Source organism: Rhinopithecus roxellana, chromosome 11, assembly GCF_007565055.1.
Source record: "Rhinopithecus roxellana isolate Shanxi Qingling chromosome 11, ASM756505v1, whole genome shotgun sequence".
Lineage (NCBI taxonomy): Eukaryota > Metazoa > Chordata > Mammalia > Primates > Cercopithecidae > Rhinopithecus > Rhinopithecus roxellana.
Window position 1 is genome coordinate 42985316 of NC_044559.1, and position 70499 is coordinate 43055814.

At 45.8% G+C, this 70499-nt stretch overlaps 3 protein-coding genes across 5 annotated transcripts; all 3 read left to right on the plus strand.

The window, feature by feature from the left end:
* The first annotated feature begins 2945 nt into the window (after positions 1-2945).
* On the plus strand, positions 2946-6376 carry HMX3 (H6 family homeobox 3). The gene is made up of 2 exons (XM_030941479.1): positions 2946-3420; positions 4034-6376. The coding sequence occupies exons 1-2, from the start codon at positions 3021-3023 to the stop codon at positions 4705-4707; spliced, it is 1074 nt and encodes a 357-aa protein (XP_030797339.1). The 5' UTR covers positions 2946-3020; the 3' UTR covers positions 4708-6376.
* Positions 6377-15084: 8708 nt separating this feature from the next.
* HMX2 (H6 family homeobox 2) lies at positions 15085-17651 on the plus strand. Its single transcript, XM_010357449.2, has 2 exons — positions 15085-15603; positions 16531-17651. The coding sequence occupies exons 1-2, from the start codon at positions 15336-15338 to the stop codon at positions 17082-17084; spliced, it is 822 nt and encodes a 273-aa protein (XP_010355751.1). The 5' UTR covers positions 15085-15335; the 3' UTR covers positions 17085-17651.
* Positions 17652-21214: 3563 nt separating this feature from the next.
* Positions 21215-59243, plus strand: BUB3 (BUB3 mitotic checkpoint protein). Of its 3 annotated transcripts, none has more exons than XM_030940555.1 (8): positions 21215-21456; positions 21881-22075; positions 22623-22692; positions 25025-25176; positions 27708-27866; positions 29536-29713; positions 29912-30128; positions 59197-59243. In XM_030940555.1, the coding sequence occupies exons 2-8, from the start codon at positions 21881-21883 to the stop codon at positions 59213-59215; spliced, it is 990 nt and encodes a 329-aa protein (XP_030796415.1). In that variant the 5' UTR covers positions 21215-21456; the 3' UTR covers positions 59216-59243. The 3 variants fall into 3 exon arrangements, with proteins under 3 accessions (XP_030796415.1, XP_010355762.1, XP_010355771.1); XM_010357460.2 differs by lacking the exon at positions 59197-59243 and adding an exon at positions 31121-32669; XM_010357469.2 differs by lacking the exon at positions 59197-59243 and adding an exon at positions 32347-32669.
* The last annotated feature ends 11256 nt before the right edge of the window (positions 59244-70499 follow it).

Genomic DNA, 70499 nt, shown 5'->3' on the forward strand with positions numbered 1-70499 from the left:
CAGTGGTTTTTAAATGTCTTGCGCCGGGACAGTGGTTTCTCCAGCGGAACCTGCAGGCTTGGTTCAGAGGCTGTCCCACAGAGGGCGCTGTCTGCCTGACTTTGAATGGAGTCGTGAGCGCAAGAACGCTGGCCACACCCCTCGCCAGAGGGCGAGTGAGGGGCTGAGCCCGCGCCGAGACCCGACTCCCACCAGCTTTCTCGAAGGGGAAGGGAAAGATCTACTCAATGTATCCCGCTGTTCAGCCCAGCAATCCCTAAAACTGAGAGGATGGGCTGAGAGTGCTGACACTGGGGAAGCTCCTCTCCCTGGCCGAACACAAGCACACAACAGCGCCCCTGCGCGCCCCTGGGAGGGGAATCAACCGGAGAACTTGGGGCGACAACCGGAAAGCCGGGAACAGGTAGCCGCACAGCAGGGACGTGGGCTGCTGTCCCGGACTCTTCTCCCGCCACACTGGGCTAGACTCCCCCATCTGGGTCTAGCCCTGGAGTTGTGATCAGCCACGAGTACCCCTCCTCAGACAGAATCCTCAGCATTTTCGGGGACGTCTGCCTGGGCGCTTCTGTTTCAGGGGAGATGACAAGCTTTTCCACCTGTCCCAGTTTAAAGGCGACTTTCGTGCGTCAGAACTCTAGCCAAGTTTACATGCGTCTGCCCTGAATGGTGGAGCTCCCAAAACACACCCAGGGGTCTCTCCACACACACTCGGCCGCGTGGCAGGCTGTGTGCAGACGGTGCCCACCCAACCCTCATAGACCTACGTGCATCGAGCTACTTCCGCAGTTGGGGGAAAATGACCTCTGGATATCCAGCAGCGGTTGGGCGAGCTAGGCCCAGTTTCCTCCTCTCTGGGCGCGGGTTTCCACTTATAAAATCCAAGTATGAGACCCACCCTGCTGGGGTCTCAGGGCAGTGATCCTTTCCAACCCAGATTTTGGATGGTGTAGCGTTTTGCATTCCAGTAAAGCCCTGTGTAAACTCAAGGGAGTAATAACAGTAATTGTTTATGGAAGCACCATTTACGTTTCCAGATTTCCAAAGCAAAAATGGGGTTCGCTGCTGTAGATGAATGCAGAAAGAAACATTACATATGCCCGTCGAGATTTGGTGGGAGAGGGTCCGACGCCCCAGGACCGAAAAACAAAATCTACGTCTCAAGTGGGTACCCCACACGGTCACGTCTGCCACTGCAGGGCGGCCTTGAATTAGGCGAGGCTCAATCTAACGAAAAAGAAAGCGGTGGGGAGGTAAAGGGATCCCAAAAAGCCCTCGTGTGCGGGAGCTTCACCGGGGTGGAAGAGGGTGAGGCCAGTTTGTCACCTTTCTCTGATAAGAAAACTGTCTCTCGGGAGGGGACCCCACAAACAATTCTGATTCACTTGACGCTTAAATCTAGAGTCTGAAATGGCTGCCCCATGGGCTTCTCGTGCGAACCGGGGAGCTGTTTCTAAAGCCAATGGAATGGAGTGTCCTTGCACTAAGCCGTTCTGCAAAAGTCCAGTGTGGTTCTCTAAGGACTTGGCTGCTGTCGAGCCGCGCAGCGGATGCCTCTGCTTGCCGCGGCGGAGGAAGTTACGCCGCTGCGCCTTCGGTTCACCTTGCCCCTATTAAAGCGTTAGTTAGGCAGCTCCAAACGCCGGCCGGCCGGAGAGACTTCCTGGGAGAAAGTGCTGTCTTCGGGGTCACAGACTCTGAGTTGAGCCGCGAGCCTTGGGCACCGGCGGCCAGAGCAGAGGGGTGCCCTTCCGAGAGCAGCCGTCGGTGCCGAGAAGCTGTTGCCCCAGCAGCCCCACCGAGTGACGCGCGGGTTTTGGCCGGGTCAGCGCTCATACGCACACAGGCACACCCACTCCTGGTCCCGGGGGAAGGCTCACTCTTCGATTTTTCAGGGCTAAAGGCCAAGGCCACGCGGATTTCTGAGTCTGAAGACGCAGTGCGAGGACTTACACGCGGATTCCCTCACTATCGGCTGGACGATGGGTGGGGGACCCCAATCCCTCTCTTCTTGGCCTCGCCCTTCCTAGCAAGCTTTAGGAAAAATACTGAGGTCGCCGGACCTCAAAGGGTAGGAAAGTGATGAGTTCTCCGCGGGCCGAGGTCACGTCCTGCCTCTTGGGCCGGCGCTGCGTGGCTCTCCAGCCGCGTGGGGGCGGCGGGCCCCTGTCCTGCCCCAGGGGGCGGGGGAGCGGCAGCTGCGAGCGCAGATAACCCGGAGGTGACCCGAGAGGGCCTGGTCCGCCCCTCCCCCCTCCCGCAGGCCTGGCGGCGGGAAGCGGGTCCCTGCGCCGCAGGGGGGAGCGGCAGGCGCGGTCTCTGGGCTCGCGGCTGTCAGTGCGCTTCGGCCAGGGGCGCCGCCTGCTCCGCGTCCCTCGCTCGCCTCCTGCGCTCGCAGGAGCGCTCCGAGTGCCTCTTTAGCGGGAGCCAATATCCTTTTGTGTTAATAGGCTTGTCCTCATTTGCTGCCTAATTGGACTATATAAAGCCAATAACAGGCGGGCTCTTATAGCCCGAAGCCAAAGCGCCAAAATCCGAGGGAAGGCGAGGAGGGGGCGGTGGCGGTGGCGGAGGCGGCTGCGGGGCCGGGGCTCGGCTGAGCCTTCGACTGCCTAATCCCATTTGCCATTGTACGCGCCCAATCGCCGTATACTCCCTGCATTTAACTTGGATGACATTTTGATTTCATCATTAGCATCCGGCGCCGGATTGACGCAGCCTCGAGCCGGGGACTGCTCTTGCTGCCTCCTCCGCGGGAGCCGCAGCCGCAGCCGAGCCGCCTCGATCCCTCCGTGCCACGGCAGGGCCGCTCCCCGCCCCTCCACACCCCTCCCCCATGCGAGCCCGCCCGACTGGGTCCTCACCCCGCCCTCCCGCCGTTGGATTTGCGCCGGGGGCGGCCCCCAACTTTGCGCCCCGTAGTTGAGTTCCGTTTATGGTCTGATTTCCGGCGTCTTGCCTGCTTGCCCCGCCGCCCGCCTGTCCCGCTCCCTCCCTCCCGGGGACCCGGAGGAGAGGGGACCATGCCGGAACCCGGGCCGGACGCTCCCGGCACCGCCAGCGCACAGCCCCCGGCGCCGCCGCCCGCACCACCCGCTCCCAAGGAGTCCCCGTTCTCCATCAAGAACCTGCTCAACGGAGACCACCACCGGCCGCCCCCTAAGCCGCAGCCGCCCCCACGGACGCTCTTCGCGCCGGCCTCGGCTGCAGCCGCCGCCGCCGCTGCAGCCGCCGCGGCGGCCAAGGGGGCCCTGGAGGGCGCCACGGGCTTCGCGCTCTCGCAGGTGGGCGACCTGGCTTTCCCCCGCTTTGAGATCCCGGCGCAGAGGTTTGCCCTGCCCGCGCACTACCTGGAGCGCTCCCCAGCTTGGTGGTACCCCTACACCCTGACCCCCGCCGGCGGCCACCTCTCGCGACCTGAAGGTACCGACCACTCTTTGAACTTTCGTTGTCCCCCTGCGCGCCCGTTCTGTCCCAGCCCCGCGCTGCTTCCCTCCGCAGCTCTGGGACCCCAGCACCCGCAAATCCTGTTTGGTCAGTTTTTTCGGCCCCTGGCCTGCATCTCTTGCCCACGCCCTGGGTTGCGCTGCCCGTGAATCCAATCCCACTTGGTGAGAAAAGAAGTGGAATTGGAGCCTGGGGCACGGCGCTTCCCGGGAAAAGTGGCCTCGGGCGTGAATAGGGAGGCTTCAGACGGCCGGGGCTCGGGACACTGCCTGGAAGGAGGGGGTGATTCCAATGCGCCTAAGCCGAAAGGGAACCGTTCTGCCGGCCCCTGGCGGGGAAGCTGAGGGAAAGGAAGGAGGTGGCTGCGATGCCACCATCTGCTCGCCTTTCCTCGGGAGGAGGGTGATCCCAGGACCTGGCGCCCCTTCTCTGGCCCAGCCGGGAAGGAGGTGGCCCGCGGGAATGGTGAGGCCTCATGGCCCGGGACCTGGAGGCCGGCGCGGGTTGAGCCTGCCGTCCCCAGGCGCCTGGCCTCGCTCAAGGCTGTGTCGGTGTGCATGTGTGTGCGTCCGTCTGTCTGTCTCCCCAGCCTCGGAGAAGGCCCTCCTGCGAGACTCCTCCCCCGCCTCGGGCACGGACCGCGACTCTCCGGAGCCACTGCTCAAGGCCGACCCCGACCACAAGGAGCTGGACTCCAAGAGCCCGGACGAGATCATTCTGGAGGAGAGCGACTCCGAGGAAAGCAAGAAGGAAGGCGAAGCGGCGCCAGGCGCAGCCGGGGTGGGCGTAGGGGCGGCGGCGGCGACTCCGGGCGCAGAGGACTGGAAGAAGGGCGCCGAGAGTCCGGAGAAGAAGCCGGCGTGCCGCAAGAAGAAGACGCGCACCGTCTTCTCGCGCAGCCAGGTCTTCCAGCTCGAGTCCACCTTCGACATGAAGCGCTACCTGAGCAGCTCGGAGCGAGCCGGCCTGGCCGCGTCTCTGCACCTCACCGAGACGCAGGTCAAGATCTGGTTCCAGAACCGCCGCAACAAGTGGAAGCGGCAGCTGGCGGCGGAGCTGGAGGCGGCCAACCTGAGCCACGCCGCGGCGCAGCGCATCGTGCGGGTGCCCATCCTCTACCACGAGAACTCAGCGGCCGAGGGCGCGGCGGCTGCAGCCGCGGGGGCCCCGGTGCCAGTCAGCCAGCCGCTACTCACCTTCCCACACCCCGTCTACTACTCGCACCCGGTAGTCTCTTCCGTGCCGCTGCTACGGCCAGTCTGAAGCCCCAGAGGGGTGGGGGAGGGAGCGCCCGGCCTCCTCGTCCGGACCCCGGAGGAGACTGGGCCGGGCCGAGGGCGCCGAGACGTCCAGCGGCCTTCAGGAACTGGGGCTTCTGCGCGCAGCCTCGGCTTCCCCTCCCCCAGTCGGTAGCGTTTTGTAAGTATTTGCAATGCATTTTCGTGCAATTCATCCCTAATGGATTGGAGGCGCTTCCCCTCTTACTTTTGGTTTTTGGCTTATATTAAGAGAAAGCAGGAACAAGACCAAATTTTCGGGTCAAATATTTCAGCCGATAGGTTTGTAAAATGTGCAGCCCTCCCCACCAAATTTCCGTTGCGCTGTGGCTTTTTGGTTTTATTTTTATAGAAGGAAAATGAGCGCAAAACCTGAATCCCTCTAGTTTATTCTTTTTTGTTTGTTTCGAGACGGAATCTTGCTCTATCTGTCGCCCAGGCTGGAGTGCAGTGGCGCGATCTTGGCTCACTTCAACCTCCACCTCCCGAGTTCAAGTGTTTCTCCTGTCTCAGCCTCCCGAGTAGCTGGGATTGCAGGTGTGTGCCACCACGTCCCGCTAATTTTTGTATTTTTAGTAGAGACGGGGTTTCACCACGTTGGCCAGGCTGGTCTTGAGCTCCTGACCTCGTGATCCGCCCGCCTCGGCCTCCCAAAGTGCTGGGATTACAGGCGTGAGCCACCGCGCCCCGCCTAGTTTATTCATTTTCTATAGGACTGTTTTCAGAATCCAGAGGAGAGAATTCATATGGTAGTACTTTTATTTCTGGATTTCTGGGTGTGTTTCTTCCTCCCAACCCCTAAATCAGTTATCCACCTTAATTTTCAGAATATGAGCAGCCTCTCATAAGAATCCTGACTCAGGCCGCTTTTCTCTTCTGGAGAGGTCTGTCGCAATTAACCTCTTCATCTGTCTTACTTTGTGATGAAAGAATTCTCTAAGTGTTTAAAGGGAAAAGACAGCCAAAAATCAGAACTCTGACTGTTGAAACAGCTCTATATCTGGCCTCGTCTAAGTGGTCTTATTTATTAGTAGCATTTATTTTGAGAATTTCATTTGTAAATTATTATTAGTATTACTATCATTACTTTGTTCCCTGTTTTAAGAGAGTAATTTCAGTATTTTTAATATGGTATATTTTTCCCTCTCCTCTTACTTTCCATTTTCTGCAGTAACTGTTGTACGTTGACCTGTGCAATATTGTACAAAATTTCCTGAGAAAGCTGTTTCCTCCTCCACCGAGGGAAACAGACCTTTTCACTGTATAATCGTGGTCATTCATTTAGAAAGAAAAAGTTAGGCAGGGGAAAGAGGGGAAGGAAGAAACAAGCTTAGGTAGTGATGCTCAAAGGAGTAAGTTAGGCATACTGGAGCGCTTTAAGTGAAGGACAATCAATTTAGAAGAATTTTAACTTATTTGATAAGTGTACAGATTTCTTGTAAAGTTCACCCTCTACTCCGCAGGACTCCTGGCTCTGTCACCCAATCTGTTTTCTTTCTGTCTGCTACACCTGTTGTTCTGCGATAGTTTGTTTCCCGTCATCTCTCTCACCTCTGCCTGGGTTGAGTCCCTTTTTAAGAAAAAGAGAAAAAAAAAATCCACAAAATATTGTTACACTAATGTTGTCGTGACATTGAATTAATTAAAAAGAAAAGCTTTTCGTGTTGCCAGAGTGTGTACTTATGGACGATTTTCCTCAGAGCAAGTGTCTCCAAAACTCTTTTCTGTCTTGCTCGCTGACTGCCTCTGCGCTCCCTAAGGGCAACCTGGACGCACATCCCTGTAATCCGGGAGGCAGTGGAGACAGAGGCGGCTTTGTTCGCGACCAGAGGCACTCTCTCCCCTGTACCTTCCGCGGTTTGAAACGCCCAGCGAGCAGGGAAGAATGCTAGGTGGAAGGGGAGTGGACCTAGGCTCATCTAGTTTGCGAAATTGAGCAAAGCGACAGCGCGCGAGGCGAGATACCAGAGACAGCTGGTATTTCCGAACACTGAACTGCAGTCTCGCGTTCTGTTCTTAAACCTTGGTTCCTTCGGGGGCTGAGAGCTTTTGAACAGGGCATCCCTGGGCATTCGTCAGCTGGTTGACTTTGGTGGGCTCTGGTTGGAGGGAAGAAGGAAGTGAGTTCAGAGTTTAGCAGCAGCCGAAGGCCGATTGCAAGTCAGGCTAGGAGAGGCTGGGCCACAAGAGGACAACTCCGGGGACAGCCAGCTCTTGGGACTTGCTCCCACTTCCAGCAGAGGGGAACTTCCGCAGGGCTTGAGGAGCTGAGATTCCCGGGGCGGCTAGAGCATGGGCGCGGTCTTGATGTGCTAAATGTGAGGGCACAGAGGCTACCTAGCTGCGGCAGCTGCAACAGAGAAGACCTTGTCTCTTCCGTGCCAGGCTCTTCTCTTTCCCCCGGAGCCCGAAACCTTCTGGGCGGCATCTCTAGATCCCCGACCCTGTCCTGGCTGACGCCGGGAAGCGTAGCGCTCACCACGCCCGCGTGCTACTGGGCTCCAGGCCGCCGCGCTCTTGGTGAGCAGCCTGCGGAGGCACAGCGCGCCAGAACCGCCTGGAAGGGTGGGTCCGCCGGACAGAAGCAGGTGCTTGGGCGACACTCGCTGGTCGGGTGTGGCCGCCTGCCTTTAAGCTGAGGTCTGCACGTATGACTCCTGGAGGGGCACCTTTGAAGCTGGGAAGCCGAAAGGGGAAGATGAGGAACCGAGAGGCTGAAAAGATTCCAGAGAGCAGCCATAGGGCGCGACCGCTGGGGAGCGCCTGCACGCCTGCCTTTCCTCTCGCAGTGCGTTGCTAGGTTCCTCAAATTCAATCGACACAATTGATTCTACTGTGGCTGAAACGTCCAGTATAGTTTTCTGTTAATGGAAAACTGCCCTCCAAATAAACCGACATGCGTATTTATGGCAAAATTTTAGCCTGGACCCCAGTGAAGATAGATCTCTCTTTATTTCCCTCTGGTTTGGAATAAAAACGAGGGCATGTGTCATAAATGAAAAATAAACAGAAATTCGGGTCAAAATATGTTGTTCCTTGTGTTACCTACAAACATGGTGATGCCTTTTACTGTTGGCAATACCAACCGCAGGACAGGCCAATAACAGCTCATTAAAAATAATGTTGCAATAGCAAACACGTTCTTAGATTTTTACAGTCAGAACACGATGTTATCAAAGGCAAAGAAAATGCTTCTTTATTTGTGTTTGGATTCTAGAAAACGGTTCTTGACTGACCAGGTCTTTACAAAGTCGGGAAATAACTGGTTCTCCACAAGCACAGTTTATCCTTTGTCCTGCTCCTACAGCCTCCCTTTTCCTCCTGTTGGGGAGCCCCACTGCCATGGACCCCTGAGCATTCCTCCCCCAAACAGTGATGTGTGCCCTGGGGGAGGGAGGTGGTGCCAACTTGGCCTGGGGACTGGTGGCTGTGTGAGCCTAGAAGCTGGTCCAGGTGGGAAATGTTCCCTTCCCTCCTGTCAGGGGTCACCGTATTTATTCCAAGGCAAGAGAGGGGGTTGAGCCAGGGTGTGGGGCTGTGGAGCGCAGAAGTCACTCTACACAAAGCATCCTAAGCTCAACTGCAAGTTTTTCTGTGATTTTCAAGCCAGGAGAAGCCAAGAAGGCACTTAGTGGGGCTGTCACATTTCCAGAGCTGGCCGTCTTCTTCCCCCACCCAGAATGCCCCCCTCCCTGCTGCCTCTGCAAAGATTGCTGGGAGCTGCTGGCACCACTCACCAAAAGGGGACTTTTTTGGGAAAAGTGAAGGTGCCTACACAAAATTCCTCCTGGACATTCCCTAGGAGAAGACAGGGCATCCCATGTCCTCTTTCCTAGGACACTGAACTGGCACTCTCAATTTTGTCTTTTCACCCCTCCTTCAGACTGTGGAGCCCAGCTTCTCTCTGCCAACCCTAGCTTTAGATTCTTCCTCCCCATCTGCACCCCAATTAATCTTCAAGTCAATGCAAATGACTTCAGCTTCCAGGCTAAATCCTTTCTGCACCACCCAAAGAGACACACATGGAAACAACGCACAGGATACACTCACATTTGATATAAACACTCACGTACACATCCACACACTGTAGACCTCCTAACACCAGTTCCATGGGTTCCTAGCATACAAATGTGTTTGGCATCACCACCATTGCTGGGGCACAGACGTAATCACACACATCTTGTTCGAAGTGACCCTTTTCTCCGACGGCCTTAGGCTTAGGCAAGCTGGGAAGAATCCTGGGAAAGGATTGGGCAGAGTGAGGTGGCGCTCCCACCTCTGCTGCAGGAAGCCTGAATGAACATCCTTTGGACTGGAATGCCTCGAAATCCCTCCTCACAAGCCATCTGGGATAAACTAGCGGAGCCAGCCACCATCCCACTGCAGACCCCCATGTTCTTGTAGGCTGGGATCCTACTCAGTGTCCGCCTCTTTACAGTGCCAGGCTCTGCCGCTCTGAGCACCCCCCAGGCCTCTGGACCCTGGGAGACCACAGAGCCAGCATGCGAACTGTTTCTGTTGGCAACACAGATGTATTTCTTTTATTTGGTAGTAAATAGAGTAGGTGTGTGTACATCAAACAACAGCAAGACAGATATAAACTGCCCCCCCACCACCGGGTGCTCATTCTGAGCCGCGACGGCCCCCTCAACAGGTTCCTGGCGTCGCAGAGCCAGAGGCCACGCGGTGAGAACCCCAGTGCGTGCGCTCTCCTTGTGTGAGAGGCTGGAGGTAGAGTTGGGAGAAAGGGAGCAGGGGAAAAGATCAGTGGGATCTGCTTTCCCTTCTGCGGCAGAACGCTGGGTCAGCTAGGACTGGGGCCTGCGAGATGGGGACCAGGGTCGGAGGCTTGAGGGCGGGAGGGCAGTGCTGCCGGCTGCTTCCTGCAAGCGCTTTGAAGAGGCCTCGCGTTGTCCAGCCGCCTGGGCAAGGGCCACAGGCTGCTGCTTTCACCCCCTTGCGCCCGCGGGGCACCTGGACTCCCCTTGAGAGTCCCAGTGGGGCTTGAGCTTCTGCTGAGCGCTACCCTGCCCTCCACGATTCCATTTTGCCCAGTTTATTCGGGTCGTCCACTTCCCGTGGCTCAGTGATCCCAGCCAGGGGGCGTCTTCCGCTTAGCGGTCCAAGTGTAGACTCCGCAAAGCGGTTAAGAAGACCTGTCTACCGGGGTGCGCGCGATGGGGTCAGGGTGGAAGAACCAGGAACCTCATAGAAACCCCTGCTTGGGGTCCAAAGCGCAGCCGGGCACACCCAGAGGACAACACCCGCCCCCGCATATACATGTGGCCCCGCAGGAGCCATCCGCAGGGCTCCCACTCTTGGCTCCCCGCCCTCTCGCTGACCCCCACCCCCTAACCCGGGCTTTGAGATGTGAGTGATCCCTTGCCTCTGGGCCTAGGACTCTGGCAGTGTGCACGGCCGGTGTGCAGGGTGGATGGTGTTGATCTTTTGACCTGAAAACAATTGGGGGCTGGGGGTGGGGGAAGGATGGCGGAAGAAAGGAAAGAGCCACGAGGACAACTAGGCAGGATGTACTTTTGAGCCCTGCCAGGTGCCATCGATCCGGGTCTGGGGTTGAGATTTGGGCTGCACTTGTCCCCGGTGTGTCTCTCCCGCCGAGTACCCTGAAGGTGCACGAGGTGCGGAGCGTAGGCTGAGGGGGGTAATCCGCTCCTGGATAGAAACACCACCCTCGTCCTCACTGGGTCCCATGTATGCGCCTGGGATTCCTCCCCACCCTTCCATCTCCAGGACCCCTAAGGGTATCACTGGAGCGACGGGGCGGTTCCGGAGACCCGAGGGAAGGGATAGCTGGAGACTGCAGCGCGCCTCCTCCGAGAGTCCTCTGGAGGTGCGCACGAGCTGTACTAGCCCAGATCTCTTCCTTGGCTGCTGCTCCCGGCGATGCATCTCCGGGGGAAACTTCCCAAAGTCTGAGTTGCCGGGTTCCAAAAGGATCCCTTTGGGTTTAGGCCTGGGAGAGGTATAGAGCCAGCGAGAGAGCGCGTTGCGCCTATCGCTGAGGCAGGAGCGGTGAGGTGGAGTCACCTGGTGTGCCTCACCCAAGCGCTAATGTCTTAAAGAAATATAAAGAATCCCCTTCTTTCGTGAGCTCCTTCACCGCCCTCGCCCCCCTTGGTGATGGAGTGCACGCATCAGATTTTCATCAAAGTTCTATTAAGTGAAACATAGGTTGCAGGGCACCCTTTGATTGAAACAGTTTAAATTTTAATTGTGTTTTTAATTTGACATATAGTTGCAGAAAGGAATGACACTGCGTCGCCAAGGGGCGGTCGATTTTCTTAATTTCTCCCAGAGGAATTGATGAGTCTATCAGGCCACTAGATTGGAAACCCATTAAAGCTCTCTGGTTAGGCTGTTAATTGGAACTTGATGGATGTGGGGGTGGGGGGGAGTGTCGGGACTCGGCTATGCTGATCCAATCTTCGTGACTTTCTGTTTTCCAATAAATTACACAATTCATTTTCCAGCCGCAGATTACATAAATTGTACACCTCTGGGGCTCTCTTTTTCAAATAGGGAGCCCTTTTCCCCAAAAGCCTATTGTGAGATGTCATTTGCACCAAAGAACGAACAGCAGAGGCCCTTGAATGAAAATCGAAACATAATCAACGTTTATACTTAGAAAATTTATTGAGATCATTTTCTCTGGTATTTCCTTATTTTAAAGTTTGGACACGCCATATATCATAATCCACTCGCGTGGGGGGGGGGCAGACTGTGTTTAATATTTATCGAAGCTTGATTCCAAGATCAAACTTGTTTATGACTTCATCTGTCATTTCGGAGGGAGCCTTCTTCTACTATTACCCGGCTCAGCCAGCCTATTTCCCAACTGCCTCAGAGCAGAGAGGATCAATTTTTATTAGGCTCCTCGGCAAGTTTGCTCTGGGCCGCTTTAATATTGAGCAGTGGCATAATCTCGGGACCTAAACTTTAAGCGGTCTTTCAGTCTCAGAAAGTTTATCATTCCTTGGAACCTGGTTATGCCTCATTCCTAGGAGACAGAGACAGGGGGTCGATCCCAGAGACGCAGAGGGGCCATCCTCCAAGGTGTGGGTATTAAAATGAGTAGGACTGGGCGGAGCTATCCCAAGGCTAGGGGGGTGGGCGGGGTGTGCGATAGTACTGAGTTGAAGGATTGCCACTCGTTAGGGGAGAGACGTGAGGTGTCTGTGGGTGGTGGTTCCAGGAACTGAGTGTTCCTGGGAGTGAGTTTTGCAGCTACACTGGGCCCAGGAGAGGGCGTCTGGGCCTCCGTGCTCCAGGTGAAGATCCCCGTATGCTAGAAGGGGGTGGCAAGCAAGGTTGTTTCTTGTCCCTCCGGTCCTTGCGGTGTGACGGCTGTAGATGCTGGAGGGGCGGGAGGTCCCTCGGGCGATCAATCCAGAAGAGCTCAGGGGAGCTGCAGTCAGTCAGGCTGCAGAGCTGGGTCTCCACCACAGCCTTCCTTGCCCCAGCCCTGTGACCACCACCATCTCTTCCCTGGTTAAGTGCAGTGTGGGTGTGACGTGCACACACTAGTAGGAGCTCAGTGAACCTTTGCTGAATGAATGTGTGAGCGTCCATAGGCGTTTATGCAAGTGCCTTCCAGCGAATTAATGCGTCCTTTGCCGGATGTGGCAGCAGAGGAAGTGCCTTGGTGAAGATTAGACCCTCGAAGCGATTAAAGGGAGGAGGCAGAGGAAATACAAGGCAAGATGGATCTTTTTGACTTCCCACACTATCCCTAGGTGGAGGAGAGATAGGGACACAAGGCTTCATAACTTCCTTGTTTAGAGTCCACAAGCCAGGCTCCTTGCAAGGGTCGATTCCCTAGTCTCTCACTGTTTCAGGGCCTGGGAGCTGCTTTTCTGAGGCCCACCTCTGCCCTGACAGAGGTCACTCCTTGGGCTCTGGCCTCACCCATATACCCGCCCCCGCCATCCCGAGTCAGCGGGATCCTCACAGCCTCCCCTGCAGCCATCCTCCAAGCTCAATGCGTGTCTGCTCCTCTCTCCCTCCTCCCAAGTGCGATGTATTGACAGTGGAACAACCTTGAGCACGACTCTTGCTTTCTCTGCCTGGGCTAGTCTCTTGTTTTCTTGAACCTCGGTTTCCTGGCCTGTACATTGAGTGAATAGATCTGTGTCACTTGTTTGCCATCAGGATTAAAGTGAAGAATGATGGGGAATTCCCAGCATGTTCCCGGCACGAAGTATTTACAGTTCAGGAAGGTTCGACCAACTCCCCCTACCTGCCCCCAGCTTTCTTCCCCAGCGGGGTGGCTGGCACTGCTCCCCGAGTTGGTCGGCCAGTTCCCCTCGGGGTGCCTTGACCCTGGCTCCGGAGGTAGCGCCCAGCTTAGGATGTCCGCGGGAAGCGGATGGTTAGGTGAGAATCGGACGATTCTTTCCCTGAACCTCTCGTGTACCCCCCAACAGCGCGGGAGCACGCGGGACCCGCTGCGACGTGGCCCGGGAGCCTGCGCCGCCGCGGCGCAGAGGAGAACGCACAAATTGTATTTCAGCGCCAGGTCCTTCCGGGTTAATGAGCTGACACCATGATTAAAGCTGACCATTTGTAATGTGTCTCGACCCTGCCGCCGAGCCCTGAAGAGGTTAATGCGGTGACGGAGGCCGGCACCTGCCCCTCGCTGGCCTCCTGGGCCGCGGCGCGCAACCCCTGGCCCCCGCCCCCTCGCCTGCTCCTGCCCCGGCTGCACGGCCGACTCCTAATCAATTAGCCCATTAACGAGCCCTTCGAGGAGTTAAGTAGGGAGAGTTCTGCCAGGGGCAGGGCCGCAGTCGGTAACTCACCGCGGCTAATGATATTATAAGCGCTTTACTTAATAACCCGGGCGCGGCGCGGGCGAGGAAGGAACTGCATCGTCATCTTGCAGCTTCTGGACATTTGTGGGGACTGATTCCAGAGTCTCCACTCACCCTTGGCTGCACTTGGGGGGCCCCCTAAAGACAGGGTTCCCGGAATCTCTTGGTCAAGGGGTCCGGAGGCCACAGCTTGAGGGGGTGGGGTTGCCTGAGCACTTCGGGCCTTGCCTCACTTCAGTTTCCAGGAAACTTGTGCAGACGACTGTGGCCCCAAACCGCTTTGCTTGGCTGGGCTAATTCTAGCTCAGGTAACAGCTGGTCTAGGAATTAAAGGGGCGAGAGCCAGGGCACAGAAGGGGGCCATGGGAACATAAAGAGAATCACTATTTACTGGGCCCCACGGTGTGCCAGGCTCGGTGCTGGGTAGTTTGACCTTACAACAGCCTCTGCGAGGGAGGCACTGCTTCCTCCAATTTTAGGAATAAAGAAATTGAGGCTCAGGATTTCCGAGTATCTTCCCCAAGATCACCCAGCCGAGATTTGAATCGACTCTGCCCAATTCTAAAACTGAGTCCTGTTACCAGCTCCTTCTCTTCTTCCTGGGAGCAAAGCATCTATTTCTGCAGCAGTTCCGAAACCTTCAATATTTACAAACCAAAAACAAAAACACAGATTGGCTTAAAACACGGGCGGGCCATGGGCTACCCCGCCAGGTTTATGGAGTACCTACTATGCGATGCTAGTGCTTCGAGGCTTTCCATCCCTACCTGAGGCAATCCGAGAAGTTATTTTCGACTACGAGGGCAGAGAGGCTTTAACCGGTATCAGAGTTGTGCAAGTTCACTCAGTGTGTAAATAGTTATGCCGGGATTTGAACCCAGATCTCAACTAGAGGTCTTAGGACTTCTTCCCTCCCACAAAAGATCCTGTAGTTCCGTAGGACCTGTGACAGGGATGAGGTCTACAGAAGGGGAAGGGGACTGTCTGCTCCAAGGGCTACTGGCCATGCTGGAGAGAATGAGCGTCCTCCTGGAGACACTTGCTCCTAACCCACCTCATCCCCACGCAGGGCGCCACGGTCCCGGGAGTGCCGGCTCGGCCCGCCCACTGGGGCTAGAAGGGGTGCAGGGCTGGGGGAGGATCGTGGAGCTGCCTGTATAAGCCCCTGGGAGGCGCGGAGACACGTCGCCTGCAGAGGCGTCGAGCCACTCCAGCTCCGAGTCCCGCACCGCCCCTGCCTCTGGAGAGAGGGGTCCAAGGGGTCCAAGGGGTCGGAGTCGCCGCAGTCGTCAGCAACTCGGGCTAGAATCTACGCTGCTTTCAGCCCAGGCTGCCCTTGGTTAAATGCCGCTGATGCCCGTCCGGCCCTTGGCGCGATCTGGGGGCGCACCGGCGCTGTATGCCTGGCCCGAGCGTTTTGAAATTTTCCGGGGCCTCTCGGCGGCGCTGCGATTGGCCGCGTTCGGGTAACCTCTATGCAAATGAGGCCGCGCCGCCTCCGCGCCGCCGGAGACCCGGCGAGCTGGCGGGCGAGGAAGGGGCATTTGCACCGGGGCTGGGCGGGCGCACCCAGAGCCGGGCGGGCAGGAAACCCCGCGCAGCCGTCCGGTGCCCGCGCGTCCCTCGCGCGGAAGGGACGCCTCACCAGCCTCGGCGCCCCCTCCCCCTAGATTCCCTCCCCGCCCCTCCCCGCTGCCTGCCTGCTGCACCACCTTCCACCCAGATCACCCAGATCGTCTCTAAAGGGAGTTCTTGGTTTCCTCCAATTTCTTATGAACCCAGGATGGGCAGCAAAGAAGATGCGGGCAAGGGTTGTCCGGCGGCCAGTGGCATCTCCAGCTTCACCATCCAGTCCATCCTGGGCGGGGGCCCTTCGGAGGCACCGCGGGAGCCCGTCGTTTGGCCAGCAAGGAAGCGCAGCCTATCCGTGTCCTCGGAGGAGGAGGAGCCGGACGACGGCTGGAAGGCGCCCGCCTGCTTCTGCCCAGATCCGCACGGCCCCAAGGAGCAGGGCCCCAAGCACCATCCCCCCATCCCTTTTCCTTGCCTGGGTAAGGATCGCACGTCGCCAGTGTGGTAGCCAGCAAGCGCGAGGGGAGGGAGGCTGAGCGCCCCGCCAAGACTCCCGCGCCGGGCCCCCTCTGGCCAGAGCTGCGGCAGCCTGGGGTTCGGGACCGCCAGGAAAGGGGCGCGCGCACTGTGGTGCCTCCTCCGCCCGGTAGGCCCTCGGGAGGAGGCGAACACAAACCAGTGTGGGCTTGGGCTTCTTGGGGAAGGTTGAGTTGTTAAAGAGAGTGGACCACAGCGAGAGGGACACGCAGCCTGCCGTACGCCCGGCTGTCCTCAATCACTTTGCACATCTGGTGCTTTCTTTCCGGACACGAGGTGGAGATCTGCAAGACAGGTCTGGGCAGTCTGTCTCTACCGTAATCTCTTTCTGCGTCTTCTTCCTCACTCGCTCCGTATCTCTGCCTTTCTCTCTCTCTCTCCTCCTTGGAATGATTAGCACTCCAAGATGATTGACAATGGTGCGTTTCAGAGACGGCTCCTCTTTACAACATTTGACGAAGGGGAGCCCTGCGTTAGTCCTTAGCGTGATTTCCAAACAAATGGCCTGTGAAATGATGCCACCCTATAAAGCTCGAGGAACTCTTCCAGCTCAGTTACTACAAGGCAAATTCGCCTTTTAAAACCATGTTAATGTTTCCCCCTGTAGACCTCCTCTCCCTGTTGCCCCAGGCCCGTTCATAAAGGTGGGAGCACAGAGACTCCATACTCCAACTAGCTGGGTCCTTCTCTTGTCGCTTTTAGGGACGGGGTGCTGGGTTTGGGGAGCCAGTGAGGGATAAGAGGAGGGGATTGGTAAGGTGGGACCAAGGCGGCAGGCGCTTGCCAACTGCATGGTCCCAGGGAGAGCTGGCGGTCTCCGAGATTCCCCAACCAACTCCATGGCCTTCCTGTCTGCTCTCGCTTCTCAGGTACCCCCAAGGGCAGCGGAGGCTCGGGCCCCGGCGGCTCGGAGCGCACGCCTTTCCTCTCTCCTTCGCACTCGGACTTTAAAGAAGAGAAAGAGAGGCTCCTGCCCGCGGGCTCGCCCTCGCCAGGGTCCGAGCGGCCGCGGGACGGCGGCGCTGAGCGGCAGGCTGGCGCGGCCAAGAAGAAGACGCGCACAGTCTTTTCGCGCAGCCAGGTGTACCAGCTCGAGTCCACCTTCGACATGAAGCGCTACCTGAGCAGCTCGGAGCGCGCCTGCCTCGCCTCCAGCCTGCAGCTCACGGAGACCCAGGTCAAGACTTGGTTCCAGAACCGCCGCAACAAGTGGAAGCGGCAGCTCTCGGCAGAGCTGGAGGCGGCCAACATGGCGCACGCGTCGGCTCAGACTCTGGTGGGCATGCCGCTGGTGTTCCGGGACAGCTCGCTGCTGCGCGTGCCGGTGCCGCGCTCGCTCGCCTTTCCCGCGCCGCTCTACTACCCGGGCAGCAACCTCTCGGCCTTACCTCTCTACAACCTCTACAACAAGCTCGACTACTGACCGGCCCGCCTCCCCGCGCCGCCAGCCTGCGCCCCGGGCCGCCTCCAGCTGCCCGCAGAGCCGGGCGCGGACTGCACTGTAAGCAGGGCTCCGGAGCAAGGCGGCGTGTTTCCAGAAATATGAAGAAATACACCATGTGTATTCATTAGCTCTTATTTATGGCCTCTGCCCTACTTTTTGTTTTGATTGTTTCGGGTATTTATCGGCATTCCCTAAGTCAGAGAGCCTGCTTTCTACCTAGACCCAACCAGTACGCTTTGAAAACCATTCGGAGTGGGATGTTTTCGGGTGGTGGTGGGAAAGGGAGTTTGGCCAGACAGGCTCTGGTTCGTAGGAAAAAAAATCAGGCAAACACCTACAAAACCAGGTACACTCCTCCCCCATATATACACCTGTATATATGTACATGCATACACGTTCGGCCAAGCCAGGTCCTCAGAGGCTTTGGACAATTACCTAATTGCTTCTTTTCGTTTCCCTCATCCCGAGGATGGGTAGAGACGAAAAGGGGAGAGTTCAGATCTGTAAATATTTTTAAAGAGAAAAAAATAAAACATTTTAAACATCTTTGCTAACTTTGGTGGGATTAATTGCCCGGCATAATAACGCACGGAAGGTTTTCAGGTTTTTCGGTGGAAAGACTTGCATGCATCTCTCTGCAGAAGTCTGGCTCGCGCCACGTGGAGGGTGGGACTGGGGTCAGGGGTTAAAGGTCGGGACCTTGGCACCGCCCAGACTGCACGTGGCTGGAGCTGCCCGCCCACTCTCCCTCCTTCGCCCAGAATCGTCGCGCCGGCTGGAGTGCACTGCGGCTGGAATCCAGCTCCTGAGCCCGCGCGGAGAAAGACAAAGACAGGCAGGCAGGCCTCGCCACTTAAGCGATTGCTTTCCGGGAACGAGCGAGCCGGGTGCCCAGCGGCATATTCCCAGCACTGGGCTCGCCTTGAGCTTGGCCACAGCAGGTCACGCTACGACGTCCCCTGTGCCGCGCACTTCCTCTCCAGGGGTATAAAGCAGGCGATGGCGCTGCTTGTACCTGGTAAAGCCTCCACTTTGCTAGCCGCGAGTTTGGCGCTACGAGCTTGTCGCTGCGCCCAGCTACCCGGCCGGTGGCGGAGTTATGTGTGCCACGCGGAGAGGAAACTGGGGGCGGTGAGGCAGTACTTCGGCTCAGGAGAGATCCGAGAACCGGTACCAAGCAAGGAAGGCGAGGGAGGCAAAGGCGCTTCCCTACACTCTTTTGTTGTTAATAGTTTGCATTGGTTCAGCGTGTGGCTGGATCACCGGTTAGCACGCGGCGCTTGCTCTGAATGGAACCGTGACGCGCGGCGGGGCCGCCCACGGACTTCCTCGCCCTGACACCTGCGGCCGCGCAGGGGCTGGGAGGGTGCCGCACCGAGAGAATAGCCGCGGGAGTGTCAAGCAAATTGCAGATTCTCGCTCCCGTTAGATTACAGCCACCTGTTCTTGGCAAAACGTCGGAAAAGGAAGCCTGAGCTTGGAGGAAGCCGGTGGTTCAGCACCACCTGGGGCGAGCTCCTCCGTCCGCCTGCCTCTGACCTCTGGCCCGGCAGAGCAGATGCAAAGGAACCTGGAGACCGCAGCGCTGAGGCCCTATCTCATCCGCTAGAAGGAAAACATTTGCGTATGAGAGTTGACTCTGAGCTGCAAGGCATCGAAATTATCTACATTTTGTGAATATATACGGGATATCTGTAAACGTCTACGTAACTCGCAGTGTTTTTTGTAAACTGGCCAAAAATATTCTATCTGATGTGTCCATTTTGAGATCATGTTTTTTCTCCTCGCGTTAGATTTCATAAAAATCACCATCTATTCCAAGGTGATGTCAGAAGGATATTACCCAAGAACACATCTGCTGACACTAGGTTAGTTCAATTACATTTATTTCAACTGAGTTTACATCAGTAAATATTTACTGGGCCCTAGTACATGCTGGGAAACTATGCTATTGGGTAGTCAGATAAAAGAGACAGTGGATCCGTTTTCTTGTGATTTATCGTATACATATACTTCATTTCAATGAAATTCTTTTGCTCCAGATGACTTTTAACATTTTTTCTAATGTTCTTTGAATATTCCACGAAAAAAACAAACTGCATCCAAAGAACTGCTTCTATAGGAATATTCCATCCATATCATTTTTGTTTGCATTTCAACAGATTACAGTTTTTACAAGAGATCATGGTTTTAACAGTGTTGGGCCACTGTATCCTCTGTAGATTTCCCTTATAGGAAATGATTTCTTATAACCATTGCAGTCACTTAATGACAGTGATCTGTGCCCTTAAAATTTTAGGGAATGATCCTTTTCCAGTCTGTCATGATGTGTATATTTCATTCTTTTTACTAATCCAGAAAGTAGCTGTCAACCGTGATCCAACAGTATAATTAGTTTTTAGAAATTCCTCTCTTACAGATAACTAAGTTTTACACACACACACACACACACACACACACACACACACACACTCTGCATTTGGATTTAAATGTTGTTCAGGACTCCATTGTTGCCAGATTTCCTGTCTCAAGACTATCAATTCATTTGAATAATCAGCAAAATCATCAGCCTCCTTTCAGCCTCTAAACTGGATTTAAAAGATTGACGTTTTTGAAAACTCAAATCGAGTTGGGCTGCAACTGCATGCCCAGAGGGACCTGAATCATACACACACTGGATAATGAAATACACTTAGATTTTATTAGTGGGTAATTCATGCTCAGAATCTTGGAACAATAATATAATTAAATAAACAACTGGGAGAAGGAACCAGATAAGTCAAGAGGTAAAATTATTTAGCTGAAGTTAGAATGGAAGTAAGGAACTGCATTTAAAAATTTTGAATTCAGCCATTAACTTGTGGAAAGAGAAGAGATAGAGAACTAAGTACCAGACTGGCAAGGAAGGAGGGCAAGAGTCTTTCAGCAGTAATATCATCAATGCAGTAGGCAGAAAGGTTGCTGTTGTGTGTTTATTGTGTCAGGAATCATACAAAGATGTGCATCCAGTTCAGGGTGTGCGAATGCATAAAGATCACCAACACTTTCTCATTAATGTCCCTTAAAAGTTAATCACTTTAACCCCAACAATTTTCTCTCACTTCGTACAAATAAAACAATATATATTTTTCTTTTACAAAAGGCAGTGAAAAAGCAGTTAAAGCATCGATTAATTTGAAATTTTTCAGTGAACCTTTGACATTCAAGAATCAGTCACTTCATTCTACTGATTAAGTATTGCTTTTCTTTCATGGAGATAAAATAATTTCTCATTACTCAAGCAACCTTCTTGATCCTCATTTCTAGAGGATTCTAGAAAACAGTAAATGGAGCATACTGAGCCTGCAACTTTGGGGAGTGGCAGGACAGAGTGGAAGGGGATAGGCTTGCAGCTGCCGTTTTAGGATCCTTCAATAAGCAGCTCTAAAAGAAGCTGTGGGAGCTTTAACACATTGCAGAGTACCGTTTCCCAGGCTGTGCACCCTTCTGAAGGGGGGTTCCTCCAGGGCAAAGGCTGGTCTGATTACATGCATCTTTCCAGAGCCTCTCACCAGGCCTGGCACCAGTGGAGGCTCAATGTGGAAAGATGGGGTGGAGAGAGAAAGCATAATATAAATATGAACGGGTTTCTTCAGTAGAACTTGAGACAATGGGAAATGAGAGACCCTGGTTTATAGGTGGAAATTCCAAAGAAATGAGAAAAAAAAAATCAAGGCAAAATAATGCAGTTAATTAATTAGAGCAAACATTTCCTTCTCTACATCAACTTTTCGTTAGCTTCACGGGCGTGTGCACATCCAGGGATAGGGAGAAAACTTTAGCACTATGGAAGTATTGACCAAAATTGGATTCTTGTGTTTCAGAGACTAACTTAAAGGGGACGGCGCCACGGACAGAGATGTAAAGATCTTTCCCGCTTTCTACTCAGAGGGCGGGCAGAGCGTCAGCCCCCCCTACCAGAAAACTACATTTCCCAGAATGCCATACGCGGGCGTGAGAGGGCGTGAAAAGAGCCTTGGCGCGATGGTCCTTGGGAGTTGTAGTTTCCACGCGTCCAGCTCGAACGCCGGTGCCTCAGTGGTAAAATGAGCCCACGTGATCGGAAAAGCAGCGGTTTCCCTTTGAGCCGGAACAGGATGACTGGGTTGACCGATGCTGGGCAGCTGAGCGGACCAATCGGCCGCCTAGACTGAGTCGTTGGCGTTTGAAATCAGCCAATGGAAGGTCTACGCTGGAGCTTCCTCTGCGCCTCCTTCGCCTAGCCTGCGAGTGCTCTGAGGGAAGCAAGCAGGCGGCGGCGGCGGTGGCGAGCGGCGAGTAGTGGAAACGTTGCTTCTGAGGGGAGCCCAAGGTAGGGAGGCGAGGCGACGGTGTGCGGGAGCGGACTCTCCAGGGACTTCCCGGGTCTGCAACTGGCAGGGCCGTTCCGTTCGCAGGGGATCCCGTTTCATTTCTATTGTTTTCCCTTTATTTTTAGGAGTGCCCGGGGCGACGGGACCCGGGAGAAGGGAAAGGGAACGGTCTGGGGTCCGGGCATCGCTGCAGGCCGGGCTGGGTTTAGGGGGACTGCGGTGCCTGCCGGGCCGGTTTGGGCGCGGCGACCGCCGGAGGAGGGGACGAGTTCCGACCTTGGCGGGCTAGTGCTCGGCGCAGGCGCAGAGACTCCTCGCGGTCGTCTCGGCCCCTCCCTCTGGGGTTCCCCACCGCCAGGCTATCCGTGCGCAGCCACAGCCCGCGGGACCCTTGGGGACCCTGACTGGGCCCCTGTTCTGCAGATGACCGGTTCTAACGAGTTCAAGCTAAACCAGCCACCCGAGGATGGCATCTCCTCGGTGAAGTTCAGCCCCAACACCTCCCAGTTCCTGCTTGTCTCCTCCTGGGACACGTCCGTGCGCCTCTACGATGTGCCGGCCAACTCCATGCGGCTCAAGTACCAGCACACCGGCGCTGTCCTGGACTGCGCCTTCTACGTAGGTGCCCTCCCGCCCCGCTCCGGCCCTCTTCCTGTGTTACGATTCTCCACGTTAAGAGCGTTTCTTTTCCAGTGTTGGGTAGAGGCGTCTGTCGGTGGGGTTATTTAGACAGTTCTTTAGCTTTTCAGGAGCACCTGCCTTGAGCCGGTACCGTTGTAGGTTGGGGATATGCAGACATTGGAAACTCCGTTTCCCCTTTCCATTAAAGGCTTGTGGAGTAACTCTGTAAACTTTCTGAACATAAATGATCATTGTATTTGCAACAATACTGTTTTGGCTGCCGTATTGAACGAAACCATTTAGGGGAAATGTATGTTTACCCTCAGCTAGCGTGTTGGCTAGAATAAAGCAGCCCTCCTTTAATTTCCTGACACAGGAGTTTAGTGACCACTTGCTTTTTTATGCGGTTTTTTGGTTTGTTTACCATGAATAGTTGAGTCCAGTGCATATCCTCAGCATAAACTGAACACTTACTTGTAGAAATAAGAAAGTTGAAACCCTTTCAAAAGTTCTAGTTTTTAAATGGTTCAAAATTGTTTTATAGGATCCAACGCATGCCTGGAGTGGAGGACTAGATCATCAATTGAAAATGCATGATTTGAACACTGATCAAGGTAATGTGACAATATCTTTACCAGTTTGTTTTCTTGACTAGTGTTCTAAAGTATAAATGTTTATGTAGGAAGAGTAGTTCCTAAATTGCTTAGTTACCAAGTTGCTTAAGCTTGAATTTAGGATGTTTTTGTTTAAATGATAACCATTGAGTTACAGATTACAGAACATTATGCATATATTTTTGCAGGAAAACCAGTTGTGGTCACCATTGTCAGTGTTTACGTAAATTGACACTTAAGTATTTGGCCTTTATTTTGTTCTTAGAAGTGGGCTGGATCCCAGACTGGCCAGCGTTTCATTAGGATTTTCCTCTACAATGCTGATGTTTTGAGAGTTCAGTTTTCAGAAACTAATTTAGTTTTCAGAAGCTAAAGGTAGATTTAAAACCTGACAAAAAATTGGCAATCATGTCTATATTAATTGTGTTTGTTATAGGTATTTAGCAAAATATGTTTCAGTTGCAGTTTTTGAATGAGTAACTAGATGATACATTTCCTTTCAGTTAAGTAGTTTCTTAGAGGTCCAGATATGAAATGACTTATTCAAATTTTTTTGGTGACATTGGGACAGTGTAGAGATTGGAATGGAACCCACATGCATAGAGCTGTCTAGCTGAGCATTTGTTTCCATGTATCTTCATCAGACGCAGATATCCTAAGGAGATAGGTTGGTATGGAGATAGGACTAGATAGAAGATGAGTTGAGCAACGGGAGAATGGTTGGAGGATGGCCACATTTTGTCGAAAAAACTAAGCACCCAATTAGAAGAGGCTTTTGCATGAAAGTTACTTTCGTCTTTAACTTATACTGCAGGTATTTGGTTTTGTTTGCCAGTAGCTTACCCTGTGTAATAAGTAAGCTTGGAGATCTAGGTTCTATTTGTTCAGAAACTTGTGGGGGTAGGGAGAAACACTGAAAAGCTAACTTCTCGATTTTCAGTGTTACATAGAGAATTAGCTGTTTATTCTGTGAAAGTCACTGCCAAACTTCATGAAATTCTTTTTTTCTCTCTCCCTTCCTTCCTTCCTTCCTTCCTTCCTTCCTTCCTTCCTTCCTTCCTTCCTTCCTTCCTTCCTTCCTTCCTTTCTTTCTTTCTTTCCCCTTCCTTCCTTCCTTCCTTCCTTCCTTCCTTCCTTCCTTCCTTCCTTCCTTCCTTCCTTCCTTCCTTCTTCTTTCTTTCTTTCTTTTTTCTTTCTTTCTCTTTCTTTCTTTCTCTCTCTGTCTCTCTCTCTGTCTCTCTCTGTCTTTCTTTCTGTCTTTCTTGTCTTTCTTTCTTTCTTTCTTTCTTTCTTTCTTTCTTCTGTCTTTCTTTCTGTCTTTCTTTCTGTCTTTCTTTCTGTCTTTCTTGCTGTCTTTCTTTCTTTCTTTCTTGATGGAGTCTCGCTCTGTTGCCCAGGCTGGAGTGCCATGGTGTGATCTTGGCTCACCACAGCCTCTGCCTCCCGCATTCAGGCAATTCTCCTGCTTCGGCCGCCCAAGTAATTGGGACTATAGGTGCGTGCCACCATGCCTGGCTATTTTTTGTATTTTTTAGTAGAGGCGAGGTTTCACTATGTTGACCAGGATAGTCTTAAACTCTTGATCTTGTGATCCGCCCACCTTGGCCTCCCAAAGTGCTGGGACTAACCTTACTGTTTGAAGGTCAGGACCATATATTGTTCCTTCCTATATCCTTAGCAGTTGGCACAGATTCTGGTGTGTAGTAGATGTTAGTTGAAGGAATAAATGAGATATGGTGGGAAGGTTCAAATTGAAAAGAAGGAAAATGTCTGATTGAAAATTTGAACCACAGTGGAACCAGGTAGAATAATGAGAAGACTTCACTCTCAGTTCTCATAACCCTTTAGCCTTGTAAATAAGTTTCTTAGCAGCATTGGCTTCATGTTCAACATAAATGTTGTTGATCCAGAAGACCATCTCCATTCATTTGTTCATTCAACATATGTTTCTTGAGCACCTAGCCTGTACCAGAGCTTGCACTAGATACCGGCAGAGATCACAGAGTTAAACGCAGTTCCTGATAGGAAATCTAGAATCAAGTGAGGAAGATAACAGACATGCCACTGTTTTAATGTAATCTGAAATTCAAGACAGTCTTTGGTATGTGCCATACTAGTGAGTCATGTGAAGTGTGCACTGTAAGGTGAACAGAGAGGAATGGGTAACTTTGTAGTCATGGAGAGATTTTCTGTCTGTAGACATTTCCATGGGGTTGGATGAGGCAAATTGATTACAGTTGAATGAATGCTTCTTTTAACTGTTTATTTTAGGAATCTTTAGTAAAGGTAGTAAGCTAGATGTTGGGGATTCCCCCCCTTTTTTTTCCTATAGAAAATCTTGTTGGGACCCATGATGCCCCTATCAGATGTGTTGAATACTGTCCAGAAGTGAATGTGATGGTCACTGGAAGTTGGGATCAGACAGTTAAATTGTGGGATCCCAGAACTCCTTGTAATGCCGGGACCTTCTCTCAGCCTGAAAAGGTAGGCTCTTTATATTCATTGCAGGAGTTGATGGTTTTGGGGTGATTTTTGTCTTAATGCATGATTGCTGACTATGTTGGTTGAATTTAAAGGTGAAAAGTCAACATGGGGGGAAAAAGTTGACAGTCGATTTTATAAATCCAACTACATAGAAATGCTTTAATGCAAAAGAAAATTAACTTTGGGATTTGAGGCCAACTTTTATTTGTCAGTTGTTATATTTGCTTCCATGTATTGTTAATGCTTTAAATCGCAGAATTGAGAAGCAACTCACTGCCTTTTCAGAGAAGTCATTTAGCAGACTGTTCGATTGTCTTAAATTGACGCTCCATCCCAAACCAGAAAATTGGATGGAGCATCACTTATTTTCATTTGTTATCTGAGGTTTCTTTTGAGTTGGCTGTTGAGAGGGCAAAATGGGTTATCATTTCAAGTTCAGTGAGAAAGGTGTTTTATGTTCCCTGGCTTCTCCTGTTTGTATATGTATTTTTTAATAATGATAGATGTAGTTTCAAGGCTGTTAGCGAACAAAGCTTTTTAAAACCGAAACTTTGTGTATTATTCTAACCTTTTGTTCTGTATGATGAAAGTGTAATTGAGCATTCCTTCTGTATCCTCATCAGACTTTATCAGGTGGTAGTTAATTTTAAAGATTGATTGTTTTAGCAGTTTAAGGCATCCCTCACTTGAGTCTATTTCCTCAGCGTAAATATACTATTCAATTCCTGTTAGCCATCATTATATACAATAGTGCATCCAAAGAGCCATTATTTTTGTCACATCACAGTCGAATCTACTCCTGGCAAGACCTTTGTTCAGAATAAAATAATTGCAGTGTTTCTAGTTTTGATTTATGGTTGTATGTAACATGTTAAGAACTGTGATAAATTGCTGACAGAATATCATATAATGGACAGCCACACTGAATCAAGCTGCTTATTGGTTCAGCAAGGTTCATTATGTCACTTTTTTTAATACTTTCTTTGATAAATGTATATACCTAGTCAGTAGCATGACAGTGGTTTCACTTGATTTATGATCAGTGGGGATAGAAAGCACTATTAGAAGCTTGTGTGTCACCTATATAGTAAAGATTTAAGATAAAATTCCCAGTATGATTGTACCATTATAAATCGATCTCTTTCTGGATTCTCTGTTTTTAAAGTTTGGTACTTTATACATCTTAGATTAATTTTCATTTCACTGCAAACATTTTGTTTTCTGAGTAAGCTATGATAAATCTTAACAACATTTCTCACATTTAAATCTGCTTATATTAAATCTGTTGTTTTGAATCTTAATTTTAATTCCTTATTTTTCCCTTAGTCACATTAATTGTTGAATTTTAGGGCCAGATTCTAGAGAGGGGTGGGGCATGGCGTTGTTACAGCTGGTAACTCGATTCTTCTTCAGCTCATGGTATGTGGTTAACATACTAGTGATTATTAACAACATATGGCTTAAGTATTGAATGTTGAATAGACATCTTACCTTGCCATGGGGCCTCTGCATTTTTTATGGCAGTTCTTCAGGTTTGAAAATGCTAAGTCAGATTAGAGTTTCTTATTGATCGAAAATCATAGAGCACAGTTGTGACTCGCAAGTCTAAATTTTTTAAAAGTGACTGAACATGATCAGGAGAATATTTTTTTGCCACCTTTTTAATGAGTTGGCTACCTCTGTTTTGTTACCAAGTAACATTATATTTGCAAATAAACCACTAAATGTTCGCTTGTAGGAAATTCTATGGTTAATTATAAAGGAATTTTTGTGGAAAGTTTAATATTGAAGAAAGGCATTATGAGGGAAAAAGAAGGGATACAGTACTTTTAAAAATTTTCCCTAATGTTGAACTTCTATCTTGAATGTGTAGTATTACGTCAGGGCACAAGAATTGCTTTGTTGTATGTCAGACCACTGTCTTGTCTTTTAATTTTGAGTTTGTATGCCACCAAAGGCTACTAAACATCTAATTAGTGGTGGCTCCCTCACCCTTCCTGGAAAGGCCTATTTATTCCATGTAACAACTGGGGGGAAAAAATCAAGATTTTGAGAGTTGCAAAATGAAATATTCTAAAAGGGTGATTATAGAAAAATAATTTTGAAAATGATTGTTTTATGAAAAGCCAGAAACTCATTAAACTCTACCTTGAATTATTTTATGGCTTTATTATCTCCTTCTTGAATTTTTTTTACACTTTTATGTTGTCTCTAAATGAAACATGAAGGCTGGGAAAAATAGTTTAATTTGTTTTAGTAATGGAGGGAATTAAGACTTCAAAAGCTCTTTTACAGAATTACTTAGAATGTACATTATATGATGCTTGGTGAAGTATGAAGAGCATCATGGGTTTGCTATTTTGTGCAAACTTGGTTTAAATAATTGCAGTATCTAAAATTGTTACTTGTGATTGGGGAATTCAGTCAGCTAATTTTTTATGGTTTTATGATCAGATGGACTTTATTTTGGGGCAAAATGCCATTTTCAGGCAAGTAGGTGATTTTTAGCAAGTTTTGATCTTTTTTAAAAGGTATATACCCTCTCAGTCTCTGGAGACCGGCTGATTGTGGGAACAGCAGGCCGCAGAGTGTTGGTGTGGGACTTACGGAACATGGGTTACGTGCAGCAGCGCAGGGAGTCCAGCCTGAAATACCAGACTCGCTGCATACGAGCGTTTCCAAACAAGCAGGTACTGAACTCTAGTCCCTCTTCTTTCTGGAATTTGAAAATAATGTGATCTTATAGTATAATAATTTGGCCACTATCCCCTAAAGCCTTCTTTTTTTTTTTTTTTTTTTTTTTTTCAGTAGTGATTTAGAATTTGCTGTTAGGTGTATTCCTTGATATTTTTGACAGCCATGTGTTAAAAGGAAGTGCGTTAACCCCCATTTTAGAGACGACCTTGATGTTCAGAGAGACCAAGTAATCTGCTCAGGAAGTGGTTTGAATAGAGGAGGTCTTCTGATCTTTTGTTGATCCTGGTCCAGGATGCTTCATAGGTATACAGAATCAAAGAGGGCTTTGCAGATATTTCAGTTTACAAAATGCTGAATTAAAATTTATATCTGGATTTTAAGCTTATGGAATTTGCTGTTTTCTTTTTGCCTTTTTGTAATCCTAATGCTTATAGAGTTCTTTCCCCAGTTTGACAATAGAACTTTGTGGTTTTTTTTCTTAAACTCAACTGAGGTTAGAGAGGCAGGGCCCCTCTTATGACTGGATGTACAGGGTGCCCTTCCATCGCTAAATAAGATTAGCCTGTTTATTAGTGATCTCCCTCCTCCCTCAAGTCCTTAAAGTTTTAAGAGGAGATGGTGGTGTGTGGTCAGTTGCAATAGAAATTTTGCAAGAGGAAAAGTCATTAAAAACAGAAGGTGTCTTTGGTATCTTATGGCTGTCCTTTGGTGGTTGTAGAACTGGAAGCAGGTATGTTATTCTCTTGGCTTTTTAACCTGCAAAGGCTAGTACCTCAAATGGTGATCACAGTTCCTTTTCTTAGGAAATTGGAAATTTCCACTGAAGATAAAGAATTGCAGTTATGTGAAACTTTAGAGATTTAAATATGTGATTAAAATATGCTTTCATTGTGAACATTATTTTAATGCCATTATATCTAATATTTTCTATAAGATTATTTCTACTTTGTAATGGCAGTTAAAAAGTCAGATTTTACTGACTTATTTATTTCTTCATAAACAGTTTTCAGGATTAAATCTTTTTCATACCTTGAAGGATTAAAAAATCATAGATTTTGTATTTGGTGAGTTCTCTCTTATTTTTTAAGATATTGTCATTTCAAGGAAAGATGAGAAAACGTATGAAATTGTAAACCACTTTTGAATGTCCCTGAAAGTCTTTGTGCAAACCTGACTTACTGTACTAAATGTAAGAAGTAGCATGACTGAGATGGAAGACTGGTGTTCCAGTTTATTTGGATTATTGATACCCCCAATGAAGGAAACACAATTCTTAACAGTTGTTCGTGATGAAGAGGCACAGAACATAGTAGAATATATTTTAACTGAGGGAACAAATTTGAGTCTGCTGGGCAGGACAACAGGACAACAAATAAGCGACACTAAAACACTAAATTTTGTTTAGGTTTGATGAAATAACTAGACATTTTTTATTGTAATGTGCAAGGCCCTGGTACCTGTGAAGAAAGCAAGTGATGCCAGTCTTATTTTCTTTTTAAAGTCATCGTAACTATGTTAGTACAGCCTAAACACTTCATTAAAGCCTGCTGTACTTCTCATTTCTGAAATAATCACTCTTTAGTGTGGGTTGAATTTGGGAATTAGCACCTTGTTTTTGGAAGCTGGAATTTACCATTTTTCCCTCTGGTTCTCTCTTGGCAGGGTTATGTATTAAGCTCTATTGAAGGCCGAGTGGCAGTTGAGTATTTGGACCCAAGCCCTGAGGTACAGAAGAAGAAGTATGCCTTCAAATGTCACAGACTAAAAGAAAATAATATTGAGCAGATTTACCCAGTCAATGCCATTTCTTTTCACAATATCCACAATACATTTGCCACAGGTAAAGTATGGCATGCTGACCTATATTTATTTATTATATTATTTGGTGCTTGCTTTTTATGGTATTTAGTGAGAAAAAATCTATATAATGCTTTATGGAAATGTAATTTCCATGACCTTAAAACTTAACTGTTAAGATAATGGTTATTTCTGTATCTGGTGTTAAGAACCATTTTAACTATTTTGAAATTACTTCCAGGTGGTTCTGATGGCTTTGTAAATATTTGGGATCCATTTAACAAAAAGCGACTGTGCCAATTCCATCGGTACCCCACGAGCATCGCATCACTTGCCTTCAGTAATGATGGGACTACGCTTGCAATAGCATCATCATATATGTATGAAATGGATGACACGGAACATCCTGAAGATGGTATCTTCATTCGCCAAGTGACAGATGCAGAAACAAAACCCAAGTGAGTATGCTTCACCTGTATTTGAGCCTTTTCTTGCATTCAACCCAGGATTTATTAATTTTTCTAAATTCATGAATAGCATTGTTGATGCCTGCTCGATATTACAGCTGACTGTAGGGTTGGAGTTGATGTTATCATGTTCTCCCAAGCTTTCAATATCCGTAGGTTGATAGACGTCTGATGGATAAAATTGTGCCTAGTTGTTTTGTACAGAAGAATGTCAAACTCTCATTCTTCTTGAATAGGCTCTATTATTTGAATCTCTGGAGTTATTACCAGCTCATTGCTTCAGAATTAAGTTGAGGAATTCAAGAATAATTTATTTTAGTAAATTCTATTTAAGATGTTCAAGAATTTGAACTGCCAAAAATCCTTCCTCTCCACAGAGGTTGTTTCTTTAATATTAACACAAAGTAAGTGACCTTCGGGTCTTATTGGAAACCCAGAGTAATATGGCCTTGCCTGGAATTGCAAATTTCCTTAGTTTTGAAATTTTCGTAGACGTCTTTGGTTCTTGGTTGTAACTGTTGACTGAGAAGAGCCATTTACATTTTTTGATACCAACAGGGCAAAGCTTTTTACTTAATTACCTCCACCAGGCTTAAGGGAAATCTGATACTTCAGCATGTGTTAAACTATAAAATATCTACCCCAAGTGTCTTTGCCCAGTTCCTTGTCCCCTCTCCCCAGGCCCTTAAAGGAAGTTCTTGATACATATTTGTGGAATAACTGAATGTTTTCAGGATTCTTATACTTTGCTGAGTTAAATTGGGTGTGGTACCTTTGCTGATTGGTTGAGCCTCTGAGAGGGGGCAGAGTATTAAATATTCCATATCAGATATGCTTTTATAGGTTTGACTTTAGAAAAGTCTTAGCATGTGAAGCCTGTTGGATAAAGGGCTGTGTTTGCATTTAATCTGTCACTTTTGTATCTCCTGTCCTGGCTGGCCATTTTGATCTCATGCTGTTCTTTTTTTCTTTTGAACTTGTAGGTCACCATGTACTTGACAAGATTTCATTTACTTAAGTGCCATGTTGATGATAATAAAACAATTCGTACTCCCCAATGGTGGATTTATTACTATTAAAGAAACCAGGGAAAATGCTAATTTTAATATTATAACAACCTGAAAATAATGGAAAAGAGGTTTTTGAGTTTTTTTTTTTTTTTAAATACTTTCTTAAGTGCATGAGATGGTTTGATGGTTTGCTGCATTAAAGGTATTTGGGCAAACAAAATTGGAGGGCAGTGACTGCAGTTTTGAGAATCAGTTTTGACCTTGATGATTTTTTGTTTCCACTGTGGAAATAAATGTTTGTAAATAAATGTAATCAAAATCCCTTTGCATTCTTTCTGGACCTTAAATAGTAGAGGAAAACGCTCATGAGCCATTTGTTTCTTTTGCTGGTTATAGTTGCTAATTCTAAAGCTGCTTCAGACTGCTTCATGAGGAGGTTAATCTACAATTAAACAATATTTCCTCTTGGCTGTCCATTATTTTCTGAAGCAGATGGTTCATCATTTCCTGGGCTGTTAAACAAAGCGAGGTTAAGGTTAGACTCTTGGGAATCAGCTAGTTTTCAATCTTATTAGGGTGCAGAAGGAAAACTAATAAGAAAACCTCCTAATATCATTTTGTGACTGTAAACAATTATTTATTAGCAAACAATTGATCCCAGAAGGGCAAATTGTTTGAGTCAGTAATGAGCTGAGAAAAGACAGAGCATATCTGTGTATTTGGAAAAATAATTGTAACGTAATTGCAGTGCATTTAGACAGGCATCTATTTGGACCTGTTTCTATCCCTAAATGAATTTTTGGAAACATTAATGAGGTTTACATATTTCTCTGACATTTATATAGTTCTCATGTCCATTTCAGTTGACCAGCCGCTGGTGATTAAGGTTAGAAAGAAAAAAATTATAGTGAGAATGAGATTCATTTCAATGTAATGCACTAAAGCAGAACACGAACTTAGCTTGGCCTATTCTAGGTAGTTCCAAATAATATTTTTGTTGTCAAACTTTAAAATTTATATTAATTTGCAAATGTATGTCTCTGAATAGGACTTGGACCTTTCCTGACATTTATTTTATCCGTGATGTATTTTTTAAAAATTCTTTTGATACAGAGAAGGGTCTTTTTTTTTAAAGTATTTCAGTGAAAACTTGGTGTAAGTCTGAACCCATCTTTTGAAATGTATTTTCTTCATTGCAGGTCCACCTAATCATCCTGTGAAAGTGGTTTCTCTATGGAAAGCTTTGTTTGCTTCCTACAAATACATGCTTATTCCTTAAGGGATGTGTTAGAGTTACTGTGGATTTCTCTGTTTTCTGTCTTACAAGAAACTTGTCTATGTACCTTAATACTTTGTTTAGGATGAGGAGTCTTTGTGTCCCTGTGCAGTAGTCTGAAGAATTCCCCCTTCTGTCTCCTAGCAAGCCCCGTTGCTGTATCTGAACAGTTTGAACTCTTTTTGTAATATAATCTAGACCTGTTGTTTCTGTGCTATCTAATAAACAAGATTCAGAACCCTTGAATGTTGGATGTTTTTGAATGTTGGTAATTAATATAATTTACTTAAAAAGGCTTGTGTAAAGCAAAACTCGCCATCACAGGCATGTTGGGGATGACATTTTACCTTTAAGTCCACTCTGCCTCGTTTAATTGTCTCCTCTGATGTGTGTTGGGGATTCAGTCCTGCATAAAGTGATTTGTTGGAGTTCAGCCATTTCCCTCATGCCCCCTTGTGCCCTCTCGGTGGATCAGCAGGGCCTTTGAGCCAAGTGTACAGCTTCACTCAGGATGGGCAGAGACTATGTGGCAGCCGCTGGGGACCTTTTGGCTCAGTGCTCTCCTACTAGTGCTGGTGCAGTGGTGCTCAGGTAGCTTGTACATCCCTGTGTTGATGTAGTCATAGTCCACACACAGCCAAATGACAGACCCTTCTGTACTTAGCCATCAAATACCAAATCACAGTGAAGCCCTTGGGATGGTAAAGAATGTAATAGCCAGGGACTAACTGATGATATTAGTTCTTTAGTGTGATTATGTGCTTCTAAAAGTCCCTGACCACTTGGTTGAGGACAGACCATAAGTTTAAAACATTGTATAAGTGAAAGAATTAATATAGTATTGTTATAGGTAACCAAATTAAAGTAATGTGGACTTGTTTTTGAGGTGCTGAGGGAGGGCTTATTTTATGGTTCCATGTGGATGCCCTCTTGTCTCTGGATATCAAATGTGCCTCCCTCCATCTCTACATACCCCTTAACCAGCTCTTCACGGTTTGCTTGTTTATGGTTATAGCTACCTTTTCCCCAAATTACCCAGATGTAGTTACCTTGGCCTCATTGGTTTCCCTTACCCACATTCTTTAAGTGTCTCTTCTGTTTATTTTTTCTTCCTACTGCTCCTATCCCATTTCCTTCTGGGTGAATGTGGCAGCCTCCAGTTTCTGCCTTAAGTCCTCCATCTAATAGAGCAGTGACTTTTGAACATTGTAGTTGTGACCCAAGTAAGAAATACATTTTGAACTACAGTTCAGAACGCAGAGGTCAGTATAGTATGCATGACAGACAGAAGGGTCCTGAAACACGACTTGCCCTTCCTGCATGTGATGTATCTGGTGCATGCGTGCATTTTTTTTCTTTGCTTTTTAAGAAATCCTGGTTATGGCACCTTGAATTGAACAAATGCCTGTCACCTGTAATTTGGAAAAACTCGATCAGATTTCTAAAAATTTTCTAGATTTTTAAAAAATGTATTCTTATGTCGTACTTGGAATCCTCCACTGCTTCCTGTTGCTCATAGTCGCCCTTCAGCGATTTCATAAGGAGATGTGCTGCTTCCCAAGCTTCCAGATCATCAGGAAGGGGCTGCGGACTGTAAGGTGCTCTCAGAAGATGGGACTAACTAACCCTTGTTGGGAATATAAGTAAGCAGGTGGGATGGGAATGTTAAAGTGATAGCAGTATCTGGTTCTGAGTTCTGTTGTGTAAAAACTTAAAGGTATATTAGCAGGTTAGCCTTTGTTCTGTGGGAAATCCAGGCCTTGTTAGAAGGACCAAGGCCAGAATGCCCAGTTTAGCGTTGGCATTCAAACCCTTCATTGTTTTTCCTCCATTATCTGTTAAATTCCTGCTTTGCCAAAGGTATTTTCTATACCCTAATAACTCTAGCTTCCTTCCCTCAGTGGCGACTCAACGCACATTAGCCTACTGAGAGCTTAGATCACTACAATGAATCCTTGTAAATTTGTTTAACTCAGTTTTCCCCAAATTCGTTTGAGCCGGTTGGTTCTACTTTTTCTGGTCTTGTTCCCACAATCATTTTACCTTTTACCACTCCTGCAGAAAACATGGGGGTTCTTTTGTTAGCTGAGAGCCAGGTTACTTTCTTCACTGTCACTCTGACGCTTGTGTTGATTCCCAAATCTCAGTTTGCCCAGGGGCATTCTCTTTCTGAATTGCTCTTTCAGGATTTAATTTGAATCCTGCAAAGTCCTGTTCAAAACCCCCTTTTCCATGAAGCCCTTCTTCCTTGTTGCAGCTCACAAATAAGTATGCCCTTTCTCAAAACATGTATGAAACACCTCCCGCTTGTATACCTTTAGCAGCAGTTACTCATATTGCCTGGCATTTAAACATTTTTGTATGCATACATCTTGCTTGCTTCCTACTTACAGCAAGAGCAGGACCACATCTTTTTGTGTGCTCTGGTACATGCCTGTTGGACCACTTTGATATTGCTAAATTATATAGACTCCTTTTAAAATAATTTGAAATATAATTTTGGAGTATAGACATCTTGTCCAGTGCATTAGACAGGTGACCTTTGGCTTTGTTCATTAAGCATTTAGTAAGTCTCTTAGAAGTGATATGTTTACTGTAGAAAAATTCAGATAACATGCAAAAAATGAAACATACTGTCACAATCCTATGATATAACTTAAAAATTCCTTTCCAGCTTCATAGAGATATTTGATGAGAATTGTATATATTTAAGGTATACAATGTGATGTTTTGATACATGTATACATTGTGAAATGATGATTACCACAACCAGGCTAATAAACATCTCCATCACTTTGTTAAATTGAGTTAAACAAATTTATACGTTGACAAGTTACATTTACAAATTGATGTAATTTTTTTATGTGGTGAGAATACCTACGATATAATCTCAGCAAATTTCAAGTATACAATACATTATTACTAATGATAGCCACCACACTGTGTGTCAGGGCTCCAGAACTTACTCATCTCAGAGGAGGTAGCTACTTTGAACATTTTTGGTGTATATCCATCCTTCAGGATTTTCTGTATATTTCTCTAACAGTAAAGTTTTTGTTAGCCGCATCATGTGAAACGCCTGGGTAGACAAATTTAAAGATGTTACTTGGGATGGTGTGACTTGTACAAGCCACATAGCCTGCATGGTGTCCACTTTGAGGGGGATGCCCATAGCTATACTTAGAAGTCATCCCCTAGAGCAAGCTTGTCCAATTTGTTGTCCATGGGCCACATGCTGCCCAGGATGACTTTGAAGGTGACCCAAAACAAATTAATAAGCTTTTGTAAAATATGAGAATTTTTTTTTTTTTTTTTTTTTTTGAGACAGTGTCGTTCTGTCGCCCAGGCTGGAGTGCAAGTGGCATGATCTCCGCTCACTGCAAGCTCCGCCTCTCGGGTTCAAGCGAGTCTCCTGCCTCAGCCACCCAAGTTGCTGGGATTACAGGCACCCACCATCAGTTGCCCAGCTGATTTTTGTATTTTTTTCAGTAGAGACAGGGTTTCACCATGTTGACCAGGTTGGTCTTGAACTCCTGACCTCAGGTGATCTGCCCTCCTTGGTCTCCTAAAGTGCTGGGATTACAGGCACGAGCGACTACACCCGCCTGTGACTTTGTTGTTGTTGTTGTTTTTTCAGCTCATCAGCTATTGTTAGTGTATTTTATGTGTAGCCCAAGACAATTCTTCCAATGTGGACCAGGGAAGCCAAAAGATTGGACACCCCTGCCCTAGAGCATCTGAAGCCTGGATACAAAAGAGCCTGTGGCTATGACTGACAGGATTCTGGCCATTAGGAATTCTGTGACATGGAGGGAAAACGGCCACTTCAAATTTGCACCCCCAGGTATCATGTGGGCAGGTGCTCCCTGTGGCTGGCGATAGTTGTGAGTGAGCCTTGCACGGACTTTCCCTCTATTGGCTGTTCCAGAGTGAGGGGCTGCAGGTGTCTACTTATGTACCTATGGCTAAGATGCTCCTGAGCAAGTGGGGGCCAGTTAGTATATATAATTTTTACAAAATTTGGATCATGTTACATAAATATCTTGCTTCATGCACTTAATATGAAATTTTGCCCATGATTTATTTTTTACCTTATTTTTAAGGGCCACCTAGTTAGTATTTGATTATTTGAACAACTATTTAGTGCCTGTGATGTGCCAGCCACTGCTAGATTCTGGGGTTCAAAACACTGACAGATGCTGTGATACCACAGCGTGGCTACATTTTGTTTTCAAGACCTTGGCCAACCTTTGGTCCTCATAGCCACTGCCCTGGTAGTAAGGGACTTAGTTAAGTTTGGTGACTGCTTGAAGTCTAAGATCAGCAAAGTGGCTAATGCAGGCACTGTGACAGTCTGAGCACTAGGAAAAGCAGTGTGGGTAGAAATTCCCTGTTTGAGAGCCTTCTGGTTATACTTTAAAAATAAGGGAGCCTAGCATCTTGTCAAATCTTTGAGCCCACTCAATTGAAGGGCCTGTCACTCATCCAGAATTGAATCTGCTAGTTTAACAGGTCAGGCAGTGTGATGTGACAGCGTGAATCTTAGAGTCCAGCCTTTGAACATGGCTTTGAATCCTGACTTTACTGCCTATTCAGGGGGCCACTAGCTAAGTTAATTTGTGAGCCTGGGCAACATGGTGAAACCCATCTCTAGAAAAGATACAAAAATTAGCTGGATGTGGTAGTTCATAGCTACTCTGGAGGCTGAGGCAGGAGGATAACCTGAGCCTAGGAGATTGAGGTTGCAGTGAGCTGAAGCTGCACTACTGCACTCCAGCCTAGGTAATAGCAAGACCTTGTCTTGCTGAAAGGAAACTGCTGTAACTAGTCTTAATAGCATAAATCAGTACTTTCCCAAGTGAAAGATGGGCTACCCAGAGATATTTTAAAGACTGAGGTGGGGAAGTCAAAGGAGAGAAGAATCATGAAACTAGCACTGTGTTTGCTCCCCAGATGTCAACCTTGTCTTAATCTAAAAAATAAAATTTCTGAGCTGTAGTTTCCTCATCTGTAAAATGAAGATAATACCTAGATCATGGAGTTACGAACAAGTATGTTAAATATTTATCAGCGTGTACCTGACACAGTCAGTAGAAAATATCTGCTCTCTTTGGATGAAAAATATTTAACACTTCACTCTCAGATATAATTATTAGCTGACTTTTTAGATTCTTTTTTCTTTTTCATAAGTTAATGTAGTTCTCAGATATCTATGGGATTTCTAGTTCTTAAATATGCCAGTATTTTTTTCTGTTAAAATGTTGGTGAACTATTTTAAACATTCAGAAAAACTCGGGATCATACCCGTAAACCCACTGTCCAGATTTTAAAATGTTTAATGTTTTTCCGTATTTTATCTCTTCATTTTAAAATAAAGTTTTTCAAATGCTTGAAGCCTCGTTTGTACCCCTCTTGCCCCATTTCCATTTTCCACTTTTCTTCAATGTTGTACCCATTTATTGCTTTTTTTTGCTTATGCAGTAGCCATATAAAATACGGGCTTTGTGTTTTTGCAAGTTTGTAGAAATGGTAACTGGTAACTGTTTCTATCCCAGAATAAGCCCACCCCCATTTAACATCCAGTGTGGTTAATAAGATAGGAAAGGGAAAGGGACAAAGCTACAGTCCATCACTGACCAGGAAACAACTTAGCAGCAGCAAGGTTGGGCAGGGGAGTGGCGGAGCTGAGAGCGCCCCCTCATCTGAGGTCAGCCACCATTTTTGTAGTGGAATGGCATTTGTCTCTGACTTGGTGAAAACTGCATAATCCCACAGAAGTTGTTCTTTTCCTCAGGAAACTATGTGAGCGTGTTAGTATTCAATAGATGAGGTGGATTAAAAACAACATCTGTGTTGACATCTGGGGAGCAAACACAGCGCTAGTTTCATGGTTCTTCTCTCCTTTGACTTCCCCACCTCAGTCTTTGAAATGTCTCTGGGTAGCCCATCTTTCACTTGGGAAAGTACTGATTTATGCTATTAAGACTAGTTACAGCAGTTTCCTTTCAGAATGGCACCCAGCTATGTTGCCTTTGGAACTAGCAGTAAGAGAAATGAAAGAAAGCTGCTGTACCGGTGGCTGCAAATACCAATTGGACCATTGAGTACAAAGGCACTTTCCCCTTGATCAGTGGTGTGTTGTAATGCTGCTTTCATTTTCGAAGGATGCCCATGGCACTTGTCCTGGGGTGGTTGTAGGGCACTTAGTTGGGAATCATTTTGTGTCCTGATGAAAAAAAATTGGAAGGTAAAAGCTAGACTGTACTGTGATTTATAGAGGGCTGTAATTGGGAGAACATGACGTGAGTTGGCCAGCCCATTTAATATAACTCATGATTTGGCAAATGATCTTCCGACTTATTTTAAATGAAAAGCAATTGGTTTTATTTTATTGCTTTTCCTTTTTATTCTGTTGTTTTGCTTTCCTTAAATACACCACTGGTATAACTTTCCAAATCACCTGACTTGAGTAGAAAAAAGGAAAATGAAATGTTTTACTGAGCTTGATTTTAGCAGGTGTCACATTTCAGTAATTGAAAGCTCATTTCCAATGGTTTACTTGATTAACTAATTTCCCAAGAAATATTCTTTCACCTCTGACCATATTAGCCAACTCTGTGCAGTTAACACAAACCTGAAGAAGCCATACAAATTATACCTACTGGTCTCAGAAGCACCTAAGTTTGCTTTTCCAATGTTGTAACGAAGTACCTTTCATCCCCTTTATAGGACTCTGTTATAGGCTATTGCAGTAATTTAAAACCTATGTACCTAGACTCCTGACCTTGTTATAACATCACTTTATAATTCTCAAAATACTTGGCTCTTGAAGATTTTCTTAGCACCAGCCATGTATTCTTAAAGAGCCCAGACAATTTGTCTTCAGTGTTATATTACCCTCCTCAGCTGCTAAGACCTAACATTCTCATTGAATTGTCTGACAAAAAATCCTTCAGTTCCTTCATCATTTCACAGGCTAACATGGCATTCAGTTATTAGCATTCTCCAGGTAAAGAAATACCCTTGCACGGAATAGTAGCAATGTATGCCTTCATCAAGCTTTGGATATAGAAGCAGCTCCTCTTGCTGGGTTCATAGTTAGTTCATCAAAATTGCTGGTGATGTGGAGAAACACAGCTTTCCATATGTGACTCTAGCATAAAGGTGATCATGGAAACGGAGGACAAGTATACCAATAAGCTTCTCAACACAATACCTTTTGTTGCTCCTGTTCATCAGGTGAACATTGACCTCAGTTGCTAGTAGACGTCTAGAATGGGCATTGTTTGTTGAGAGCTTGTTATTTGGTAGCTTGGCTTTCTGGTCCCTTTAGTTATACTAATATAATATATATTGTTAATTGAGTACTGTTAGAATGTGGAATTCACCTTTGCATTGCTTAACTTTGCAATAGGACATGCTATCTCCAAACATCCTGTACTTGTGTTGCCAACCATTACCCAGGGTTTTGCTTTTGTTTATTTGTTTGTTTATTTATTTATTTTTGAGACAGAGTCTTGCTCTGTCGCCCAGGCTGGAGTGCAGTGGCACGATCTCGGCTCACTGCAAGCTCCGCCTCCCAGGTTCTTGCCATTCTCCTGCCTCAGCCTCCTGAGTAGCTGGGACTATAGGCGCCTGCCATCATGCCCGGCTGACTTTTTGCATTTTAAGTAGAGATGGGGTTTCACCGTGTTAGCTGGGCTGGTCTCGATCTTCTGACCTCGTGATCCACCCACCTCGGCCTCCCAAAGTGCTGGGATTACAGGCATGAGCCACGGCGCCCGGCCCAGGGTTTTGCTTTTGACTCAACTCTAAAGCTATTTAAAAGTTAGATCAATTGCATTTATATGGACTCCATTGACACACAATATGATAAATTGACATGATAGGAAAAAAATCAAATGAGATTACAGAGGATATCCTAACTCCTAAATTGTGAATTCTTTATAGATTTTAACACTTTGTTAATAGTAGTTGTGATATTTGACCTATATATTGAACAAGACCTCTGCGTGGAAGCACTTGACTAGCTGTCTGCATTACTGAGGTTGGACACATTTAATATTTCTAAGAAAACACTTTTTGGCTGAAAACAATAAATCAGTTTGATTTACCCAAGACCTCCCATTCAGAATAACCCTATGGAAACATGCAGGGAAACTAACCTATGCGGATGAACTGGGAAATAATTGGAGTAATGCAAAATTTAAATTTGAACTTTTAATTGGGTCAAGACAAAATTTTAATTTGGCCACTAGCCAAAACTTTAGCAAAGGTTTTCTTATTCACTTTTGACTCCAAAACAAATAGAGCTCAAGAAAAACGTTTCTCTTTTGGGCCGTGTTTAGATTTCTTTGGCCAACATTCCTGATCAATTTCATCTTTTTAATCTAAACTGGCTTCTCCCTGATTAGAGCTTAGTAAAATGGATGAGAAGAAGAAATAAGATTAAGGGAAGTTGTTTTTAATACCTGTTGCTATAAGCATCTAGTTATTGATTTGGAATTACGAGGACAGATATGCTTGTAAAAGGTCCTACTTTTGGACAACTCAGGAGAACCTGGTAAGAGAAGGAAGAGGACTTGCTGGGCAGATTGACAGCTGTGCCAGAGTATGAGCCGATAAGATTTGTGGGTGGAATTGTCATTGCTTTTGTGAGACAGGGATTAATCTTTGTTTTTATTAGCTCTCCAAAAATAGAGATAAAGTTCAGGAATTGGAAACTGAAGAAATCAGTTTGAAACAGGCCTCCTCTGAGCTATTTTGAAACCTGCTGAATGTGGTTCTCTCAACCCTTTGGACATCCAGGAATTGATACCTAAAAAGCTTCTTAAGGCTCAGCCTCTTAACTGGATGCTGAGGGCCTCTGAGAAAACATGGAGTCATGGCTGTTCTAATGGAGTCATCCATCACTGCTAACTGCTTGCTGGAAAAAATAGGGGTCTTTCACAAGAGCCTCATAACCTTCAGGGATTAGAAGCCTGTGCCAGGCTGAATGTTACAGTGGCATGCCATTGAAGGTCTTCTCTTGACCACTGCTTACAGGTAATCATGAAGGTCTGTAATTCAGGGCATATGGTGTCTTCTCTTTTTGCTCTGTTTCTCTCTCACTTCTTTCTTTGTGTGTCCTTTCCTTCTTTCCTTCAATCAATAAACAGTAAAAGGCATTTGTGCACAGTTTGACTTAGGAAAATGTGGCTGGTGGGGTTTTGAAATAGTTGTTTGCTACTCCATTATGCCATTTGGTCCAGGTGGTGGTAGGTGGCAATGGATAAATGAGCCTGTTGGCATGCCCACAAGCCCAAGAGTTGGATCTGATCTAGCATGCATATGCCATGAAGGAATTGTGTCTTTTGAAGGCATGATGACACGGCCCATTTTACTTACAGTGCAGTGAAACCTTGAAACACACGTATTGTGGAGAGAATCTTCCAGGCAGCAGCTTAGGACATGCGCTTATCCTCACTTGTAGGCCCAGTTCAGGTTTATCTGAACATGGAGTTTCAGAAGATAGTAGGTATTTGGGGACACCACCAGGTGTTAAAATTGCATATTAATCAGGTGGTTACTGGGATACTGTATAGATTTTTCAAGTCTAGTAATTTTGGAGGGAAGAAGATGGGAAAATATTGTGAGTTTGTTCTTGAAATTTCCATTCTGAAATAAGACTTCATAAGAGAATGTAGGGTAGTGATAATAGCTTTGGGCTAGTTGTTAGGAGACATGTGGCTTGGGAGATCATGCTTGAAGACCTTGAGTTACCTTCTGACCATATCTCAGTCATGATTTTAATCACATCCTCAGCCATTTGAATTATTTAGTATCTTTTTGAGATTACATATTTTACTCCTAATTATATGACAAAGATATATACCATGAAATATTTATCATGTAATTATGATGAAAATGTGCAGTCTCCCCAAAGATGTGAATAATCACTTTAAGTATTCTATATTTAATTAAAGGAGTCTGGTGGACTGTGCTGGGTCAACTTGGTTAAGCTGAGAACTACATTTCCCAGCGTCCCCTTCCCTTTATGCTTCCGAGTTAGAGCTGGCCAAAAGGGGAACACACACAGACAGGGAAGGCTGAAGAAACATGGTGGCCATTTATCTTTGGGGTTTCTTGGCTGTCAGATGCAGTGATGGATGGTTGCAGAGGTGCCTGATAGAGTTTAACTTCTCTTTACTCGTTGGCTTTGCCCAAGGGCCTGCCACCAGATGCTTGGCTGCAGTCCCACAGGACATTAGCTACACAGCCTTTCCTCAGATCCTTTTTGCAGTTCTGTGGTGGCTAAATGTGCCTGACCTCTCTGACTGTGCTTGCCGAACCTCCAGCACCCCATCCAGACCTTCATGCCTCCCCCACAGCTCCTCCCACAACTACAAGGTCAGATTCCTATAATAAAGCCCTATTCCATGAGCTCCTGGAACTCTGCTTCCCTGTCTGAACCCTGACTGGATACAAGGAGTAAGAGAGTTACAGGCAAGTGTGAACGAAGTCTGTTCAAAAGGGCTTTCGTTCTTTCAAAGCCTTTTGCTTTTAAAGTTGTTGTGAAGGGCAAATGTTTAGAGGTGGATGAAGGTGCTAAAACCCTTCAGCTCCTGTGGTCTCTAGAACATAATGAGAGTCTTTTTCATATGAAGATGATCCTTCTGACCTTCCACCATTTCTGAAGGTGGATTTGTGCTGATCAGACAAATTCAGATTTGTGAAACCTAGAACAGAATGAATACTCACCGCACATCTATTTCTGTCCTTCATCCCTTTGTCTCTCTTTCCCTCTTATATGACCCTTATGCTTTTAGGACTTGTGGGGATTTTTTATTAGAGGTGCAGGTTTTAGCTAGACCAGGAATACAGGAAATCCAAGCCCTTGACCTCACTCAGGAACATGCCTTAATGTGCTTAGCTCACCAACCACCACAGTATCCACTTTGTGGATCACATTTTGTTTTCCTAAAAGATTCATTCATTTGTCCATCCATCCATCCATCCATCCATCCATCCATCCATCCATCCATCCATCCATCATCCATTCACCCATCCACCCATTCATTCATCTCTTGAACCTAACATTTCTGACTTAGTCTTGGACATAGCATTGAGTTTAGGAAGCTGGGCTCTATAGTAGACCTATCAGGCTTGAATGCAGGTGCTGTAACTCCCTAGCTATGGGATTTTGGATCATTATTTAACTTCTGAGCCTTGTGTTCTTACTCTTTAAGTCATGATGATAACAGTGCCTATTGCATAGGGTTGTTATATGCATTAGGTGAGATAGCAGATATGAAGTGATTAACCCTATGCACAATGTTAATTGCTGTTATTGTTATTATTCAAAGATGAATCACATGTGACCTTTGCCTTCAAGAAACGTATAGTTTACTGGGATGGGACAGGCATATAAATCAGCCAAGTGGCCTGAGGCTTAGAGGAAGGAGGCATCAGTTAGTGCCACTTAGAAAGAAGCCCTCTTTTCCTGACCGTGAAAGGGATGTGAATAAGCAAACACATTAGAATAAGTTCCAAAGTCGCCCAAAGTCATTTCCAGTTCCCTCATATGTCATTTCCTTTGAGTTGTCATACATTTTTGTATTTGCTTCTTTCCCTTTATGTAAGCAGGCATTTTCTCTCTTAAGCCTAGAGATATTGGAGTTTTAGTGGATGAACATTACGTAGATACATATAAAATGTAAATACTTTGCATAATCATTGTGAAAATCATTGTTAAGGAAAAAGTTTCCCAAGCTATCGCTTTGCCACCATAATCTCTGCACTGGGGCTCTTTCAGTCCTGGACTAAGCCCCTTTTTGGGGATGGTACCCAAAGCCACAGAACTATGTACATGACCCCTCTCCACCCCCAACACCTCCCTAATATATTTTAGTGGACACCAGATGGATACTTGACTCAAGGGCATTTGATTTCCTGGTTGGCCTGAAGATAGTGACCTTGGACTTCTGTTGTCCTTCTCAAGAAAGGTGAGCTGGATCAACTGGAATTCATTCCTAGGGCACTAAAGAGACTGAACCCATTGGTAGTGGTCTTTGCAGCTAGGTGGAGGATCCTGTGGATATGGGGGCTGGGGAAGCCACTTCTTGTCCACATGCAAGCAGGTGAGAAAGTTGAGAAGGGAGCAGAGGTGTGCATTGAGCAGAGACCATGAGGCCCCTGAGAAATGGAGGTCTTACCTTCACTGAGACTTGGTCTAGAGATACGTTTTGTAATGGCATCTAGGCTATATTTTCTAGTACACATCCTGCATACCTAACTTTGTTGGGTATACAGAAACATACCCTTTGTTGGGAAACATACTTTTGGTTGGGTATGCAGATCCTGTAGAACTGGGATACAATTCTACAGGATCACTTGTAGGGCTTTTTTCTCTTCTGCATCGTAGTTAAAGATCAATTGGCTAAAAATTGACAAATGTGATCTAATTAAACTGAAGAGCTCTGCACAGCAAAAGAAACTATCATTAGTGAACAGGCAACCTACATTTGCCATCTATCCATCTGACAAAGGGCTAATATCCGGACTCTACAAAGAACTTAAACAAATTTACAAGAAAAAACAACCCCATCAAAAAGTAGGTGAAGGATATGAACAGACACTTCTCAAAAGAAGACATTTATGAGGCCAAAAAACATGTGAAAAAAAGCTCATCATCACTGGTCATTAGAGAAATGCAAATCAAAACCACAATGAGATACCATCTCATGCCAATTAGAACGGCAATCATTAAACAGTCAGGAAACAACAGATGCTGGAGAGGATGTGGAGAAATAGGAATGCTTTTACACTGTTGGTGGGAGTGTAAATTTGTTCAACCATTGTGGAAGATAGTATGGCAATTCCTCAAGGATCTAGAACCAGAAATGCCATTTGACCCAGCAATCCCGTTACTGGATATATACCCAAAGGATTATATATCATTCTACTATAAAGACATATGCACATGTATGTTTATTGTGGTACTGTTTGCAATAGCGAAGACTTGAAATCAACCCAGATGCCCATCAATGATAGACTAGATAAAGGAAATGTGGCACATATATACCATGGAATATTATGCAGCCATAAAAAAGGATGAATTCATGTCCTTTGCAGGGACATGGATGAAGCTGGAAACCATCATTCTCAGCAAACTAACACAGGAACAGAAAACCAAACACCACATTTTCTCACTCATAAGTGGGAGTTGAACAATGAGAACACATGGACACAGGGAGGGGAACATCACACACCAGGGCTTGTTGAGGGGTGGGGGTTAGGGGAGGGATAGCATTAGGAGAAATACCTAATGTAGATGATGGGTTGATGGGTGCAGCAAACCACCATGGCACACGTATATCTGTGTAACAAATCTGCATGTTTTGCACATGTATCCCAGAACTTAAAGTATAAAAATAATAAAAAATTAATTGGCTATTAATCACCAGATATATGCTATTCCGTTTAAGTTTTGGAGCTTTATTTTTGGAGGTACAAACCCTACCCCTTTGTAAGGCAATCCAATCTTGCGCCTTCAGCATTTAATGTGTGCCACAGTTCAAAGAGGACCAGTTGGGTGTGTGCTCTGCATGGTTCCCACTGGGAGAAGAATTTTGTCAATAACTGGGAAGCAACAAGTTCATGTGAGAACTGCAGCATGACTTATGAAGACCCTCTTCAGGGAAGCTCCCATTTTCTGAAGCATGTGGGTGCTGTCTCAGTGAGCAAAGTGGAGCTTGCACTGAGGTTTTACCAGAAAGAAAATCGAAGCAGCACAAAGAACATCTTGAAGTCGTATGACTTGTAGAATGGAAAATTCCCAATCAGGCAGCCCATGGCTCGAATCTTAGCTTTGCCAGTGATTAGCTATGTTATTCTGGGCAAATTTTCTAAGTCCTAGGCTCCAGCTGCCTCATTTGTTAAAGAAAACCCAAAATATTGTTAGGAGGATTAAATGAAAATGTTAATATTTAATCCAGTGATAACTGGCATATAGTGATAACTCAATACAGGCTAATTATTGATATATTTTAAAAATATTATGGCTAGTATTATATATAAATACATTAAATATATGTAAATATATATTAATTTATGTATAATACTAGCCATTATTTGTTTTCAAATAATATATATGGCATATATATATATCTTCAAAAGGAATGTATATGTTTTGTATGTATATATCTTCAAAAGCAGTATATATATTTTATAGGTGTGTATATATATACATATATATATATTCCTTTTGAAGATGGTCTTTGGCCAAAGAAGCCAAAAAATGAATAAAAATTTCTATTTTTTTTGGGGGGGGTATAGAAATGTCATGTTATTCTGTAACATTAGATTCTTAGGGCATTCATTAAATCTAATACTCTTCCTAATGGGACAGAACTTTTTATTTCAGGCAGTGCATTATGTAACTACATCTTCCTCATTTCCATTTTATTCTCCAGTCTCTTTCAAAACATAAATTGAGTTATAAACTCTGAACTGCTAATGTGGGAGTGGAAGCCCACCTCTGAGGATGCCTACAGTGCTGTGTAGTATTAATAAAGTCCCTGCTACTGCAATGAGATGCCATCTCACACCCATTAGGATAGCCATTATTAAAATTCCAGAAAACAGCAAGTGTGGGCGAGGATGTGAAGAGATTGGAACTCCTGTGCACTGCTAGTAGGATTGTAAAATGGTGCGGTCTCTACGTAAGGCAGTATAGTGGTTTCTCAAAAAATGAAACAGAATTACCATATGATCCAGCAAGTCTGCCTCTGCCTCTGGGTATATACCTAAAGGATTTGAGAGCAGGGACTTGAAGAGATGCTTGTACACTCATCTTCATACAGCATTATTCACAATAGCCAAAAGATAGAAACAACTCAAGTGCTCATCAATGGATGAATAAATAAAGAAAATGTGGTGTATACACACAATGGAATATTAGCCTTTAAAGAAGGGAACTCCTGACATGCTACAACATGGATGAACCCCCTCAGAACAGTATGCTAAGTGAAATAAGCTAGATGTGAAAAGACAAATACTGTATGATTCCACTTATGTGAAGTGTCTAGAGTAATCAAATTCATACAGAGAGTAAAACGGTGGTTGCCAGAGGCTGGGAAAAGGGTGGATTTGGGGAGTTATTGCTTAATGAGTACAGAATTTCTGTTTGGGAAGATGAAAAAGTTGTGGAGTGGATGGTGATGATGGTTGCACAACTATGTGAATGTACTTAATGCCACTGAAATGTACACTTAAAAATGGTTAAAGTAATATATTTTATGTACATTTTAACCCACACATCTTAGCAAAGTGTTCAGCACACAGTCTGAATAAACACTGGCTGCCTTAAAAAAAAAAAAAAGGTGGGGGGGGCCTCTTGGGTTTGCATTGTTATGCCCTGGAGGTATAGCCTCATGACCAAGGTTTGACTGATTTCATTTCCACCTGGATCCACCTAGTCTTACCCCATAGCAAGCAAAATGTGGCTTTACAGAAATGTAGCAGAGGCCCATCTCAAAAGTTTTGATGTGAGATATTTCATAATTGTTTGGTTCTACATATTTATAATTTCCACTGAGATTTCCTCTTTTACCATAAATTACTGAGATATATATTTTTAAGTTTACAAACGTGGGCTATTTTTTATTGCTCATTTATAACTTAATGGCAGTGTAGTCAGAGTCATCTGAATGATATCAATTTTTGTGATTTGTTAAGTTTTCCATTGTAACACAATTTTATAAATGGCTTATAATACATCTGCAAATAACTTTATTTGTTAGGTACAATGTTGACTTTTTATATTCATTAGATTGTTAATTGTGTTATTCTGTTATCTTATGTTCTTATTAAATTTTGACCTACATTATCTATCAATTTTCTGATATGTTAAGATCTCTCATTATGTTGATTGGTCAGTTTCTGCTTTAAATTCTGTTCTTGCTTTATGTAATTTGTACTTGTTTTGCTTTAATATTTTTAATGTGTGTAATGAATTATATTATTTTGAGGCTGTGTTATTAGTCACATACAAGTTTATAATTGTTAATAATTATTATATCCTCTAGGTGAATTTTTTCCTTTATTATTACAAAGTATGCCTCTTCATCCCTATTAATACATTTTGCTTTGCATATCATCTGATGCAATATTCTGTGAGCTTTATTTTGGTTAATATTTGCATGTGATATATATTTATGTTTTATTATTTTCAGTCTTTCTTGTGGGTTTTAGGTGTGTCTATTTTTTTTTTTTTTTTTTTTGAGACGGAATCTCACTCTGTTGCCCAGTCTGAAGTGCAGTGGCATGATCTTGGCTCACTGCAACCTCCTCCTCCTGCATTCAAGCAATTCTCCTGCCTCAGCCTCCCTAGTAGCTGGGATTACAGGTGCATGCCACCACATCTGGCTAGTTTTTGTATTTTTAGTAGAGATGGGGTTTCAACATGTTGGCCAGGCTGGTCTCGAACTCCTGACCTTAAGTGATCTGTCTGCCTTGTCCTCCCAAAATGCTGGGATTACAGGTGTGAGCCACCATACTTGGCCAGGTGTGTCTATTTTAAGCATCATATAGCTAGATTAAAAATGCAAATGCAGTATAATAATTTCAGTCTTTAAATAGGTGGATTTAATCCATTTAGATTTCTTTGTGATTAGTAATGTATATGAGTTTATTTCTTCAGTTCTGCTGCTTTATTTAGGTATTTTTACTTACAATGCTTTTGTTTTCTCTTTCTTCCTCCTCTGCCTTTTGTTGGATTGATAGTTTTTCATATTTCTCCCCTCTTCACCACCTCACTTCTGGCTTGAAAGCTATAGATTGCTAGTTACCTTTAAAGTATTATCCCTCATAATTAACTGTCTATTTTCCACCAAACTCTGTAGTTATTCAATAATTCTAGCTTCTTTCCAATAGTAACAGTCATTTCTCACATGTTACCTACTCACAGAACACTCCTTTTAACAGTCTTATAATTGCTATTTATAGTTTTATTTTTCTTCAATGTTAAAATATCAAAGTTAGCTATTTTTATAGTTCAGCAGTTAATTACTTATATTAATATACTGTGTGTGTATATATCTCTGCCAATAGTTGCTTTTTACCTTTGAGTTACTTTTTTTCTTGCTGAAATATATCCTTTAGTAATTTTTTGTTTTGTGTGTTTTGTAATGAGAATCTGAGTATGTTTTTGTATTCCAGATAATGTCCTTATTTTGTCCTCACTCTCAAAAGATAGTTTAGCTGGATATGAATTCTAGGTTGACAGTTAATTTTCTCTCTGCATACTTTTTGTACATCTGTACTTCCTGTTGAGAAGTCTGCGTGAGCCTAACTATGTTCCTTTAGAAGCCATCTTTCTTTCCCTCTGTGTGTTAGTTAGGGTTTGCTCAAGAAAGAAAATCAATAAAATGATGTGTGTGTGTATGTATACATACATACATATATGCAGTTATACATACACATACATACATATATATGTATAAAGATACTTATTGTAAAGAATTAGCTCATGCAACATGGAGACTTGGCAAGTCTAAAATTTGATAGAGGAGACTGGAGAATCAGGAAAGAGTTGCAGTTCAAATCCAAATGTAGTCTGGTGGTAAACAAGGAATAGCCAATGTTGCAAATGAAGTCTGAAGGCAGTCCTACTGGCAGAATTCTCTCTTGCTTGGGGAAGGTCAGGCCTTTGTTCTGTTCGGGTCTTCAGCAGATTGGATGAGCCCCCACCCATATTATGGAGAGCAATTTGCTTTACTCAAAGTTGATTTAAATGTAAATCTCATCTAAAAACACCCTCACAGAAACATCTAGAATAATTTCCAAATGTCTAGGTATCCTTGCCCAGCAAAGTTGACACATAAAAGTAGCCATAGCACTCTGGAAGCTAAAATTGTCTTTTTATTCTTTGTATTCTGGAATTTCATTGTGATATGTCTAGTTGTGGATTTATTTTCATATATTCTTGCTTAGTACTGAAAATGTAATATACACCTTCAGTTCTTAAAGATTTTCAGCATTTATATTTCTGAATAGTGTTTCCCCACCAGTCCCTACATTCTCTTGTTCTGGTATTCCTGCTTGGTGAATGTTGGAACCTTATAGTTCTTCCTCCATGTCTCTTAATTGCTCTTCCATATTTTAGTTTTGTTTTCTCTCCATGCTATGTTCTGGATGAGGTCCTCAGAACTCTCTGCAATTTACTAATTCTCTCTTTGTGTCTAATCCAGAATTTATTTCACCTAGTAAGTTTTCAAAAAAATTCTTGGATTTCTGTTTTATTTCATATCCACCTCTTCTTGTTTTACATTTGCTTATTTTTGATACATAATTTCTTGAATTTTTTTTTGTTTGTTTGTTTGAGATAGAGTTTCGCTCTTGGCTGCCCAGCCTGCCCAGTTGCCCAGGCCGGAGTCCAATGGTGTGATCTCAGCTCACCACAACCTCCGCCTCCTGAGTTCAAGTGATTCTCCTGCCTCAGCCTCCTGAGTAGCTGGGATTACATGCATGTGCCACCACCCCCGGCTAATTATGTATTTTTAGTAGAGATGGGGTTTCTCCATGTTGGTCAGGCTGATCTCGAACTCCCAACCTCAGGTGATCTGCCCACCTCGGCATCCCAAAGTACTCGGATTACAGGTGTGAGTCACCATGCCCGGCCTTTTGAATTGTTTTCAATGAAGTTGTACATTCATTTACCTCCTTGAATATTTTAAACATAAATGAAGGCTTTGGTACATGGAGCTATAAAATTTTAATTTCGTCTAGGGTAAATACATATTTCAATTTTGATTTTGAGAGCTGACTTACAATTTTGATTTCCAGGCTTTATTTTTTGAGACAGGGTCTTGTTCTGTTGTCCAGGCTGAAATGCAATGGTGTGATCATAGCTCACTGCAGCCTCGACCTCCTGGACTCAGGCAATCTTCCCACATCTGGAGTAGCTACAACTGCAGCTGTGGTGGTAAACTCCCTGCCACCGCTTCCTGCTTCTGGCCCCAGAGATCAGCTCTTTAAGTCCACAGAAATGTTTATTTTTTACTTTGGCAGTGTGACTGTGTCTTTTTTGTTTTCTCTTATGATTTAGCTGTCATTGCTGTGGTGTTTGGAGCAGAGAGGGATCAATGTGAGCTTATTGTGTCAACTTGACTGGCTAACTCATGATCAAAAATTTTTGCTTTACTAATGTCACAAGATAGATGGTCTGACGGGAAACAATTAGAAAATAAAAATAAAAGAAACAATTAGAAAGTAAAAACTTCTTTTATTGGTAAGCAATTGATATTGCTTACATTGAGACAATAAACATTGGTTGTGTTTGCAAATCTTAGTCCAGATGGATCTTCTTTCAGAATTTGTTCTACTCTCACTACCAGTATGATCATCAGGTCAGGAGAAAGTATCACTGGTCTTGGCAGTCGGTGGCAGGATGACTTTGCTCTGATCATTTCAAGTTTTGGTATGAAATGGAGATTGTGTCATCCTTATCTACCTCATTGGCGAGAACATGTGCGAAAGCTCTTTGAAATACATTGGGATGCTATAGCATGGTGAGTGCTATTACTAACGCTCCTTGTTTATACTCATGGGAGAGGACAGCATTGTGTGGCCCAGGGAAATAGTTTTGGAAGCAGGTGGATCTGTGTTTTGATTCTGGGTTTCCCTTATTCGTTGTGTGATCTTGGCAGGCAAGTCAGTTAACCTGACTCATCATGAAATAATATAATACTGTGTTCTTTTTTTTATCCATTTACCTGGGATGGGACGTTGGCTTCCTCTTTGTTTCCTATCACCCAAGCACTTCATTAGTGCCAGGTTCCATCTCGGAGTTAAATGAGGAGACCTAAAATGCCCAGGGCACTTTGCCCATTATCAATCTTAAATGTGGTTTCTTTTTCCAGGGCTTTATCTATGTGAAGCTGTTCTCGTAATTGCCTTTCATTATTTCTTTTTATTTCTTGGGTATAGGGCCCTAGAACTTGAAAGTGGTTCTGAGGGACATGTCCAAGGGCCCAGGGAGACCAGAGGAATAGATCAATCTCAGCTATCTCCTGTCCTAGCTCTCCTGCCTTCTCTGCCCACCATCTCCAACCATCCCAAGGGCAGGTGTTTGTGATGAGCACAACTATGGTGCTGGCACTTTGTCATCTCTTCTTACTATCATAGTTACATGTACTGGACCAGGAAGGAATGCATTTAGACTTCGGAACCTCTGTGAGGGGATGGAGAATTCAGATGAGGTGTGGTAAGTAGGAATGTCATTCCTGCCCTGCTGAGAGGTGACTGTGATTGACATATATGAATCTGGACTTGGCAACAAGGGACTCGAACAGGGAGCTCTGAGGCCTTGGCTGGTTTTAGCTTCCTCATTGCTGAAAAGGGGTGCTGCTGTTGATGGTGGCGTGAAGTCCATGGCTGAGGGAATGGCACTTGTTGTTGCTCTGGCTGCACCTGTTCCAGGGAAGGCCCTGGTCCTCGTGCAGCGGTGGGGATTAGTGGCTCTTTGTTGGGTCTCAGGGCAAGATATCTCAGGATGATACTGCAGTCCCTTCCCTGACTCATTTCTTCTTTAAAGTGGCCTCTTGAGAGCCTTCTTTGGCCATCTGCTAAGAATCTGACTAATACCAATTCCTTTCTGAATTTTACTTGCTCTAAAAGTCAAGAAACTAAGATGGAGTGACCAGTATCAATATACTTGCCTTTTCTGGTTTCTGGGTGAAGAAAGATTAGCATTGCTGGAAGGTGAGATGGTTATATTAAATTCATTGCTTCCATGCTAAATCTTGACAAATATTAAAAGCAAAGGGAAAAGGGGGAGGGGATCCCAACTCAAGCCTGGAAGATTTTGAATGGCTAGAAAATCATAGCATTAAGACACAATAAACATCAATCTCCAGGTATGTTATAATTTTATTTTTTTAAGATAACACTGAATGACTGTAACTGCTTTTGTATTGGAGCAGGGAAGCCGTACCCGAACTTGAAAATCTTTCATCTGTTATCCCTAATGCATACTCACAAGCACATCGCAGTCTTGAGGAAGTACAATTAAAAAGGGGGTAATCCTTTTTTCAAGTCCTCAGGTTTAATTTTCCTGATTATGGTAGATTATGAGTCATTCTGGGTCTTGGTCTCCAAGAGAGACAGCGCCTTCCCTTCAGTCCCTTTCAACAGTTGTTTATGGCAGTTTCAGCCTCTTTCTGCCTCTCGGAGGCTCTTTATTTTTAAAGCAAGGCAGACAAGGCCTAAAATTATTCCATTAAAGAGGGGAAATTTTTGTAATGGGACTTAGAGTGCTTTGCAGAAGTGCAGGCAAGTTTCTTCAATATCCTGAGCATTATTCGCTCATTTAGTTAAATGATGTTTCTAATTCCCTGGTAATTACGTGTAATGAGGCACTTTTTCTCTTCTTGATGAGACTTTAGCTTAATATGAGATGGCGTATTTTTTTCTTTTCTTTTTTTTTTTCCATGGGGATAATTACCCCTTCCCAGGAAAAGCAGGGTTTGTTGTGCAGAATATAGCAAATTATTTTATTTCCTGCCATCTTGACTGCCAGTAAATTATAAAATTAAGTTTCAGTGGCGCATTAGCACCATTTTGGAAAAGGCTCAAGACTCCATTTTTTCTTTTACTTTCTTTCTTTTTCTTTTTCTCTTTCTTTCTTTCTTTTTTTCTCAATTCATGTACTGCTGTCCTCTGGGACTGTAGAGGCTATTATTCATAGAACAGATACTTTTTTCCTGCCAATTCCTAGTATTCAGATGTATTGAAGCAGCAACATAGGTTTAATTTTTCAGGATTATATCCAGTGTAGAATGTTCTTATAAGCATCTTTGTGTTCAGGTAGTTATCATCATAAAGTTAAGTAATATGTCCCCTCTTTTCTCTGGTCTCCTCTCTCTCCTCCTTTGGATGTCAACTTACCTATTTTTGTGCAATGCTTTAATTAGGTGCAAAGCAACTAAATTTGAATCACATGAAGGTGGTGACACCAACTCTTAAAAGGCAAGAAACTCTGTTAATATAGTCACTCTACTTAACTCTGTTGTTAAAAAGCAAATTTAAAGAGAAGAGAAAAAAATATGGGGAGAGCACCATTTAATTAAGGACAATGTCATGCCTAACTGGTTTTCTGGATTTAGTTATTTTTACCAGTTTTAAGAATTATATGTTTGTGTGTGTGTTTGTGCCAATGCACACTTCTACCATTTTTTATTTTTGTGTGTGCAGAAGAAACATTTCTTTGGAAGAAGCAGCCTAATGAGATGGAAAGAGGAAAAGAGAGCTTTAGCCGGGGAGCCAGGGTGCTGGAGTTGTAGGGTAAACTCCATTTACTCCCAACTGACTGTGTGCTTTGGGCAAGACAACCTTTTTGAGCTTCACTTCCCTCCTGTTTAAATGCATGAGTCGCAGCAGAGGATCTCTAGTCTTCAGAAACTTAAAAGGTCTTCCTATCAGTTACCAAAAGAACCATGTGTTGGGGTTATAGCAAAGTAAGCCCAGATTTAAAGTTTGTGGTTGGATTGTTGTTGTCATTTTGTGCTCCCCACCACCTGCTCTATCATCCCTTGTGAAGATGCTGGTTTCCAGGGGTCCAGGTGCCACCATCTCCTGTCTTGCTGATGGTCTTATGGTTCCTGTTTGGGTTCTACTAAACTTCCAGGCCTGGAAAGTTGGGAGATGCCACCAGTGCCCTGTCCACATAGGATCAGTGTTTCAGGTGTGAGTAAACCAGGGTCATTCGCTGCAGAGGGAGATGCCACCCAGTCCCCTGTCCACACAGGGTCTGTGTTTCAGGTGTGAGTGAACTGGGGTCCTTTACTGCAGAGGAAGATGCCACCCAGTGCCCCGTCCACCCAGGACCAGTTTCAGGTGTGAGTGAACCGGGATGTCCTGTCCACACAGGGCTGGTGTTTCAGGTGTGAATGAACTGGGGTCCTTCACTGCAGCCCTCAGTTTCCCTTGAGTCATGGGTAGCCTAATAGTTTCCTTTTCTTGAGGGTAGCCAGATAATTCTTTTGTTTGTTTGCACATTTGAAATCAACAGCAGTGTTCTGAAAATAATACTGTCCTTTTCAGACAAATGGTAAGAGACTGATGTGAGCTGATTTCTTCATGTTTGGGGAATGGGGGATGTTTACCAAAATGACAAGTCTTTCTCACTTGTATAATTAGCCTGCAATAAAAACCTTCCATCTGGAGTTTTTATTTTAAGAAACTGCTGTTTGGAATAATTCTGTTATAGGATAGTTATGTTGGTCACTTCACTTTTTCACTTAGGATCACCGAGGAGGCTCATGCCTGCTTCCTGATGGGTCCTCCATAGGCCTAGCTCCAGGCACGTGCCTTCTCAGCTCAGCACCATGTAGGAGCTCCATGCTGACCACATCACAGTGTAAACTCTGAATCTCAGCGTGGACCAGAGGTGGGCCCAGAGTCAGATGGATTCAGGTCTGAGTCTTAGATCTGCCGTTCACAGATTCTGTGATCTTGGGCAAGTTGCTTATCTTTTCTGAGCCTGTTTTCTCATCTTAAAAATGAGCATCACAATAATACCTCATCAAGTAAAATAAGATACACGTAAGGCACAGAGCTTGGGACTTAACTGCTGAGTAATGTGAACTGCTAGTATTATTATTGCTGTTGTTAGGATTACTACCTCACCTTCTACTGCTTGCCTAGAGGTATGTGTGCCACATCCCAGCCACTGGTCCTTAACTCATCCCAGGCTCTCCTGTCCTTGTGCCTCTGTTGATACAGGTTTCTCTGCCCAGCATATTTTCCCTTTCTCACTTCCCCTGCCATTCATTCATTCATCTCCATTCATTTATTCATCTCCATTCATTTATTCATCAAATACTTATGGAGAGCATCCATGATGTGCTAGTCCTGTTGGCCTGTTGGGCTCATCTCAGACACAGCTTTGGTGACTGTCCTAGTGGGAAAGGCCCTCTGTATCCCCCACAGGCCCGCAGGCCCATGCTTTGCTGTGGCCACATATAACATACAGGGCCCTCTCTCAGTCACTCCTGTTCTCCTCTTTTCCACATTGGTCCTAGTACAGCATCTCCCATGGAGAAGCTATGTGAACAGAGACTGAATTGAGGGAAATCACTTTTGGAATCCCAGCCCTCTCCTCAGGCCCCGGTGGAGCATGATCTGTGCTGTGGATGAAGTCTGTTGGCACAGCGAGTCCCTGGGATGGAACCTGCACTCACTGCTTGACCCATGGCTGGGTGAGTGGCGAAGCGGTCAGCACAAGCTTCTAGCCCAGGCTTCCCTCTTAGCAGCATGTGGCCTTGGGCATGTCACAGAGTCTCCCTGCCCTCTCCCCCATTTTCTCTTCTGTCAACTGAGCATAACTGATGCTACAATCTCACTGACAGATGGTGAGTGAGGACAGAGTGAGTGGGCATGTGAGGCACTTAGCTCCATGCGTAGCTCACCGATGTTGGCCGCTCTTGTTATCATTACAATGATGATTATTAGCCTTTCTACGTGAGAGATTCTCAAACCTGGCTGCTACCCATGAGAATCATGTGGACAGCCCTTAAACAAAGATTCCTGGGCTACCCCTTGATCTTCTGCATCAGAACGGCCAAGATGGAGTCCGGGAAGGTGTTAGCTACATGCTTTTAGGATGACTCTGATGCCCAACCTGGGAACCCACAAGGGGCATACTCCCGGCATGGGCAGTGTCTGTGTTTAGTGGGTCCAAATACTGCCCTGTTGAATAAAGAAGTGTACTCTGTACTGGGTTGAACAGTGTCCCCTCCCAAAATTCCTGTCCACCTGGAATCCATGAATGTAACCTTATTTGGAAATAGGGTTTTTGCAGATATAATCAAGTTAAGATGAAGTCATGCTGGAATAAGGTGAACCATAAATTCAATGTAACTGGGCATCCTTATAAGAAAAGGGGAACTTTGTACACAGAAACAGACATAGATGGAAGTTGGTCATTTGCCTGTGGAGGCAGAGATTGGAGTGATGCTGCCACAAGCCAAGAAACAGCTACCAGAAGCTGAAATAGTCAAGGATGAGTCCTTCTCTAGAGGCTCTGGGAGGGGCAGACTTCTGACCTCCAGAACTGCGAGAGAATACGTTCCTATCGTTTGCACTCCTCAAGTTGGGGATGATTTGTTATGGCAGCCCTAGGAAATGAATACAGGCTGCAAGTCACCTTCCAAGAATCCTGCGTTGAGGCAAAAACTCTGCTGATAGGGCTCACTTTGTGAATAGTTGACATGATTCCAGCTTTATAAACACCAATTCAAATTTTAGAAGAGAATTTTCCCCTCTGGGCAAAACGGGTGTTGACGTATTTTTAAAAATGGGACTTAAATGCTGAGGATATAGGGCACCTCTGGCCCATATGGGACTAGCTGAGTCCCAGGTCTTCTGTCTGCCCAGTCAGGCCTGAGCATGTTCAGGGAGGAGGCTGACAACTGTCTGGGCAGATGCACACCTCCATTTGTGTATTGCTACCTTTCTAGAGCCTCAGGGATGCTCGGTGGACACCTCACAGGAGGCGAGATTGATGGAGCAGGTTCTAGTCTTAGCTGTCTTCTTCCTTCCAGAAGGTTCCTGGACAAGTCATCTGATCTCGTGGAACCCAAGTTTCTCCACCTCTAAATGGAACACACTAAATTGTTATGAGTGAGCATCAAAGGAAATCAAGAATGTGTGATTTAGCTCTGCATGCAACGGGCTCTCGAGATAATTTTCATTACAGTTATTTTGACTCCAGTTTGGTGAGTTGACTACCCCAGGTTTTGAAATGAACACAGGGAGGCAGAATGCGTGTTGTAATCCCAGGCTACAATTCTGGAGCCTTTATTGAAGGAGAAGACATTTTTTATTTGTAAGAATGAAAAACGGAAGGCGGGGAGCCTATGTGGCATGGAGTTCAAGAAATGGAGCAGCTGGCCCCTGGCAATCGGAAGGCCCACAGCAGATTCTGCAAACCTCTCTGGAGTTTCTGCTTGAGTTCCTGTTTGCTGCTGTGAGCCCCTCACTCTCTTATTGCTGAGACACCTTCACCATGGCTCAGGGGCCACGTGCTATTCCTCAGGTGGCGGAGGAGGGCAGAGACCGAGGGAGTTGGTGAAAAGGAGAGGGCTGGAAAATTCCTCTTAGCATAAGAATAAACAGTGATTTGAATATTCAGTTGTGAGGGTTATAAATAACTGTGAGTTTTCATTGACGTGTAAGCGGTGATACATTTTGTACAATAATTAGTTATTTGATTACTTTTGTTTTAGCCTGAAGTAGAGGACAATTGACAAATGTGAATACCTCTGAGACTGATGGGGCGCAGTAAACTAACTTTATTTATTACAAAATGCAATTTTATTAATATGAATTGACAGTAATTAATTTGCTAGTGTTGATGTTGTTAATAATTGCATGTAATTTATGAAATATTCATGCTAGAGCAGAATGAAATAATGCATAGGTCCTCTGGCTTGTTTGTTAAGTCTGTGAATATTTCAACAAAGCCTTTCTAATTCAATGTATTCATAGTACAGTGGTTTGAAATCCCACAAAATTACCAAAAATATTTTAATTTCTTATTTGAGTGTTTCTTAACTTGACTTCCAGGCATGTCCAGGGATACTGTGTTTATACTGCAGGGCACCATGAAACTTCCTGAAATTAAATGGAGGAGGTGTTTTCTTGAGAGCCTCCCCCAGAAGATTAAGTACCAGTGCATTGTCTAACTTAATCTTCATAAAAGCTCCAAAAATACTTTATTCCCATTTCATAGATACGGAAATCAAGGCTGAAGAGATGTCATCGTTGCTGGTCCCACTAAGTTGAAGTGTCAGAGGTAAGAATCAACTCTTGTCCTCTGGCTTCTAAATCCAGGACCCATGGAGTAAAATCTAATTTTGCCTTTATTCCAATTTTTTTTTTTTTTTTTTTCTGAATGGAAGTATGGACTGTTTCCCTCTCCTAATTCAGTTTGGCCCTCTTGTTCCTAGAAAAGGATTGTAATTAGAGGGCATCACAATTGAATTCAGCTAATGTGATCAGCAACATGGGGGCCCCGCTGGAGCCTGTGGTCAGGCTCTGTGGAGGCGCTTCAGTCTGCTGTCTTGCTTTGGAGACCCCCTCCCCACTCTGAGGGCTGCAGGCCAGTGGCCAGGAGGTGGCTGTATTTAGGAAGAGGCAGCTGTGAGGTGCTGGCACATGCTCTAAACCCCCTAAGAATTCAGGTCTCCGTTCCTAACTCCAGGGCTGACTTCCTGGGCCTGCACTGTGTTTCCGGGCTGAGAAGGGCTCCACATTTGGTTCAGTGCTCTAGTGTCACCAATCCTTAGTAACTTTTGAACAAGGACCCTACATTTTCAAGTTCCCTGGCTCCGCAAATTATGTAGTCACTTCTCTCTTCCCTCTGGGACTCTAAGAAGTTATTTCGCTTCTCTGAGCCTCAGCTCTTCATCTGGGAAATGGGGACGAGATGTTTTACTCTCTCAGGTTCTAGAGGGCGATGAATGAACGCACGCCCAAAATGCCTTTTACATTCTGCAGCCCGGGGCCAACGCCAGGGGTTTGTTTCAGAGTGTTGTCTTCCAGTGAGAGCTGCAGAAGGACGACCACAGGAGCCTGAGTGTCCAGAGCTCTTTCTCAGCCCCTTTGACCCGCATCCCAGGGCAGAGGCATCGAAAAAAGACCTAAGTCCACGTATAATCCAAGGCAATAAATGTGCTCCACATTCTTGGCTGGGGGTCTGGGAGGTTAGCACCGAAGCCATCGCATGGGAAGGTGTAAGGTTTGAGAAAGCACCACCATTACCTGTGTGTTGTCACCCCCCAGGCGTGTTCCCTATTTGTTTTGAGAAGAAAATGAAAGAAAAAATTTTCTGCACAAAGTTTCCAACTGGCAAACATTTTTCCAGCTGTGAGACCTTGGACACATTTTCATCTCAGAGCTGTTTCTTCTTTTGTAAAATGATGTAATAATTGCAGTTATCTCCCTGGGCTGTGGTGGGTATTAGATACGAAAATGCAAGTAGAACTCACAGAGATTGGCCTATCAGAAGCACTCAGTAACAGTTAGCTTTGCTTTGTTTTCTTCTTGTGATTGTCATTCTTTAATAAAATTTATGCTGCTCACAGAGCTCTGTCATTTATTTATGTTTTTGAGACAGGGTCTTGCTCTATCCCTCAGGGTGGAGGGCAGTGGTGTGGTCATGCTTCATTGCAGCCTCTGCTTCCTGGACTCAAGCAATCCTCCCATCTCAGCCTCCCAAGTAATTGGGATTACAGTAGTGCACTGTAACATCTGGCTAATTTTTGTATTTTTTTGTGTGGAGACGGGGTTTTGCCATGTTGCCCAGGCTGGTCTTTAACGCCTGAGCAATCCCCATGTCTCGGCCTCGCACAGTGTTGGGATTACAGGCATGAGCCACCACACCCAGCTAACTCTGTTATTTTTGACAGGGTGGATGAAGGGTTAAGGTTGAGGTGAGAAGGTAGAATTGGTCTTGTCACTCTAGGCCTGCCTAGCCCTTCTTGCTCACCTAACTCCCCCATTTTCTCACTCTGTTTCTCCTCCCTGAGTATCTGGGGAGACTTGCACCCTACCACCTCCAACCCCCAACACCTGGAGAGGGAATTCAGGTGGGAGTTGGGCTACCACGCTGCAGGCTGCTTCTTTTCCCCAGAACCTTGATTTTTACTCCTCAGACCTCATCTCAGTGATCTTCCTGCACTGGGATTGTGGTTAAATGTCTGTACTCAGGATCCACATGAGGGTGAGCCGCTTATGGAGGGAGAGCACTTTTCCTCCACCTCATCCCAGGCCTAGCTCAGCAAGGGCCCTGCCCTGGCTGATTCCCAGTGAACACCTGTTGAATAAACAGGGAAACCGAACCTTGATAGGAAAGGGGTGTCTGCATGTAGAGAACACCTCTTTTTCTTTTTTTCTTCCTTCTCATTTTTTCCTTTGTCTTTTTTTAACCTTCTTAACTATTTCCAAGTATGCAATTCAGTGCATTAAGTACATTCGCAATGTCATGCAACCATCACCACCATCCATTTCCAGAACTTTCCTTCATCCCATACAGAAACTCTGTACCCATTAACCCATAACTCCACATTCTCTTCTCCCCCCAGCCTTTATTTTACTTTCCATCTTTATGAATTTGTCTCTTCTGGATGCCTCATGTAGGTGGAATTGTACAATATTTGGCCTTTTAGACCTGGCTTCTTTCATTTAGTATGTTTTCAACATTTATCCATGTTGCAGCAGATATCAGAATTTCATTTCTTTCTAAGCCCAAATAATATTCCACCGCATAGATTTTTGTTATCCATTTTGTTTATCCATTTAGTTATTGATGGACACTTAGGCTGTTCCTACCTTTTGGCTATTGTGATGAGTGCTGCTATGAACATTGGTATACAAATATCTGTTTGAGTGAACTGCTTCCAGTTCTTTTGGGTGAAAATTACCTAGACGTGTAATTGCTGGGTCATTGGTAATTGTATGTTTAACTTTGTGAGGAGCTACTGAACTGTTCACACGAACTGCACCATTTCACATTTCCACCAGCAATGTTTGAGGATTTCAGTTTGCCCATGTCTTCACTGACACTTGTTATTTTAGACAGCACTTTTAATCATTGGGCAAAGAATTGCCTCCTTCTTTACAGGCATCTTTGCTTGACGCAGACTCTAAACCAGGAAGAGCAGGCACAGGAAAGGAGAGGGCCTAGGGAGCCACAGTTATTTACTTTTGCTCAGAGACGCTGAGGGTACCCTTGCTCTTTAGAAAACAGCTGGGACAATCTCTGGTTGAAGCTGCTGAAAGCCCATGTTCTTCTCTGCTCTTCCAGCAACAAGAGCTACAGGGAAACAGAGGACATTATTATGAGTGAAGATGGCGGCCACCTTCTGATGCCACTCTTGGCTAATTCTGACTACATAATGTGGAGTAAAAGTTTGTCTCCATATGACCTGCTGCAACAAGTAGTGAACCGTTATTCTCCTGGACAGAGGTGTGGTCAGGGTGTGTGACTGAGACTGTCACCGTGGAGGCAAGATGAATGTACCAAGCAGTCTCTATGCTGAGGACCTGGTTGTTTTGGAGTTATAACATCCTAGTCGCTTTAGTCATCCATGAGCTTCATGATGACACTGAGCCATCTGACACTCCCACCCTTCATATGGGGCTCCTCTGGGTACCAGGCAGGGGCTGCTGTATGCAGATGGTGTCCTGGGATTCTAAAAGACACAAAGTGCTCGCTGTCTCGCCAGGATCTCTTTCTGCAGCAGGGACCCTTGATAGAGGTTATCCAGCCTGGACAGAGGATGAGGATCCTGGATTCTCCGGTCTGAGAACCTCTCTGGATCTGCTAGAGATCTCAGCCTGTCCTGCATGACCAAAGCACTGGGGTGGAGCTCTTCTTCATTAGTGGAGCGGGCCCCTCTTCTTCGTGGAGGCTGAGGCCTGCAGGAGCACGGTCCCACAAGGCAGCATGGCAGGGCAGGGGAGGGCAGTCACAGTTTACTGGCAGATGGGCCCGCAGCATACTTACTTAGGGTCAACATAGGGTCAACAAGTGGGGATGGGGTGCAGGCCCTTAAAAGAAAGTAAATGGGCCGGGTGTGGTGGCTCACACCTGTAATCCCAGCACTTTGGGAGGCTGAGGCAGGTGGATCACCTGAGGTCAGCAGTTTGAGAATAGCCTGGCCAACATGGTGAAACCCCCTCTCTACTAAAAATACAAAAATTAGCTGGGTGTGGTGGCAGGTGCCTGTAATCCCAGCTACTTGAGAGGCTGAGGCAGGATAATTGCTAAAGTTGCAGTGAGCTGAGATCACGACACTGCACCCCAGCCTGAGCGACACAGCGAGACTCCATCTCAAAAAAAAAAAAAAAAAAAAAAAAGGTAAATGGAGAGAGAGAGAGAAGAGAGAGAGTATATGTTTCAGGTTTCCTGGACACTCCCAGGACCAGTGCCTTGGGAGGTGTGGTGGGCATGGAACCACCCTCTTGCCTTTCTGGGCTGTGTCGCTGACTTGGGCAGTCAGTGGCTCTTTATTGAGCCCTTACTATGTCCCAGGTACTATGCTTTGCATTTGACAGACCCCTCACCACCCACCCTATGGTGGGGATTACCAGCTCCCCTTTGCGGTGTGACTGGCACTTGGGTTGTGGCTATAACATTTCCTAGTTGAGTGATCTTGGGCGAGTCAGTTTACCTCTGTGGGCCTCAGTTTCCTAGTTTGGGAAAGGGAGACAAATGTGAAAATACTCTGTGTAAAGTGGAAAACATGTTTTAAATGTTAGAGCTACATGGAGTGTGAAGTTACCGTGTGACAAAGTTATGTTGACACAAAGAACTTAAGAAGATGTTAGGATTCGCATTAACTAATAAGGAAAGTTGGAGTATCTCATGTGTTCAGGCACAAATACTGACGGTGAAGTGTGCAATTATTAGCAACACCAGCAGAATAACCACTGCACAGCTGGTAGGGGCTGAACAGGGATTCATACTCCGATACTTCAGAGATCAAAGTCCATGTCCTTAAGCACCACACTGCAGGGCCTCCATGAGCTTGTGTGAGTCTCACAGTCTTCTTGGCCCTGTTCAGCAGGCCAAGAAGAAAGTAATACTTCCCTTAAAAAACGAGGAGATGGAGGCTGACAGAGAGGCATTATACGTGAGAACTCATATAAGGGTATGGAGCCAGAGGAAATTTAGTCTCAGATCCTAAGGTCTGCAGTTTATAATTCATTCATTTATTTAAGAAATGTTTATTGAGCAGCTGTTATGTACCAGGGACCGTTTGGGGAGCTTTGAACGCTGTGATGAGCAAATTCAGCCCTCATGGACCTTTTGGGATATGGGGGAGGTAGACAAGTAAATAACCCCACAAACGAGACATGTAGTTGCAGCTGGGCTAAGAATACAAGCAGCGCACTGAGAAGTCCAAGGGGAAGGCTGCTTAAAACCATCCAACATTCTAACTCATTCTCCTGGGAGACACTGAAGGCAGGGGAATGGGAGCTACCATGGAGCCTGCAAGGTTACAGACCGAGAGCCCCTGAAAGCAGAGGAAACTCGAAGTGGAGTGGATGGGGTTGGGTGTTTGTCTTCACAGTTGCCTCCCCATGTCATGCACATCTACCTCGTCTCCCTGGAACCTCCGTGGGGCTGTAATGGGGCTATTCCTTACACCTGCTATATCACAATACAAGGTGGGCCACAGGAGTGCGTTTAATAGGAAGCCTTAACTTTTCTGGCAGCAATATAGGAAAAGACATCAGCAGGAGAGAGCTGAAAGGAAAGACCAGGAGTTTGCTGGAGTGAAGAGTTACTCTTTGGTAAGTTGGAGGCCTGCACGGTGAGATGCACTATTTTCCTCCCATTCAGTGGTGTCCTCTGCCTCTCCAGTTTGCCTGTGGTTTGAGATAAGCCAAATCAGGATTCCTTGAGGACACTGGAGAAAATGAATGTGTCATGAAGCAATTTAGTGCCAAGGGTCTGAGGGAAGAGGTGTCAGCTAGAGACAGGAGCAGGGAAGGCTCGTGGGGTATGTGAGGGCAGCTTGACTAGGGTCCTTGGGACCAGGCCCAGATAAAAACTGGGATTTTCCAGTATGGAGTTGGGTTTGCCCATGACTTCAGAATAGCTGGGTGGTTCTGACTCAGGGTCTCTCATAAAGCTACAGTCAAGTTCTCAGCAGGGGCTCCAGTCATCTCGAGGTTTGCATGGGGCTGGAGGATACGCTTCCAAGGGAGCTTATCCGTGTGCCTGGCAAGTTAGTGCTGGCTGTGGGCAGGAGGCCTCAGTTCCTCACCAGGGGGACCTCTTCACAGAGCTGCTTGAGTGTCCTGACAACATGGCAGCTGGCTTCCTGGAGACTGAGTGACCCAAGAGAGAACAAAGTGAAAGCAATGGCTTTTCTGACCCAGCCTGAGACGTCACACTCCACCATTTCCACAACATACTATTGCTTACAGAGGACAGCCTTATTTGATACAAAGGGGACTATACAAGGATGCAAATATCCAGGGGCAAGAACCATTGGGGGCCATTTGAAATGCTGGCAACCACACCGGGCTTCAGTGTCCTCACCAGTAAGGGGCAATCATGCCTGCTCAATTGCCTCACTGTAAGAATAAAAGGAGAGCCTTTGTGGGAAGGATGGGAAGTGCCGTAGCAGTTAGGAGCTCAGGGATAAGACAGGTGTGATGGTTAATTTTATATGTCAACTTGATCGCTAAGGGATGCTCAGCTGGCCAGGTGCATCTGTGAGGGTGTTTCCAGAAGAGATTAGCAATTGAATCAGTGAGCTGAGTAAAGAAGATCTGCCCTCACCAAAGTGGGTGGGCAGCAGCCAATCCATTTAGGGTCAGACTAGAACAAAAAGGTAGAGGACAGGGGAATTTGCTCTCTCTCTATTTGAGCTGGGACATCCGTCTTCTGACATCCCTCAGACATCAGAGTTCCATGTTTTCAGGCCTTCACACTCTAAGGCTTGTCCCCAGCAGACTCTCTGTCGCTGGTCTCAGGCCTTCAGACCCAGACTGAATCACAGCACTGGCTTCACAGGTTCTCCAGCTTGCAGACAGCATATTGTGGGGGCTCCTTTCATAATCACGTGAGCCAAGTCTCATAATAAATCCTCTGTTATATATCTATGTATCCTTGGTTCTGTTTTTCTTGAGAACTCTAGCTAATGCGACAGGATAAAACAGGGTGAGATGTCTGAATTGAGGTGTATTGTAAACGTAAAATATACCCCCAGATTCCTAAGAGTTAATATGAAAAAGAATGTAAATTACCTCATTAACATGTTGAAATGATATTTTGGATAGTGTGTGAAAGACATTTTTTATTAAAATTAATTTTACCTGTTTCTTTTCTTTCGTTAATGGGGCTTCCAGAAAATTTGTGAGTGATGTATATGGCTGGCATTCCATTTCTATCGGGCAGCTCTGGCCTACACCATGAGTCTGGATGGTGTCCTCACCCCTGTCTCTCCAGAGCTTCCAAAGGGCTCAGTGTAGAGTAGATGCTCAATACATGTCTGAGTGAGTGCTCAGAACATGCAGGTGTCCAAGGAATGTCAAACAGACACCCTGGGAGAGAGGGAACACCATGATCTTTGCAGTGAGACAAATCTGGATTCAAATTCTGGTTCAACTCCTTGTTGGGTGAGTCCCTAACCTTATGAACCAAAGATTCCACATCTGCAGAATGGGTCTGCTAGTCCCTACTCAGCTCCCTCTGCTCAACTGAAAGATGCAAATGAGGTGTAACTGTGCTGACGGGAGGCCTCATTGTATGGGCTCTTAGTATAAGTGCATGCTGGCTCAGGCTAAAAGCAGCTCAGGTGTGGGTGGTAGGATGAGGCTGAGGAATGGCAGCGCTTGGGCACGTGTGCACATACATGTGGGCCAGCTGCACACTAGCCACATGCTTGCTGTTGGCAAAGCCCCTTTGGTTTTTCATTTATTTTCCTTTTTTTTTTTTTTTGAAATAGAATCTCACTCTGTTGCTCAGGCTGGAGTGCAATGGCACGATCGTATCTCGCTGAAGCCTCAACCTCCTGGGCTCAGGTAGGTGATCCTTTCACCTCAACCTTCTGAGTAGCTGGGGCTACCAGCATGCACCACCACACCTGCCTATTTTTTTTTAATTTTTATGTTTTTGTAGAGACTGGGTCTCATTATGTTGCCAGCGCTGGTCTTGAACTGCTGGCCTTAAGCAATCCTCCCGCCTCAGCCTCCCAGCATGCTGGGATTACAAGCATGCGCCACTGTGTGTGGCCAGGATTTGCTCATATTGCTGTTCTGTTTCTGTGCCCTGCTGTGGCCTGGTTTTGAATCCTGATGAAGGCAGAGACAACGGACAAAGGGGGTGAGGGGAGAGCAGCCTGCCCAGCACTGTCCTGTCCCCTTAGCCCATCACGGGCAGCAGTTTGGTGGACACCCCTCCTGACAGTGGAGACTGGTCCCAAGGCAAGAGCACAGGAGCATGTCAGAGGGGCAGTCTCCCCCGAACCAGGGGTGTCACTCCAGGGGTCTGCCCACCCCTCTCCTTTGCTAAGAATCAGCTCCAAGCTCCACACCCCATGTCTGTTCCCAAAGAGACCAGAGACAAAAGGAAGATGCATTTTCTGTTATCAAGCCACGAAATCCTTATGCTTAATTAAAATGTGCCATGGCAACCAGTGATGTGTGTGTAGCCTGGCTCAGAGTGGCCATCACCACCAAAGGCGATGCCCACGTGCCATCCCTTTGTTCTCGGCTCTGGGAGAGGTGACCACACTGTTCCCTTTGTGAGCGTGGCCTTTGTCTGCGGCACAGAGCAGAACCACAAAGCCTCGGTGGGGCTGATGCCTGCAGCCTTTTTTGGGCCAGTGCCCTTGCCAGGCTGGGAAGCTGGGCAGTCCCAGGGCAGACATGGCCCAGTCTGTGTCAGCTGAGGGCTGTGCTGGGGACCACAGGTATGGTAAGGCATGGTCCCTGCACTCTGGACGCTGCTGGGGGAGACAGACACACAGCCAGATTGCTATATGACAGGGCTATAAGACTTTGGTAGGGCATGAGAAACAAGGTACCATGGAGCCTGGGCAGGGGCCTGAGGGTGGAATCAGAGGCGGCTTCCTGGAGGAGGGGTCATTCGAGTAGTTGAGGACTAGTCAGGAGAAGGGAGATGAACGTGAGTGAGAATGGAAGTGAGGAGGGAAGGGATGTTCCTGGCAGAAGGAGGAGCACAAGCCAAGGTGTTGTGCCATGGTGTGCAGGGGCTGGTGCACAGGTCCAAGCTCCTGGACCATAAGGATGGGGAGGAAGTTGCGGGGACTGCGGAGGCTGGAACAGGATCTTGTAGAGCCTGTGTGCCAGGCTGAGAGACCTAGATGTTATGTGATCTGGGCAACATGGGCAATAGAAGGTGGCTGAGTGGATCAGAGTCAGATGAACGGCTGCTGAACCGGTGGCCACCAGTGTGCACTGGAGAAACTCAGATGGCTCCTCTGTCCCCCTGTGAGGCTGACATGTGCAGGGGCCACAGGGGGGTCCTGAGGGACAGAGGGGGTGACCTGGGAGAACACGCACTCCCATTATGGAAGGACACCGCAAACTGCAAGCCCAGTGAGTGGCAGATCAGCAGGGCCCAAGGAAGGAGGTAGCCTGGCATCCAGGGACCAAACCCAATCTTGGAATCAGGTATCATTACTGCTGTGTGACCTCGGACAAGTCACTTAACCCCTCTGGGCTTTGGGTTTCTCTCCCTCTCTCTCTCTCTTTTTTTTTTTTTTTTGAAACAGATTCTTGCTCTGTAACCTAGGCTGGAGTGTAGTGGCAGGATCATAGCTCACTGCAGCCTCCACCTTTCAGGCTCAATTGATCCTCCTGCCTCAGCCTCCCGAGTAGCTGAGACTACACACATGCACCACCACGCCTGGCTAGTTTTTCTATTTCTCCTAGAGACAGGTTTTCATTATGTTGTCTAGGCTGTGTTTCTCATTTTTAACATGAAGAGGAAATGAAATCACTTGCATGAATGGTCTGTTTCATCCACTGACCATGAGTTAAGATCATCAAATATTGACAGAATGAGTAAGGGAAGGTGGTGTTGACCCACAGCACTGGGCACTCACCAGGCCCAGCAGTTTAAATTGTCAGGAGATGCCAGGAGAGTTGTGACAGCATTGGCTGCAGCAAAAGAGTCATTAGACTTGAGTTTAAAAGCTAGGAGTGTGAGATCACTGCAGCTGTCTTAATATCCTAAATTAAAATCATATTAAGGCTTCATGAATGTTCCAGCTGCTTCTTGGTTGCCTCTGAGCTGCTGCATGAAGAATGGGAAGCCCTTGGGTTGTTTTTCACAGGCTGCTGGCTTAGACTGGGCAGGAGAAGGCACAGTTGGGCGTGGCATGCACAGGGCCAAGGTAGGGAGCCCAGAAACCTCACTTGGGAAACTTTGTGGTCCAGAGATAGAAAATATCTCAGTAAAAGGACTGTTGCTTGGGTGGGGTAGATTTCCAGGGTCTTTAAAAAGCCATCAATATAGAGGCTCCAGAGTCCCCGAACCGTGATTATTTAAATCATTTATTCGACATGAGGCTCCTCTCTCTCCCCATTTAATTTACCCTCTGTCTTCTCTAGGTCAGCTTAGAAAGGAGGAACTGATTTTCTTTAAATAAATATGGGTTGCAGCTTATGATTCAGGGGGTTTAAGGACTCTTGTGATTTCTCAGTCCCCTTGTAAGGTTTAGGTTTAGAACCGAATTAAAACACCAAAGGCAAGAAGTCTAAAAGGGAGAGATGGTTTCTGCCGATTCCTTCTGGCACCTGCAGTGCCTGTGACAATCTGCCCCACAGGGAGCCTATGTCACTGAGAGGGAAATGGTTCAATTCAGGACTGGTTAGAAATTGGGCTCATATACCAGCCATTAGGGAACTTTACTTGATGAGAAAATGAGAACCTTTTGTAGTTGCTAAAGAGAGCACCATTCTTAATTTGACCTCTTCTTGGTCATGGGAGATGGGCACTTTATCGGAAACTCAAGTGCTCAGAGGAAGAAGAAAAAGGAAGCCGCTGGTGTGAGGAAGGGAGGACAGCTGCGTCTTATTCCCTTGTGTCCATGCTGTGTTCTTGGTATGCGGTCCCTGGAGCAAGTGCAAGAAATAAGACAAAGACATCGGTGACTGTGTGGAGGCTCCGATGGACAGAGATGCTGGTCTTTTGTAAGATCTATGACAGGACAACATGGGGATGCATGAAAGCTCTCTCACGAGCAGCAGATGAAAACTGTTTTCAGAGCAGGGAAATCTACACTGGCATTTCACACGACCTTTGAATTATTTGATGAACTAGATAAGGTCTGACATCATTTTGTCAGGTTGGTTGCCCAAGGTTTGTACACGGGAACGGTCCAGTTAGACAAGTAGGCTGAAGGGAAGTGGGATGAAGTTCAGAAGTGGGGTCTGGGAGGTTAGAGTTCTGCAACTTGATCCATTTTGAGTTGTTTGACCTTGAACTGTAACTTTTTGGACTTCATTTTTCTGAAAGATGAAACATGGATTTATGATCAAAATTGT

Excerpts from the sequence above, each read along its gene's own strand:
- BUB3 (XM_030940555.1), top strand. The coding sequence starts at position 21,881 with ATGACCGGTTCTAACGAGTTCAAGCTAAACCAGCCACCCGAGGATGGC. Across the intron at positions 25,177-27,707 it reads CCTTCTCTCAGCCTGAAAAG|GTATATACCCTCTCAGTCTC; the intron begins GTAGGCTCTTTA and ends CTTTTTTAAAAG. Across the intron at positions 29,714-29,911 it reads CCACAATACATTTGCCACAG|GTGGTTCTGATGGCTTTGTA; the intron begins GTAAAGTATGGC and ends AATTACTTCCAG.
- HMX3 (XM_030941479.1), top strand. The coding sequence starts at position 3,021 with ATGCCGGAACCCGGGCCGGACGCTCCCGGCACCGCCAGCGCACAGCCC. Across the intron at positions 3,421-4,033 it reads CCACCTCTCGCGACCTGAAG|CCTCGGAGAAGGCCCTCCTG; the intron begins GTACCGACCACT and ends CTGTCTCCCCAG.
- HMX2 (XM_010357449.2), top strand. The coding sequence starts at position 15,336 with ATGGGCAGCAAAGAAGATGCGGGCAAGGGTTGTCCGGCGGCCAGTGGC. Across the intron at positions 15,604-16,530 it reads CATCCCTTTTCCTTGCCTGG|GTACCCCCAAGGGCAGCGGA; the intron begins GTAAGGATCGCA and ends CTCGCTTCTCAG.